At 46.6% G+C, this 72,089-nt stretch overlaps 2 protein-coding genes across 2 annotated transcripts; one reads left to right on the top strand and one right to left on the bottom strand.

The window, feature by feature from the left end:
• Nucleotides 1-33,826: 33,826 nt before the first annotated feature.
• On the top strand, nucleotides 33,827-35,440 carry LOC310860830 (T-complex protein 1 subunit gamma-like; the record flags this gene model as incomplete). Its single annotated transcript, XM_083768020.1, has 1 exon — nucleotides 33,827-35,440. The coding sequence occupies one exon, from the start codon at nucleotides 33,827-33,829 to the stop codon at nucleotides 35,438-35,440; it is 1,614 nt and encodes a 537-aa protein (XP_083624146.1).
• A 4,141-nt stretch (nucleotides 35,441-39,581) lies between these two features.
• LOC310860829 (elastase-1-like) lies at nucleotides 39,582-52,971 on the bottom strand (the record flags this gene model as incomplete). Its single annotated transcript, XM_083768019.1, has 7 exons — nucleotides 39,582-39,761; nucleotides 43,286-43,428; nucleotides 44,713-44,849; nucleotides 45,907-46,032; nucleotides 51,346-51,443; nucleotides 51,845-51,933; nucleotides 52,941-52,971. 7 exons carry the CDS (start codon nucleotides 52,969-52,971, stop codon nucleotides 39,582-39,584), a joined length of 804 nt encoding a protein of 267 aa, XP_083624145.1.
• Nucleotides 52,972-72,089: the final 19,118 nt, after the last annotated feature.

Here is a 72,089-nt window from a genome sequence, read left to right as displayed (position 1 = left end):
CCCCCGCCCCCTATAGTCCCCAAACAACCTGCCAACAGCCTCATCTCCCCCACCACAGCCACAGACAAGCAAGGTAGGCCCATTTATTACCAATCCGGCAGGATGATCTGCAACAACTTTAACCACCTTGGCTGCTCTCAATCTTCCTGTAGGATGCTGCATGCCTGCTCCTTCTGCGGAGGAGCTCACGGCCGTGCAGCATGCCTTCACAACCCCACGTGACTAGCACACCGCCACCTCAGCACCCCCGTCAAAGTCCCAGCCCTCTCCCACTCCCTCCGCAACCACCCCGACCGTCAGTTCGTACACTTCCTCATCAACGGCTTCACCAACGGATTCCACCCTGGCTTGCTAGCCATCCCCACCACTTCCCACACCTCCCACAACCTCCTGTCAGCCACCCAAGATCCAACCACGGTCGACACCCTGCTCGCCAAAGAGGTCAAGGAGGGCTTCATGATGGGGCCCTTCCACGAGCCTCCCTTCCCCCTGTACCGTATTAGTCCGATCGGCATCGCCACCCGAAAGTACTCGGGGAAGAAGCGCCTGGTCGTAGACCTTTCCTCCCCCCACAATTCACACATCCCCAGCATCAACAGTCTCATCCCCAGTCACGACTTCTCCATGCAGTACCACACCGTCAACCACGCCATCAACCTCATCCACCTCACAGGCCGCGGATCCCTCCTCTCCAAAGCCGACATCACTAACGCATTCAAGGTCCTCCCCATCCACCCCGACTACTGGCACCTCTTCGGAGTCCAGTGGAAGGACTCCTACTACTTTGCCGTTCGCCTCACCTTTGGATGCAAAAGCAGCCCAAAAATTTTCAACGCCCTTTCAGACGCCCTGTGCTGGATTCTGATCAATAACCACCCCATAGCCCACCTAGTACACCTCCTGGACGACTTCCTCATTGTCGAGCCCCCTCCCCCCCACCCCACACCCGGCCTCTCCATCCTCAGGACCGTCTTTGCAGACGTCGGAGTCCCCCTCTCGGAGGAAAAGACCCTCGGCCCCGCTACCAGCCTGGAATTCCTCGGCATCACACTGGACACCGTGGCGTTCAAAGCCTCCCTCCCCCAGGAGAAACTAGACCGCATCACCCTCCTCCTACAGAACTACCTGGTCACGCCCCGCTGCACCAAACGCCAACTCCTGTCCCTCCTCGGTCACCTCAACTTTGCCCTCCGCATCATCCCCCAAGGCCGCCCCTTCCTATCCCACCTCCTCACCACAGCATCCTCCGTACGCTCCCTCCACGACCTCATCACCATCACCGAGCCATGCCGCACCGACCTCCGCCTCTGGTACCACCTCCTCTCCAAGTGGAACGGCATCACGTTGTTTTACGACACCCTCACCACCCACCCAGAAGACATCCAGCTCTACACAGATGCAGCCCCCTCCATCGGTTTCGGCGGCTATTATCAAGGCCGCTGGTTCGCCTCAGCATGGCCACCAGAGTTCACCACCCTGTCTCACTCCGCCACCCACCCCTCCTCTGCCCTTCACGAACTCTACCCAGTCGTCATAGCCACGCTTCTTTGGGGCCACGAATGGTCCCGAAGGAGCATCCTCATCCACTCCGACAACACCGCCACCGTCGCAATAATAAACAAAGGCCGGTCTAGCTCCCCTGACATCTCACCACTCCTCCGCCGCCTCACCTGGACCTCCGTCACTCACCAATTCATCCTCCGTGCGGCACATGTCCCAGGTCACCACAACCAGATAGCTGACTCCCTCTCCCGTTTCTCTTTTCAGAGATTTCGGCAGCTCGCCCCCGAGGCGGACCCCCAACCGACGCCAGTTCCTCCCTTTTCGGCGACAACCTTCATCTAAACCCCCTCATCCGTCAGCTCACCATACAAGCTCAACACCACATCCTCAACGGATTCTCGCCGGCTACCCTTACAACCTACCTCTCCGCCTGGAACGCTTTCAAGCGCTTCCACTCCATCTCTAGCATCACCTTCCCTTCCACTCACCTCCCGGTCATCGCAGCCTTCGTCACCTACGCCCACTCCCACCTCCGCCTTCGCACCTCCACCACACAAGTATACCTGAGCGGCATCAACTTCTTCCATAAACTTCTCCACGGGTCCCCATGCCCGTCCGTCACTCATCCCCACATCATCATGTTACTCCGAGGCCTTCGCCGCACCGAAGCCCCGGCACCCTCCGGCCGCCAGCCCCTCGCCTCCGACTCACTCCTCAAATGCCTGGCCACGCTCCGCTCAGGTTACCTGTCCCCCCTGGTCGACCTAACCCTGGAATGCATGTTCCTCCTTGCCTTCTTCGGGTTCCTGCGGTGCGCAGAATTCACTTCCTCCTCCGCCCGTTACGACCCTTCCCGTCATCCTAGCCTCTCCGACATCACCTTCCACTCCTCCGACTCCCTCACTTTCACCCTCAAACACAGCAAGACAGACCAGCTCGGGCGTACCTCAGCAATCCACCTCTTCCGCACAGATCCCCCTCTCAGCCCCTACGAACCCATTCTCCGCTACGTCTCCACAAGACGCTCCCTTAACGCCTCACCACACGACCCCCTGTTCACCACAGAGACGGGCTCCATCGCCACCCGCTCCTGGTTCCACAAGCACCTCCGCCGAATCCTCACTCTGTCTGGCCTCCCCTCCCAGCTCTACTCCGGCCATTCATTCCGCATCGGCGCAGCCACCACCGCGTCCAGACGAGGCCTCTCGGACCACCTCATCCGAATCCTCGGCCGCTGGTCCTCCCAGGCCTACCAGTCCTACATCAGGACCAACATCACGGATGTCCAAAACGCCCATCTCCACCTAGGCCGCCTTTAAACCCTTTCCCCATTCTCGAGATCCTCACTCGCTCCCTTCCTCCAGTCCCGCACTCGTCTCCCAGCAAGCTCTTTTTGGGGCAGTTCCGGAGCAGAGACGCCCGCTCTCCGAGCGCGCTTACACGGCGTCCTCTCCCGAGACTACACCCCCATCCTGAGTCTCACCCATCCCGGGTTCCCCCCCCTCCCCCCTTTCATCATTCAATTTACCAATAAATGGTTAAACTTGAGCGAAGGTGTGGTCTCTTACTAAGTGAAGGGAAGTTGTATTTATACAACGTAGTTTCGGGAGAAGAGGCCTCCTTCCGCTCGACCTTAACCACTCCCCCCTCCTTATCAATCACTCCCCTCCTTATCAAACTCACCTGCCTGTCATTATCACCTGGCCAATCCTGCCACAATCACCACAGTATAAATACACCTGTGCGCCAACATCTACCTGTTCTCACTACGTGATCCAGAACAAACCCTCCATCCACCCCTTCTACCTCCACCTCAATAATCACACTTGTCTCCTTCTCTTTCAGGAACCCGGGCAGTTCCGGAGCAGAGACGCCCGCTCTCCGAGCGCGCTTACACGGCGTCCTCTCCCGAGACTACACCCCCATCCTGAGTCTCACCCATCCCGGGTTCCCCCCCCTCCCCCCTTTCATCATTCAATTTACCAATAAATGGTTAAACTTGAGCGAAGGTGTGGTCTCTTACTAAGTGAAGTAAATAATAACCCAAGCGGCACACTTTACTATTTATTTCGATGGAAATAAGCAAATTAGCACAACACCCCATACATCCCATTCAATTCAATGCAATTCATTTAGGGCTTATGGTAGGGGAAATAGCCAATAAGGAGCTTTTGCACAAAATAACACCTGGACCTCTTTGATGGGGATGTAACAACTACAAAGAAAGGTAAGAAAGCCTTTTAGTATGGAATTCTCCTTTAAGTACCAGGTCTTATTCCCTAACTTGAGTAAACTAAAGACCTGGAGGCGTGATCAATGCCATTTGGCTATTCTGAGTGTCCAAAGAGCATTGATCACGCCTCCAGGACCCCACTTTGGGAACCACTGGCCTACAGTACATCGGCTATTTAAAGAATGGTGTACAGACAGACAGACAGACAGACAGACAGACAGACAGACAGACAGACAGACAGACACATACCTCAGCTTTTGTCATGCTCACGTAGAGGGAAAATGGGAAATTGACACGACATCTATCTTCAGTCATCTCTCCTCCCTGTAGAGACACAGTAAATGGTATCATTAATGTTACTATTGTACACGCTACAACAACACTAATAATAATGATTATAGTACTGTAGTATTAGGCCTGATGTCGAAAAATACAAAAAGTCTTCTGAAAGAATATATTCAAAGATTTGTGCCGCATTTTCACGATTTTTCAATAATAGCAGACCTACAAGTATGTAGCGCGTTACTCGGTGGCGTGCTATGAGCTTGTAGATCTGCTATTTTTCAATAGCTAAAGTATAACATAATGCTTAGTTAAATTAAAACACCAAAAAGGGTTCCCGTCCAGAATGGGTTAATGGGTTAATTAGTACATGTAATATAACACATTCTGTGAATTCCATATCTAAAGTATAGTGGTTTAACCCATTCTGAACGGGCACCCATTTTGGTGTCAGCATCATGTTATGCTTTAGCTATTGAAAAATAGCAGATCTACAAGATCATATTCGCGCCACCGAGTGGCGCGATACGAGCTTGTAGGTCTGCTATTTTTTGAAAAATCAAAGAACGACTGACATTTTTAGAATCTGATCTCAGGTCAGAATGGGTTCATCAGACCAGTGTGTGTCCAGTGGAAAACCTCGTATGAATCTGATCTCAGGTCAGAATGGGTTGAAAAAAAAACAATGATCCGGGCACTCGAGAGTAAAACAAAAGAGGAATGGCCTTTATTTAATTAAAAAAGGCAACATGTTTGGACCATGAGAGGTCAGGGCGAAATGCCCCGATGAAGTTCAAATTAAATAAAGGCTATTCTTCTTTTTACTCATGAGTGCACAGATCGTCTGTTGTGTTTTTCCTGTGTCTTGAACCTGTCTTGATCTTGACTACCCCTGTATATACATTTCGGCCATTTGAAAATAGGCCGAAATGTTGTCATTATTTGATTAGCTTTTGCAGACTATAAAAAAGCTTGTATAGATCTGCTCTTTTCAAGAGATGTTTTAGACATTTTGAAAACTTGAGAAACGAGACCTTCTGCATAATGAATACTTTCTTACTTTTGGTACTTTAACTACATTTTGATACCAATATACCTTTAGTACATTTAAAGGAAATTTAGAATTCTGTATACTTTGGAGGTTTTCATGTGGGGTCCCGGGCCTCACGTCCAGAAATGTTTGAGAACTTTAGCTGCATTCGTAAACATCTTATCACTACTAACTTCTATAACAACAAACAAACTTCCACCAACTCACCATCTGATCCAGCAGCACCATAGACACGTTGCTCAGGTGGTCGTAGTGCCTCAGCCAATGGCAGGGGCCCGTGGCCGCCGCCGGCCGGGCGCCCAGGGCGCCGCCGCTGCTAAAACAACAGAGGGCAAACAGGAGGGCAAACATGGCCGTGATTGGTCGATGGTCGATTAGTCCGCTCGCTCGGTGCATCATGGTCGCGATTGGTTGATTGGTTTGTCGGTATAGTATAGTGGTGTATATAGCTCTTGCATGTATATACGTGTGTGTGTGTCTTGTGAGTGTTTGAGATAATTTGAGCTTATACTAACCTGGTCCCGTGCTCTTATACTGTACTACATGCTGGAGATTTGGAAACGGAAAACACACAGAGGTAAAACACAGACAGGTTGGAGGGAGAGACAGAAAGGAGAGACAGACAGGCAGACAGGAGAAAGGGAAAGGAGAGGCGTGGGGGAGAGAAGGAGGGAGAGGAGGGAGGGGGAGGAGGGACAGAGTGAAAGTGAGAAATTCCCACTTTCCATCTCCGCTTCACGGGGAGGAAGGGAAGGACGTCACCTGTCAACTGTTCAAAACTTTAACCCATTCTGACCTGAGATCAGATTCATACCGAGGTTTCCACTGGACACACACACTGGTCTGATGAACCCATTCTGACCTGAGATCAGATTCTAAAAAATGTCAGTCGTTCTTGGATTTTTCCAAAAATAGCAGACCTACAAGCTCGTAGCGCGCCGCTCGGTGGCGCGCTATGAGCTTGTAGATCTGCTATTTTTCAATAGCTAAAGCATAACGTAATGCTAACACCAAAATGGGTTCCCGCACGCAGAATGGGTTAATCATGCCTGCTCTTTTATATACCACAACAATAAATAAAACAGTTAAGTTATGAAATATAACTATGCAGTATATGTTAATTTAACTACATGGGTGACAATTGTAAAAGCAGCCTTGATGAATTGAACAAGGTGGACCCTCTTGTAAACAAGTGTAGTGCTTTATTGGGTCGTCAAACTCACTGTTTTTGTATTGGAGTTGTGCTTTAAATGTACTGTACTGCAAACTGTAAATAAATACTTCAATCAATCAATCAATCAATCAATCAAAGTTAATATAATATGCTTAAATGTAGCATGCATTGGGTCTAATTAGAGTTTTATACATTAATTTTTAGGGACACATCTCGACGTTGGGAAAAAACATTTCCATTAGTTTAGAAAAGGATGCAAATAGGATATATCAATACAAATATATTGTGTTAATTGAAAATTAATCTACAGAATTAAGGAAACACGTGGAAACTCAAATGCATGTTGCAAATAGTCAACTCTACCGCTCACATCTGTGAGGTAAAAACAGTTCTTATTTATTTTCATCCTTTTAAAATGAATTTGAGATCACTGTCAAGTTATCACAATAACTATTGTATTAGGCTACTATAACTATAGTTCCACAAAGCCATGATGATGAAATCACACGGCAACCATTTCAATACAGTCATGACATCATAGAACTACAGTATTTGAATAAAGTTTATATGAATGAAATTCTGTTTCTGTTTGAGAAGGAAACTGAAAACACCATGACGTCACCCACTGGAGTCTCCCTCGCTCTCTCTCTCTCTCTCTCTCTCTCTCTCTCTCTCTCTCTCTCTCTCTCTCTCTCTCTCTCTCTCTCTCTCTCTCTCTCTCTCTCTCTCTCTCTCCCCCCGACGTAACGTCACGTGACCCAGGCATCTGGCTTCATGCGGAAGTGAAAAGGAATACCAACATGGATTCAAACCATTATGTAAAACAAGCAGCGCGACACAGTATTAAAGCAACCTTTCAACTACTTTGACATGGATTCAGAGCAGGTGAGACGTATTAACCGCGACAGTAGATCTTTCAGTGTGGGAATCATAGAGTTATATACGGTAATATTATACTAATATATATATATATATGGAATCACTTTGGGACAGTATTTAGTTTGCACACTGTGACGCTGTCATATTCCAGCAGGTGGCGGTAATGTCCCTATTATGGATTGATTGGGCTGAACATTGTATTCTTCAGTTTGTAGAATGAGTAGACAGACAGTTCAAAGGAAAGTTCAGGTCAATGCAAAAACTGCTACGAGGATGAAACCAGAACAAAAAAAAATGACTTGTTTACATCAGGGTCCTCCATCTTCAATTCATCAGATTTTTCAAAAATAGCAGACCTACAAGTAGGGTTGCCACCTTTGAGATCTTGAAATAAGGGACACTCTTTACGCCTGCCGTGGCCTTGCGGTGCAGGCGTGTGCGGCAAGGCCGGCAATAAGTTGAAGCAATAAGTTGAAGCAATAAGTTGAAGCAATAAGTTGAAGCAATAAGTTGAAGCAATAAGTTGAAGCAATAAGTTGAAGCAATAAGTTGAAGCAATACGTTGAAGCAATAAGTTGAAGCAATACGTTGAAGCAATAAATTGAAGCAATACGTTGAAGCAATACGTTGAAGCAATACGTTGAAGCAATAAGTTGAAGCAATACGTTGAAGCAATAAGTTGAAGCAATACGTTGAAGCAATACGTTGAAGCAATACGTTGAAGCAATACGTTGAACATCAGCAGCCCATTATAAAATATATGCCAGCGACCCCCATAAGAGAAGATTTTTACACAGTGATTCTCAACCCATTTAATTTCAAGTACCAGTTTGACATGCATTAGTATACAGACCCCCATTTAATGGCATTTCTATCTCTGGAACCCCCAATTCATATTGTAAAATCAATGTTAATTTAACTCTGATGGTCCATTTGGTTCCATTTGTACACTCTCAGAGTTACAGACCCATAAGGGTCCATTTGGTTCCAAACAATAATTTAGCTGGGGACCCCCTGGAACTCCCTCAAGGACCCCTGGGGGACCTCACTTTGGGAACCACTGGTTTAGGCTACTTTAGGTAGTGTGTGCCTCCCGCTAGAACAATTGTGCTGACTTTAATATTTCCTGTGTTTTGTTTTGTTCATTATTGTTAAATTCAGTGTTGACGTGTAGGGTCTATTTAGGAAAATAAGGAACAAACTGCGTTCCTTATTGGTTCAATAAGGGACGCATCATTTAATTCTCAAATAAGGGACGATTCTGTATTTTAAGGGACGGGTGGCAACCCTACCTACAAGCGAGCTTGTAGATCTGCTATTTTTCAATAGCTAAAGCATAACATGATGCTAACACCAAAATCGGCCAGAATGGGTTAATGTAACAGTATTATATAATTACACAAAATATGATACAAATAAGTGCTTCTACCTGACTTAATTCTCCATGGTTCATGTGTATAGGATTAGAAATACATAGTGCATTAGAGGTCACAGCTCCTTTAAGTCTCCCCCTTTTGCCCCCTGTATAAATGTCCTGCCACACCTCCACCTCTTCCTTCTGTACTTCCGTCTTGGAACGAGGTGGGTGTCTTTGTTGACTTCTCTGTATAACATAATAAGAATTGTACTTTGCAAATTGATGTTTGTTTCACTCTGTTTAGAGAGGAGTCTTTGCACTACTACTGTGAACTAACGTGGAGACGTGTCTGTTGTTAATCTTATGTCAGAATAAAGCGTGGTTTCCAAAGAGAGTTCTGAGACAGATTACACCGGTTACACTTATACATACTTAAATATACACTTACATTGAAAAAAAAGGGAAAATTACATAGTTTGAGAACGACTGACATAGAAACATTGGGTTTTCTTTTCTTTCTTTTTTTTAAAATATCTTTTATCCCACAATTTTGTAACCCATTTGTCACCCGTGTCAATTACAGTTTCCGTGCCGGGAATGGATTACTCCAGGTTACTGTCGCTGCCAACCTCGCTAATCGCGACTTTTGTTTTATGTGTTTAATCCGCTGTATTGTTATAAATAAAAAGAAAATCCGTCTTCGTCGCGGAGAAAGATACTAGATGCATTCGCTTTGATGACGAAACCGGAAATCGTCACATGCTGTGGGCTGCTAGGGTTTCTGGGAAATTGAGGCCAATGGAAATGCATTGGGTGCAACGCCTCATTGAGACGAGTCTTGTGTGCGTCTTCCGGGTGCACCAAGATGGTGGATGATGCGCTCGGATCATAACAAACCACGGGAGCTTTTTTTGCTGGATTTTCGCGGATTAAAAGCCCAAATAATTCAGCGTATGCTCTAAAGGTAATACAACAATCTCGGCAGTGAAGGGGGGTTGATTAAAATGCGGGTTAAGCGTGAAAAACAGTCAAACTGTTAATGTGATGCTGGGCTCTACACACCCCGGGGAGAGCAACGGACTTTAACTCATGCTTCCTTCATGCATGAGTGTCGCTCCTTTACACCTGACAGGGGGGAGTTTCCCTGGTTGGACGTAGCCGCAATTTGCAACTCTAGATTTTTTTACAATGGGATGAATCTAGAGTTGCAACAAGCTCCATCCTCTTCCTATTCATCATTTTTGGTTTGCGATCTGCTTGTCTTAAACGACGTTAAATTCACCAACATTGCAGCTGTAATCCAAGCTTGAATTATCCTGTTTCAATCTGCCGAGCTTGTTTTTCATAAAAATCCACCGTAGAGACTTTCTGTCAAGACATCCTCTGCATGTGATTATTTTTCTAAGTGCTGGAGTTTGGAAGCACTCGTCGTACGTCACTGAGCGGCCCTGCGTTCAACCTGTTTCGAAATTGCACATAATGCAGGAGGCAGCAGCGCGACCCGTTAACAGAAACGAGTGCTTCCAAACTGCAACACTTAAAAAAATAATCACATGCAGAGGATGTCTTGACAGAAAGTAGCTCATAACATCTCTACGCTGGATTTTTATGAAAAACAAGCTCGGCAGATTGAAAGAGGATAATTCAAGCTTGGACTGCAGCTGCAATGTTGGTGAGTTTAACGTCGTTTAAGACAAGCAAAAACAAACCATCAATGATGAATAGGAAGTGGATGGAGCTTGTTGCAACTCTAGATTCATCCCATTATAAAAAAATCTAGAGTTGCAAATTGCGGCTAGGTTGGACGTAGCGCGTGGAGGGAACACGTTCTTCCAACCAGTTCCTTTCCCCTCCATCAGGAGCCCCGGCTGGCCAGGGGGAGGCAGTTTAGTGACCAGGATTACTGCATGTTTTTTTGTGAGGGTACCTACCCTAGGGGACACGGGAGAACATGCAAACTCCAACATTGGGTTTTTCAGAAAACTTAAAAAAAAAAAATTAGAAGACAACGTACACCCTAAGTCTTATGTATGAATAACATTTGTAGCGTTGTGTACACTGTACAGCTGTGTGATCGAGGCGCCTACTGTCCATTCCAGATGTCCGACTGGAGTACGTGGCTGTGGGCCTGGGAGGTGCAAAGCCGGCTTCTCATCATCAGTAACAGTGAGTACCAACCGCTACTCTCAGGCCTGACTTCGATTCTACGAAATAATGCCTTCTAAATCCTGACGGTTTTCTGAAAAACCTCATGTTTCTATATCAGTGGTTCTCAAACATTTTCATGTCAAGGACCCCCAAAACTATATGTAAAAAGAAGCAAAGATTTGAGTTAAAAACGTTCGCTCTGAAATAATATATATTCAAAGATTTGTGCCACCTTTTCTACAAGATCTACAAGCTTGTAGATCTGCTATTTTTCAATAGCGAAAGCATAACATAATGCTTAAAACACCAAAAAGGGTTCCTGCCCAAGATGGATTAAGTTAAAACCTATTTTGTTTTTGTTTTTTTTAAGATATCTTTGGGGGCTTCTTTTGCCTTTATTTGACAGATGATAGTAGGTAGACAGGAAGGGGGGGGGGAGAGATGGGGGGGGGGGGGGGGGGGAGACACACAGCAAAGTTTTTCGGGATTGGGACTCGAACCCGCGACACGCTGTAAGGCTGGCTTTGGAAGTGGAATTGTAAGTGATGAGACAAAGACATAAGCAGACGAAATTGAAACTGGAACACTATAAGTATTTTAGTCTGACGTCATTTTGTAGTGCTACGTTACGTCCGGGTCCAAGTGGCACCAGCTCCCGTCCGCATCCCATTGTAAATAGAATATCTAAATGCGTGAATCTTTTTACAATGACGTTATTTTTCAGAAAGGAAGCCATTGAGGGTTAAAATGGGTCTTAATGCTTCCAACTCGAGTAGAATTATTAATGTTTCGTACAAGTGTCCATGACAACAAAAATATATGATGTGGAGACAATAAAGACTATTACAATCATTAATATTGAAGGTGGTAACAGTCCATTTGCTCAGTGAAATATTTCGGGGGAATATTTAGAATGTGTGCAGGCTTGAGTATGTTGAATCTAGTTTGCATTAATGAGGATTTAGTTGAGACAATGAAAAAAAAAATGGCGATAGTATTCAGTGTGGGGCAGACGGCCTGTCACAGCCAGATTTGGGAGAGCAGCGCAGCTTTGTTGTTGCGAGGAAAGCCGTAAAATTAGACTTTCGTGGTTGTTTTCGTCTCAGATTTAGTCCGACGGAGCGACACAGTATAACTCTATGGGGACACAAAAGCGACACAAAAGTAGGACCCGGAAGTATCTCAGGAGGGGGCGCTCACGTCACAGCTAAAATACTGAATAAAATTGAGCTCATAACTACCTACCTGAAAACATATGTTATGTTTATTAAAGAGCCGGAGAGACAGGGAGACCTCTGTTACTGAACAAACACTATAGCAATGATTACTATCAGAATATAGTGATTTAACCTTTGGACAAAAAAAAACCGTTTGGTTTTAACCACAGTATCACTTACTCTACCTTTAACCCATTCTGAACGGGAACCCATTTTGGTGTTAGCATCATGTCGTGCTTTAGCTATTGAAAAATAGCAGATCTACAAGCTCATAGCGCGCCACCGAGTGGCGCGATACGAGCTTGTTGGTCTGCTATTTTTGAAAAATCGAAGAACGACTGACATTTTTTTAATCTGATCTCAGGTCAGAACGGGTCAATCAGACCAGTGTGTGTCCAGTGGAAACCTCGTATGAATCTGATCTCAGGTCAGAATGACCTGAGGCAGATGCCTTCTAAATCCCAACAGTTTTCTGAAAAACCAGTGATGCAAATAGCCTGCACCCTTAGCCTCACTAAATGGAGAAAGCACGCAGTCATGTCACCCTCCGGGGGTCCAAGATGAAATACTGTACTCAGTACTGTACTCTAATGTCGTTGAAGTAGGACTCATAAAATGACCTCCTCCAGAATATCTCTCTCTCTCGCTCGCTCTCTCTCTCTCTCTCTCTCTCTCTCTCTATATGTGACCAGGGACAGTAGTTTGATATACAAGGGGGACATGGTCATTTTTCAGTTCTTTACATATTATGAAACTGCACACTGTAACCTTTCATATGATGTATTGCTCATTGTAATTGGGGGGGAAATGAAGAAGATATGACCATTTGAAACTTGTTGAACCAGAAATGTCAAATTGGAGAATTCCCCCTTCAAAGATATCAACAGTGATCTGTGACTTTAGGGGGCGCTGTTTTCCCTTCATTCCTCCCTTTAGTCAACAAGCAGTGTTGCCATGTCTGCTTATTATAATTAGTTGGCCTTGTTTCTAAAGAAAAAGAATGCATAGGCCTACTGTACCAATAAGTCTTCACAATTAGAGAATGTTGTTATAATTGATAGTTTGCCTGTTATTTCTCCTTTTTTAAATAGGCTACTGCATTTATTTGGCATCTTGTAGTATGAAAAAAGGGCAAAAAACAGTGGCAGATAATTTAGGCTTATGTAAATGGTCCAGATGAGTACAAATAAGATAGCTATATTAGCCTGTTATTATTATTATTATTTGTCTGCAGAACCCCCATCTGAAAATAATGTATGCCAGGGACAAGATTGGTTTTTTTAAATGCTTGTAGATCGGCTATTTTCGCTTATTTTGGGCTTGTTTTCATATACCGGGTTGCTTATTTCTCAGAACCTGGCAACCCCCGCGATATATATATATATATATATATATATATATATATATATATATATATATATATATATATATATACACTCATTGCACGATGTTCACGATTACAAAAAAATAATAAATAGCCAGCCAAAGTGTATCACTTCTATCCCAATGTTGTCAAGTTCGTCATTCATTTCTTGTCCAGGTTGGCTGATGTCTCGTCTCAGACCATTATTAAACCCTAGGAGTTCAGTTTTTTCCATGTGCTTCAAATGCACCTGGACTCCATTTGCTACCACCTCTACTAGCGAATGGTGACTTGTGTCGTCATGTCTTGTTGTTCAGGTTCAAGTAGTTTAACCCATTCTGACCGGGCACCCATTTTGGTGTCAGCATCATGTTGTGCTTTAGCTATTGAAAAATAGCAGATCTACAAGCTCATATCGCGCCACCGAGTGGCGCGATACGAGCTTGTAGGTCTGCTATTTTTGAAAAAAATCGAAGAACGACTGACATTTTTAGAATCTGATCTCAGGTCAGAATGGGTTCATCAGACCAGTGTGTGTCCGGCGGAAACCTCGTATGAATCTGATCTCAGGTCAGAATGGGTTAAGGAGAGAGATGTTAGAGAGCGGTTCCATGGCGCGTCTGACTACTCCATTATGCCAAACTGGAGGCCACATTTCTAGTTATTTTACTGTAATTTAATAGCAGAATAATTTACACACACACACACACACACACATATATATTTTCTTTTCTTTTTATTATTATTATTTTTTTAATCTTTCTAATCTACGCCGATAGACATAGATTTATGTATTTATTTATTTATATGGGTGTGTGAGTCGTGTAACTTTCCAGACGTTATACATGTGTATGTGTTCAACAACACAGCCATGAAAAATAGCATTGACAGCCAAGAGGTGACGGAAGCTTGCCAGAGCATAATATACGGCAAATTGTTTAGCAACTAGTTGATAAACAATTTGGATTGGCATTGGACAATCGCTTCGCTTCTGGGGCGGGGTTTAGGGTCCATTAAAGAGTCCTGGGTCAAGTGTTTCAAATCTTCTGATCTCCCTCAAGTAGGTGTCACTGTTTCCTTCATTTCATTCATTCCGGGAGGACTAACTGGGGGGGGGGGGGGGGGATTAAGATGGCTTGGTCTGCAGTGTCTTAGGCCCTGTACTGGATCTAGCTTAAAGCCCAAACCACACCAAACGGTCGGGTTGGGACAAAACTGTTTTTAAGGCAGACCACACCAATGCAACTCATTGCAACTCAATGAGTTGCATTGGCGTGGTTTACCTTAAAAAAACGTTTTGTCCCAAACCCGACCCTTTTGGTGTGCTTTGGGCTTAAGGCCTGTATTGCTTCTCATCACCAGACAAGTCACCGAGTAGCAGTGTGCTGGTTCCTGTTGGTGTTACTGTTAACTGTACCTAGATGACAAGGTCAACCCTGGATCTGTCTTTGATGCCATGCTGGCTCAGAGTATCCCCGTCTTCTGGGACTGGTAGTACCCTTCCATCAAATATCAACAGTATCTCGTCCCGTTTGACCTGGAACCTTTTGGCTATCTCTGCTTTGAACTGTGCGACGGAGGCGCCCTCCGAGGTCACCATCAGTTCCGTATTTCTCAGGGTTCCGACGGTGACCACGATCTGCTTGGCTTGCGCGACATCTTCATCGCCTTTAGCGTTCATGGCACGCTATACCTTCGCCTGCGCTCTGCCACACTGTACAGTAGGATTGATCACAGTAAACCAAACGGATCGTATTTCCAAGCCACTACCAACTGTCTTTTATACTTTTACAGTTCTACCAATCTGACGCACCGTGTCGTCATGAACATCAGTGATGACATCATCCAGCTCAAATCCCTGTGATTGGCTGTGGTCAACCAGAGTTTTATTCGGCTTTCAGCCAATGACATCACCAGAGTTTGCAACATGCCTATATTTGGTGAACGTTAGTAGAGATTGCCGCTACTCATCAATAATGACAGTCTTTAGATATTTTTATAAATTTTTTGTTAGTATTAATGCCATCGGTACTGTTTACACAAGTGTAGAACTGTGTTGTGAGGCGGAGCAGGACGCAAACGAGGTCCTGGAAAAAAGCTAGAGAGGAGATGCGACGGGCCAAAGACCGAGCTACCACCGGGCCGTACACGGCCCACGGGGAGGACCGGCTCCTGGATGACATGGTGCAGGATCTGGAGGCCAAGGCTCCAGTCTTTAGAGAGCGGAGAGACGAAGAGAAGAAGTCGCTGGAGCGGGCCGTGAAGGAGGCGCACCGTCTGCAGAGGGAGACGGACGAGGCCAACAAGTGCTCCTCCGTGCTGGAGCGGGACGTCCGGAGGTGCGAGGTGCTGCTGGCGGACATGGCTCGGCAGGTGCGCGTGCTCCTGCTGGAGCTGGAGGAGGCCCGCGGGAACCACGTGGCGGCGGTGGTGGAGGAGGAGCCGAGCCGCCGCCGGGGCGACGGCACGTCGTCATCGGAGGTGATCACCCAGCACCTGGTGACCTTCCGCAGCGTGGCGGAGCTGCAGCAGCAGAACCAGCGCCTCCTGGTGGCCATCAGGGATCTCAGCGAGGCCCAGGAGCAAGAGGAGCTGGAGGCCGCGGCGGACACCAGGTTCGGTGAGCTGGAGCGCCGGCTGGAGAAATCCCAGTCCGAGCTGGAGGCTCGCAAGGAGCAGTGTGACCGGCATATGCAGCTGGTCGAGTCCATTGGCAGGCAGAGGGACATGTGCCACCGGATACTCGTACAGGCAACCGGAGTGGGCTTCCCACAGCAAGGGACAGGACAACTGGAGCTGTCCCTGACCTTCCCCACTGGCCACTCGCCGGCTAACGCGCCAACCGCAGCCATGCTCACCGCACCGGTCTCCATGGCCACAGAGTCAGCTGTGGAGGCCAAGGCCGCCCTGCTGAAGTTACAGAAGGAGTTGTCCACCTACAAGAAGGAGTGCGCGGAGAGCGACAAGGCTCTGTCAGAGCAGAATGAGAAACTTAAGGCCTTCAGGGAGAAGGGACAGAAGACCGAGGAGACAATTCACACCTTGACGCAAGACCTGAGGGCTGCACAGGACAAACTGACCATGGCTGAGGGTCGCGTTGAGAGCCTGCGTGAGGAGAATGACCTAATGAAGAAGGTGGAGTCCAGACTGATGCAGGAGGAGAACATCCTCAGCCAGCAGAGGGACCAGAATGTACTGCTCAACCTCCAGACCATCCAGGCCACTCTGGAACGTTCCGAGACGGACACCCGACGGCGTCTCGACAGCCAGGTGGAAAAGCAGGAGAGGGAGATCTCCCAGCTGCAGGAGAGGCTGGAGCATGAGTTGGAGCAGCACCGTGCGCTCGGCGGGAACCACGATATCCAGTTGAAGGATGCCGAGAAGCAGCTGGAGAGCGAACTGGCTCTTCACCAGGGGACCAGGGAGCTTCTCAACGCCACCCAGCTGGAGATCAACACCCTCAGGGAACACCAAGGAGGTGGAGACGCACGGCAGGCGTCGGACCAGGACAGCGAGGAGCTGCGCCGCCTCCTGCGGCAGGCCGAGACCCGGGCAGAGGAGCTGGCAGAGAGTCTGAAGGAGTCCAGCTCCAGCATGGAGCAGTACAGAGCCATGGCCCAGGACATAGAGGAGTCACTGAACAAGGAGAAGCAGCTGACAGAGCAGGTGCGTTCGTCTACGGAGGCCCGTGTGAAGGAGGGCGAGGAGCAGCGCATGCAACTGGAAAGAAAGCTTCTGGAGGTGGCAAACGAGAAGCAGGAGGCGGCGGAGGAGAAGAGAAGCGCCCTGGCCGCTGGGGAGAAGCAGATGAGCGAGCTGAGGAGGAGTCTGAGCCGTGTCGAGGCAGACCACCAGGAGGCGTTGCAGAGAGCCGCCGTGGCCGAGGCCCGGCAGGCTGATCTGGCATCCGAGGCCCAGGATAAATACGAGCGGGAGATGGAGGCCCTACAAGAAGCCAAGGCCCAGGCGCTGCATGCGGCCGAGCTCAAGCAACAGCAGTCAGAAGGGAACGCCCAGAGAGCCATTGCACAGCTACAGGCGGCCAGCGTGTCCCGGCAGGAGCAAGAGGGGAGCTTCACGGAAGAGATGTCGAAGCTGGAGGGCCGCTCTGAGGAGCTGCGGAGACGGAACACACTCCAACACGAGCAGATCCAGCAGCTCGCAGAGGAGAACAGCCGGCTGGAAGCGGAGGTGTCCAGCAGCAGTGGTTCAGTGACCTCCTCCCTGCAGAGCCAGGTGCAGAACCTGCATGAGAACATGGGCAAGGTGACCGGGGAGACCAACGACCTGAGGAAGAAGCTGGAGGCCAAGGATCAGGAGCTGCAGGAGAGGGACAGTGCCTTGACCCAGATCAAGACCCATTATGACGAGCTCAAGATGGAACATGACAAGATGGTGGCCGAGGCGTCCCAGGACGGGGAAGCCCATCAGCGCTCGGTCCAACAGGAGCTTCAGGGCCTGAGAGATTCCCTGGCCCAGGCTGAAACCAGAACCAGCGAGCTACAGACACTGCTGGAGAACCTCAACATGGCACTGCGCGAACGTGACGCGGAGGTGCTTGCGTCCCAGGAGCAGTCGACCCGGCTGCTGGCGGAGATGGGCGCGGTGAGGCAAGAGTTGCACGAGAAGGCCACCGATGACGACGCGCTGAGGCAGCAGATGGCCGACGAGGAGGAAAAGACCAGGGAAGCTTTTGTGGGCGCCAAGCAGCAGATCAATCGGCTCACGGCCACCAAGGGCCTGCTACAGAAGGAAAATGAGGAGCTTAAGCAGCAGCGAGAGGAGCTGGAGGTGCAGATGAGCACGCTCAGATCCCAGTACGAGGACCGTCTGGGCCGACAGGAGAGAGAGGTCCCAGAGCTCCCGGGCCAGCATGAGAGACAGGAACAGAAGGATGTGCCCCCTGAGGCGGGCCCCAGCCAGACGCAGGAACAGCAGCAGAAGGGTACGGAGCAGAGACGGATCGGTTTGAACACCACGCCAGCTGCTGACGAGGCCGGTGCCAGTAGCCCAGAGCCCCCGACCGCCCCCGACCACCTCATGCCGACGGTGCAGCAGAGCCTGGAGGAGCACATGACCACAGCGGTTGTGCAACCAACGGAGCCGGCCGCCCCGGAACCACCGCCCGTTGTGACGGAGGCAGCACCCAGCTGCAGCACCCAGGAACCACCGCCCGTTGTGACGGAGGCAGCACCCAGCTGCAGCACCCCGGAACCACCGCCCGCTGTGACGGAGGCAGCACCCAGCTGCAGCACCCCGGAACCACCGTCCGTTGTGACGGAGGTAGCACCCAGCTGCAGCACCCCGGAACCACCGTCCGTTGTGACGGAGGCAGCACCCAGCTGCAGCACCCCGGAACCACCGCCCGTTGTGACGGAGGCAGCACCCAGCGGCTCACCGCGGGTGGAGAAGCCTTCGACGTCCTCTGCCCTCGTGTTCGGCGCCATTTCGGCAACGCCGGGCCCCTCCTCCTCCTCCTCCGTGTCCAAGAGGCCTCACGAGGAGGAGAAGGACCAGGCTGGTTCCTCGTTGGTCACCGACACGGAGCGGGAGGACCTCTCCGGACGCCCCGTTCCCAAGAAGTCACGCGTCACCGCTGCGGCCCGCAAACAGCCTGTCAACCCAGGCGACAGGCCCGCCGCCACAAGGGCCCGCGCCAGAGCCATGAACGCTCTCGCCGCCCGGGAGGGTCCTCCAGTGGAGCATGTCGTGGACGGCAGCGGCTCGGCGAGTTCCACCAGCCCCCCAAACATCCGGAGCTCTCCGGCCGGCCCCGTCCTGACGGCGCGGCAGAGCCCGGAGGAACCACTGCCTGTTGTGATGGAGGCTGGACCCAGCACCACCCAGGAACCACTGCCTGTTGTGATGGAGGCTGGACCCAGCAGCACCACCCAGGAACCACTGCCTGTTGTGATGGAGGCTGGACCCAGCAGCACCACCCAGGAACCACTGCCTGTTGTGATGGAGGCTGGACCCAGCACCACCACCCAGGAACCACTGCCTGTTGTGATGGAGGCTGAACCCAGCAGCACCACCCAGGAACCACTGCCTGTTGTGATGGAGGCTGGACCCAGCACCACCACCCAGGAACCACTGCCTGTTGTGATGGAGGCTGAACCCAGCAGCACCACCCAGGAACCACTGCCTGTTGTGATGGAGGCTGGACCCAGCACCACCCAAGAACCACTGTCTGTTGTGATGGAGGCTGAACCCAGCAGCACTGAGGAACCACTGCCTGTTGTGATGGAGGCTGGACCCAGCACCACCCAGGAACCACTGCCTGTTGTGATGGAGGCTGGACCCAGCACCACCCAGGAACCACAGCCTGTTGTGATGGAGGCTGAACCCAGCAGCACCACCCAGGAACCACAGCCTGTTGTGATGGAGGCTGAACCCAGCAGCACTGAGGAACCACTGCCTGTTGTGATGGAGGCTGGACCCAGCAGCACCACCCAGGAACCACTGCCTGTTGTGATGGAGGCTGAACCCAGCAGCACTGAGGAACCACTGCCTGTTGTGATGGAGGCTGGACCCAGCAGCACCACCCAGGAACCACTGCCTGTTGTGATGGAGGCTGAACCCAGCACCACCCAAGAACCACTGCCTGTTGTGACGGAGGCTGATCCCAGCACCACCCAAGAACCACTGCCTGTTGTGATGGAGGCTGATCCCAGCACCACCCAAGAACCACTGCCTGTTGTGATGGAGGTTGAACCCAGCAGCACCACCCAGGAACCACCGCCCGTTGTGATGGAGGCTGGACCCAGCAGCACCACCCAGGAACCACCGCCCGTTGAGATGGAGGCAGCACCCAGAGGCTCACCGCGGGTGGAGAAGTCTTCGACGTTCTCTGCCCTCGTGGTTCTCTGGTCCTCCTCCTTAGTGTCCAAGAGGCCTCACGAGGAGGAGAAGGACCCGGCTGGTTCCTCGTTGGTCACTGACACGGAGCAGGAGGACCTCTCTAGACTCCCCGTTCCCAAGAAGTCACGCGTCACCCCTCCGGCCGCTGCGGCCCGCAAGCAGCCTGTCAACCCAGGCGACAGGCCCGCCGCCACAAGGGCCCGCGCCAGAGCCATGAACGCTCTCGCCGCCCGGGCGTCCAGCGAGGGTCCTCCAGTGGAGCATATTGTGGACGGCAGCGGCTTGGCGAGTTCCACCAGCCTCCCAAACATCCGGAGCTCTCCGGCCGGCCCCGTCCTGACGGCGCGGCAGAGCCCGGAGCACGTCATCACAGCGCGCGTTCAACCCACGGAACAGCAGAGGGAGCCTGCCGCCCAGGAACAACCACCGCCCACTGTGACGGAGGCTGGACCCAGCAGCAGCACCCAGGAACCACAGCCTGTTGTGATGGAGGTTGAACCCAGCAGCACCACCCAGGAACCACTGCCTGTTGTGATGGAGGCTGAACCCAGCAGCACCCAGGAACCACTGCCTGTTGTGATGGAGGCTGAACCCAGCACCACCCAAGAACCACTGCCTGTTGTGACGGAGGCTGATCCCAGCACCACCCAAGAACCACTGCCTGTTGTGATGGAGGCTGGACCCAGCAGCACCACCCAGGAACCTCTGCCTGTTGTGATGGAGGCTGGACCCAGCACCACCCAAGAACCACTGCCTGTTGTGATGGAGGCTGAACCCAGCACCACCCAGGAACCACTGCCTGTTGTGATGGAGGCTGAACCCAGCACCACCCAAGAACCACTGTCTGTTGTGATGGAGGCTGGACCCAGCAGCACCACCCAGGAACCACTGTCTGTTGTGATGGAGGCTGAACCCAGCACCACCCAGGAACCACTGCCTGTTGTGATGGAGGCTGAACCCAGCAGCAGCACCCAGGAACCACTGCCTGTTGTGATGGAGGCTGAACCCAGCAGCACCACCCAGGAACCACTGCCTGTTGTGATGGAGGCTGAACCCAGCAGCAGCACCCAGGAACCACTGCCTGTTGTGATGGAGGCTGAACCCAGCAGCACCACCCAGGAACCACTGCCTGTTGTGATGGAGGCTGAACCCAGCAGCACCACCCAGGAACCACAGCCTGTTGTGATGGAGGCTGAACCCAGCAGCACCACCCAGGAACCACTGCCTGTTGTGATGGAGGCTGAACCCAGCAGCACCACCCAGGAACCACAGCTCGCTGTGATGGAGGCAGCACCCAGCGGTTCACCGCAGGTGGAGAAGCCTTCGACGTCCTCTGCTGCCGCGTTCGACACCGTTTCGGCTACGCCGGGCCCCTCCTCCTCCGTGTCCAAGAGGCCCCACGAGGAGGAGGAGGAGGACCCGGCTGGTTCCTCGCTGGTCACCGACACGGAGCTGGAAGACCTCTCCGGACGCCCCGTTCCCAAGAAGTTACGGGTCGTTCAGAGGGCGGGGCCTAAGGAGGAGAAGAAGGTGCTGGATGAGGACGGTACCGAGGCCAGAGGGCGTGGCGCCAAAGGAGGCCGTGGCGCCAAAGGAGGCCGTGGCACCAAAGGAGGCCGTGGCGCCAAAAGAGGGCCAGGAAGACCCGCCAAAAGACAGCCAGCCGCCAAAAGACAGCCAGCAAGACCCAGGAAGACTGGGCGAAGGCGATAAGGAGGGGGGGGGCTTCTCGAGGGGCTATAAAATGCTACCGACATCCCACGTCTGAAGACACTTCTCATGGCCCTGCACAAGAAATAAGTCCTTATTGACAGTCAGTCTCGAGCCGCTGGAGAAAGTTTGTGTACATCTAGCGTGGTTTTTAGAGGTTATAAACGGCTCTTGTCCCCACATGTCTCAATATCTGCCATTAACAATGAAAGGGGAATTCAGGTCAAATGAACGCTAAATCTTGTCCCCACACGTCTCAATATTTGCCATTAACAATGAAAGGGGAATTCAGGTCAAATGAACGCTAAATCTTGTCCCCACACGTCTCAATATTTGCCATTGACAATGAAAGGAGATTATTAGGTAAAATCTCCGCCAAATTAAAGTTAAACATGTAAATTAAACATCAAAACATTAAACGCCGCCGACGATGAAGGGAAAATTGTACGTCGTATGTAGACGAGCAAATGGGCTAACCAATCACATGGTCGGTGGGAGAACGCTTGGCCAATAAGGGACCACCATTCTTGATGATGATGTACGATGATGATGATGATGAGCGCCCCTCACTTCACACAGGTGTGATTTTTGTTTTGCTATATTCCTCACGACAGTTTGTGTGCCCAAAATATAGTCTTATTGACGACGTCACTCCGCAGCAGTTGGAACCTAATTGAACTATAGCCGCATGTCAGTCTGTCCACATATCAACAACCGACACAGAGACAGGAGAAGAAATGCCACTTGAAAAATTAAACTCAGCCTCATGGTGGCGCTATAACAGGCCAATGTATAACTCAGCGGTGGGCAACTGGCGGCCCGGGGGCCACATGCGGCCCCCCCACCTTCACTTAATGTGGCCCGCATGTTATTATCAGAATACTGATTATAGTATTGATTTCAGCTGTTTACAATTCCAAACCTGCTTTAATTACTTCATGACTAGTATTAAATGACTAGTACTTAATTAAAATGATATTGTCTTTTTGTGTACAATGTAGTTATGTTAACAGTTCAGAAAGTTAACGTAACTATAATTAAATGCATTTGAAATGCAATAAAAAGGTTACTTTTCAGGATTATAATTCATAGCAAATAGCAAAAAAATATTCAGGTTTTCAATTCAAATATTGCGACGCGTTTTGAGCTTGTAGATCGGCTATTTTTGCTACGACAGTAACATGCACTGTGGCCCCTCTGGAGTGAGTGTGGAAATATATTGGCCCTCGCCATCGTAAAAGTTGCCCACCCCTGGCATAACTGCACCGATCTGTGTACAACTTTGTATGCGCATTACTAAACATTATGAATACACTCTTACGTGTTATATCTTTATTTTTATCGCCCTGTTACACAACCACCAGATGACAGATTATTGCAAAAATATTACTTCAAACATCACAAACGCTATCATCCTCATGGTGGAGTCTGACCGGTTTTATATTCCTCCTTCAGCTTTTATCCAAATGTCACGCAAATCAGTACGCACGATCTCTATAGTCATATGATCACAATTTACAATTTACAATTTAGGCATTTAGCAGACGCTCTTAATCCAGAGCGACTTACATTAAGCAAGAACAAAAAGCATGGGAATACATCACAAAAAAGCATTTATCATGAAACATGCGTAAGCTAAGAAAGTAACAGTGGAATATCTATATTATGAGACTATACATATAAACTATATATATATATATATATATATATATATACTATGTTATACATATGTACTATGGCGTGCTATGACTACAGTATATACAATGCAATTATAGTGCTATCTACATAACATGCTATAAGTCTGTATCAAATGCTATCTAAGTCTACAGAAATGCTATCTAAGGGGTTAGGGTAAGTGCTATGGGCCATGATGGAGTCTGAAAAGGTGGGTTTTCAGACTACGGCGGAAGATTGGGAGTGATGCTGCAGTTCTGACTGCAATGATCAAGACGGGTTTGTTTGATTTCTCATAATATTCCATCCTGATTGGCTAAGATTGGCCTCCAAGGTTTTCAGGAGTCGCCCGTTTTGTACAAAATGCCAGCCAATCGTCAACGCTGCGTCCGATTGCGGTGAAACTGTGCACGCATATTCCCACTATAGGCTCGAGGCACAAATGCCACTTGACATTTTTCAAATCAGCCTGATGGTGGCACTATTACAGGCCGAGTCACGTCTTCACATAAAACCATCCTGCCTTTTCAAGCGCCACCAGGAGCTGCATTTATGTGCAACACTTTTTTATATTTTTGTTTTGTTTTGTGTAGCTTTTTCCAAAAATGTAATTAATTGTCTGGCATGTATTCTTAACCCCCTCCTCATGAGACTGTAATCCCAAAAAGATCAAAGTCATTCCGTTCTGAATAATGACTATTATATTATACGCTAGGCCTGTCACAATTATGACATAATCACATAATCGCAATTAGTTGAGATATAATCGCCGCAATTATCTTTTGCATAGTCGTTTCCATGTTGATATAAATGTCCATACATTTTGAAAAATAGCAGAAATGGCAGTCTAACTCATGTTGATTAGGTGATGTAATGGTGATGTAAAACAAAACATTAAACGTCATTAACCCATTCTGACCTGAGATCAGATTCATACGAGGTTTCCAACTGGACACACACTGGTCTGATTAACCCATTTTGACCTGAGATCAGATTCTAAAAAATGTCAGTCGTTCTTCGATTTTTCCAAAAATAGCAGACCTACAAGCTCGTAGCGCGCTATGAGCTTGTAGATCTGCTGTTTTTCAATAGCTAAAGCATGACATGATGCTAACACCAAAATAGGTTCCTGTTCAGAATGGGTTAACAATAAAGAGACAATAATTATGACGTAATGAGGCACATTATGACGTAAATGTTCCCTTCATTGTCAATGCGTTTACAAAACAAACATTGAACTAAAGAGTCAAGACAAATATTAAACCTGTGTAGGAGGGGCTAGCGCACCCCTCAAAAACTGGTCAAACATTCGCCAAATTTCCAAATAACAGAAGAGGAAAGAAACGCGAGGCATTGTGATCTTGTAGATCGGCTGTTTTCACAATATTTATGTGTTCAGCCGAGTCAAACCAAACGGAATGGCTCAACTTCTAACTTCCATGCTTTTCGGGGTGGGGGGGTCCCCAGTTCAAATATGGTTATTTTGGGGGGGGTCCTCAGTTCAAATATGATTATTTTGGGGGGGGTCCCCAGTTCAAATATGGTTATTTTGGGGGGGGTCCCCAGTTCAAATATGATTATTTTGGGGGGGGTCCTCAGTTCAAATATGATTATTTTGGGGGGTCCCCAGTTCAAATATGATTATTTTGGGTGGTCCCCAGTTCAAATATGATTATTTTGGGGGGGGTCCTCAGTTCAAATATGGTTATTTTGGGGGGGGTCCCCAGTTCAAATATGGTTATTTTGGGGGGGGTCCTCAGTTCAAATATGATTATTTTGGGGGGTCCCCAGTTCAAATATGATTATTTTGGGTGGTCCCCAGTTCAAATATGATTATTTTGGGGGGTCCCCAGTTCAAATATGATTATTTTGGGGGGTCCCCAGTTCAAATATGGTTATTTTGGGGGGTCCCCAGTTCAAATATGATTATTTTTGGGCGGTCCCCAGTTCAAATATGATTATTTTGGGGGGTCCCCAGTTCAAATATGATTATTTTGGGGGGGGTCCTCAGTTCAAATATGATTATTTTTGGGCGGTCCCCAGCTCAAATATGATTATTTTGGGGGGTCCCCAGTTCAAATATGATTATTTTGGGCAGTCCCCAGTTCAAATATGATTATTTTGGCCGGTCCCCAGTTCAAATATGATTGTTTTGGGCGGTCCCCAGTTCAAATATGATTATTTTGGGCGGTCCCCAGTTCAAATATGATTATTTTGGGGGGGTCCCTAGTTTAAATATGATTATTTTGGGGGGTCCCCAGTTCAAATATGATTATTGTGGGGGGGTCCTCAGTTCAAATATGATTATTTTGGGGGGGTCCTCAGTTCAAATATGATTATTTTGGACGGTCCCCAGTTCAAATATGATTATTTTGGACGGTCCTCAGTTCAAATATGATTATTTTTGGGCGGTCCCCAGCTCAAATATGATTATTTTGGGGGGTCCCCAGTTCAAATATGATTATTTTGGCCGGTCCCCAGTTCAAATATGATTGTTTTGGGGGGTCCCCAGTTCAAATATGATTATTTTGGCCGGTCCCCAATTCAAATATGATTATTGTGGGCGGTCCCCAGTTCAAATATGATTATTTTGGGGGGGTCCCCAGTTCAAATATGATTATTTTGGGGGGTCCCCAGTTCAAATATGATTATTGTGGGGGGGTCCTCAGTTCAAATATGATTATTTTGGGGGGGGCTCCTCAGTTAAAATATGATTATTTTGGGGGGTCCTCAGTTCAAATATGATTATTTTGGGGTCCTCAGTTAAAATATTATTATTTTGGGGGGTCCTCAGTTCAAATATGATTATTTTGGGGGTCCTCAGTTAAAATATGATTATTTGGGGGTCCTCAGTTCAAATATGATTATTTTGGGAGGTGCGGTAGGTCACATTAATGTTGATCAAAACCAGCGTGAGTACAAGTTCTATCAATATAACAAATTGATGACAATGCTGGAACGTTTGAGGCATCTGTATACGCACAAAATGCCCAAATACGGAGATGACAATTTACAATTTACAATTTAGGCATTTAGCAGACGCTCTTTTTTTTTTTTTAAGATTTCTTTTTTGCGGCTTACGCCTTTTTATTGATTTTTGAAGGGACAGACAGTAGGCTGACAGGAAACGGGAGAGAGATGGGGGGATGACATGCAGTAAAGGCCGTGTCGGGTCCGGGAGTCGAACCCGCGGCACACCGCGACTGGATCACCAGTCAGGTGCCCAGACCGTTACGCTACGGCCTGGGCCAGCAGACACTCTTAATCCAGAGCCACTTACATTAAGCAAGAACAAAAAGCATGGGAATACATCACATAAAAGCATTCATCATGAAACATGCGTAAGCTAAGAAAGTAACAGTGGAATATCTATATAATGAAACTATACATATAAACTATACATACTACTATGCTATACATATGTACTATGGCGTGCTATGACTATACATACAATGCAATTATAGTGCTGTCTACATAACATGCTATAAGTCTGTATCAAATGCTACTGTATCTAAGTCTACAGACATGCTATCTAAGGGGGTAGGGTAAGTGCTATGGGCCATGATGGAGTCTGAAAAGATGGGTTTTCAGACTACGGCGGAAGATTGGGAGTGATGCTGCAGTTCTGACTGCATTCCACAGTGCATTCCACAGTTTTGGAGCCAGAAGGGAGAAGAGTCTGGGACGTGTGGAGCGTTGTTGTCCCGGCGTTTTTAGTGAGGGTACTTCTTGACACATCATATTGATGAGGTCAGCCACCCCAAATATGGAGCATCATGCTGATGACGTCACAGTGATGCAGAAACATCCATCCGCTACTGTTGCAACATCAAATATGATGTCAGTCTTGCTCAAATAAGGAGTTCCACACGGTCCCAGACTGGCCACCAAATGGACATGTTGGATGATGTCATCATGACGTGTCAGAGGCACCCAATCACGGGGGGGGGGGGGGGGGGGTTCGAGGCAGATGATGTCATCATGACGCGTCAGAGTGGCTGAAGCGTAAGGCATAAAAGGCGTGGCGTTGGTAAGCAGCTGATAACAGTAACACCATGGATAGCACGCAGCAGGGCAGCAAGGACAACCAGGAGAGCCAGGACGGACGCCGTGCACAGATCACGGTCACGGTCCGGACGCAGAAGGAGAGGCAGCAGATCCCCGTCCAGGAGGACTCCTCCGTGGCCCAGTTCAAGGACGAGATCGCCAAGAGGTTCCAGGTCCAGCAGGAGCAGGTCACGCTGATCTTCGCCGGGAAGATCCTGAAAGACGGCGACACTCTGAGCCAGCACGGCATCAAGGACGGATTCAGCGTTCATCTCGTCTTGAGGAAGCCGCCCTCCTCCTCCCCGCCCTCCTCCTCCTCATCGTCTCAGGCCAGCAGCACCGCAGACACGACCACAGGACCCGCGCCGTTCACAGCGCAGCCCGGCGCCGCCGCCGCCGCCAACATGCTGGGCGCGTTCGGCGGCCTCGGCGGCCTCAACCCCGTGGCCAGCATCTCCATCGCGGTCGGCGGCGGCGCCGACGTGCTCGGCAGCCCCGCCATGCAGGGCGTGATGCAGCAGCTCACGCAGCAGCTCACGCAGAACATGCAGCAGCTCACGCAGAACATGAACATGCAGCAGCTGACGCAGAACATGCAGCACATGGCGCAGAGCCCCTCCATGATGCAGAATCCCAACAACATGATGCAGAACCCCGTGGCCAGCATCTCCATCGGAGAGGGAGACGCGGCCGGGGCGTTGAACCAACAGCAGCCCCTGTTTGTGGGCAGCCCGCAGCAGCTCCAGGACGTCCTTCAGGCGCTTCTGCCCCAGGTCCTCGCCCCCGCCGCCGCCATGGCTACGGATAATAACTCCTCCGCCGCAGCTCCGGGATCCAATCCGGCTTCAGCCGCCGGTTCCCCCCAACAACAACAACAACAACAACAACAACTACACCCACAGCAGCTCATGCAGCAGATGCTCCAGATGTTTGCCGGAGGGATCCCGTCGCCGGCCCAGCAGAGCCCCGGGGCGGCCCACCATGGCCTGCAGAGCCCAGACGTGCGCTTCCAGCAGCAGCTGGAGCAGCTCCACACCATGGGCTTTGTCAACCGCGAGGCCAACCTACAGGCGCTCGTCTCCGCGGGAGGCGACATCAACGCCGCCATCGAGAGGCTGCTGGGCTCCCATTAATTAGGCCCTCCTCCTCTTCTTCTTCTTGGCCATCCCCGAGCGTCTCCCATTTTTACGTCGTGACACATTTTGTGAGCTCATAGACGGGTTATTTATTTTTCTAAAACGGGTAGTCCCAATACTTGATTCTGATTGGCTGGTTACCGTCACGTGACCGGTGTAAAATCCACCGATAACCCACGCCTTCAATCACTTTATATCATTCGCAGCTGATTCCACATCTCTGTAGCTGTACTGGGGAAGGGGAGCGCTTGATTGCTTTACAAACGCATGCCGTGCGGTGCCGTCTAAGCACCGCCCGGCTCATACGACTGTGAATGTGTGGCTCCAGGCAGCGCCGTAAAGACATCAAGCGCTATTCTCCCGTCACATAGGCTACTTGCGGAGCAAAACAAGGAAGTGATGTGGCTCGCTCTAGTGGAGCAAAGCGTAGCTACTTTTGTGAGTTTTAGAAAAGCAACATTTTAGAAAAGCAATAAGCCACTCGTGGCCCCAGCTTACCGGGTATTTTACAATGGCTGGGGGGTAGAAGACCCTCCGCTCCGCACCGGGTCTGCCTACGCCCCCAGCCATTGTAAAATACCCGGTAACCTGAGACCTCTCGTGGCTTATTGCTTAATCGACTAGAGGTTTTCGGTGTGGACGGGGAAAGAGAGAGGAAGAACATCCCTGAATATCTTTCCCGTAATCCACTGACATCCATATGCACTCCACAGTAATTAGATTGACTTTACTTTTTTCCCCCGTTTCCCTCCCTCAGAGAGGGGACATTGTGTTTTTGTTTGTCTTTTTGTAATTTGTATTTGTAATTTAGTGCAAAAAATAAAACAGTTGGCGACTCCATATGAAATATGATTATGCCAGCCACCTATAGCTCTGGTCCATAGCTCTAATGCGTTGCATTTAGAGCTATGTTGCTCTCAACTTCCGCCGCTCGCATGAATGCAGACCAGCCTCTCGTCTTAAGCGTAAATAAAAAGAAAGTTTTTGCTACTCACCAAAACAAAGGCGAGTTGTGTCATTAGAAAGCCTACTTTCCTTAGTGGACGCACTCTGAGCCCCCCACCACACGTATAAACTGTACTTTTTGGCCAAAAGGGGATTTCGTTTCCACTGGGAAAAGAAATACTTTTAGTCACTCCGCTGCGCCCTCTACTGATATTGCCCAGAGAATTGCCTCATAGAGAATATCTTTACTCCGGTGAAAAACAAAATCCCTTTCTGGCCAAAAAGTACAGTTTATACGTGTGGTGGGGGGGCTCAGATTGCGTCCACTAAGGAAACGTTCTTTTTATTTACGCTAAAGAGTAGAGGCTGGTCTGCATTCATGCGAGCGGCGGAAGTTGAGAGTAATATAGCTCTAAATGCAAAATGGACCAGAGCTACCAGCCACCCAACCAATTAGCCAGCTTTCTGTCATTTTCTTTGAAAAACTTAAAAAAACTAAAGCAAAAATATATAAGTGAAAAACATACAAACAAACAAAAATAATTATCAGGGAGAATATACCCCACAGGTGTATATAGAGCGTCGCAGTCCCGCCCCCTTTCATGACGACGCCAGGCCCAGGAAATAGTTCCCAATCCTTTATTCACAAGGGGCCAGCTATGCACTCCAATGTTGAAGCGCTGGGCCCTAGTGGTAAGAGGAAGGACTGCAGGCGGACCCGTGGATTCTTGACGAGGAAACCCCGTGCAACCGAGCGCCCAATGTTAAAGCCCAGCTGCACTTCCGCATTTGGACACCAAAATTTGGTGTCCAAATGCGGAATCAGCGAAAAAATGCGGAAATAGACGGTCCTTCCGGCAGCCTTCCGGGTGCTTCAAAACGCCACTGAGCAACTTCCACTGACATGAATAGCGGAGGGGGCGGAGCTTCGCGCCAGTTCAGTCTCTATCCTTTTAATACTCTATGATTTTTCCCATAGACATTTCAAGAAGTATTTATTTAAAGAATAAACAATATTTTGGACCAAACAAATAATTACAAAGAAGAAAAATAACCAAAAGTGTTTAACCTGCCGTTTTTGTTCTACTTTCTAATTCTTTGTTTGGCCCAAAACATTGTGTTTATTGTCATGATTTGAAAAGAGTTGAAAAGGAAAATGAACAGGGATTTATTTTCCGGGTCTCTCGAGGGGGCGGGACTGCGACACTCTATATTACATGGCATGGTTGAATGCTTGATTCTGGTTCGAGGTCTGTTATTTCTTGATAACAGACCACTCCGCTCTATCTATTGTAGAATCGGCCTCATGTCTAAATGGGTTAAGTAGCCATGTAATAAGTGGGATAATATCTGCCTATAGGTGGTCATTGTTGGGATATAATTCACCTTCAGGGTGATTAACCACCGATGCAAAAACCTCTCTCCCGACAATGACCACCTCCTAGGCAGACATCATCCTTACATATTCGGTCATCGCCAAACATGTTGCTTAGTAATGATGACTCAAAAACATTATAAAAGTAGGTTTTTTTGGGGGGTCTAATACTCGGGGCTTGTTCCTACTCTCAGCCTGTACCTTGTCGTGGTGAGTGGGCTTTAAACCAAAACAGGCTGTAACTTTAGTTTTCTGCTGAGAGGCTGTATTTTTTTGAGGGGCGCTATAGAGTGTCGCAAAGAAGAAAAACAACAAAAAAATTGTTGTAACCTGCCATTTTTTTCTATTTTCTAATTCTTTGTTTGGCCCAAAACATAGTGTTTATTGTCATGATTTGTCATGACAAAAGTTGGCTTGGTCCGCGGCGTAAACGTCTTTAAATAAATACATAAGTCTATGAGAAAAATGAACGGGGATTTATTTTCCGGGTCTCTCGAGGGGGCGGGACTGCGACGCTCTATAGCCCCTCCTTTATGCAGCTTTTGTCCCCACAACGTCTCAATATTTTCCATTGACAATGAAAGGAGAAATGAGGTCAAATGTCTGACAAATATAACGTAAATTTAACCAACCAATCACAGAAATTCTGTTCACGAGATTATGTATAATGAAAGAGCGCCCCTCACTTCACACAGGTGTGATTTTTGTTTTACGCTCAGGCATTGCAGCTAGGAACCAAAAAAACTAGCCTGGCAGCTTCGGCAAGGCACTTCCACCGGTTGGTTCCCAATGAGAACTGGTTCAGTTCTTAATTTTTTTTGTAATACAATAAATCATTGTCTTCGTGTAAGTAATCAACTGGGGATTTCATGGTGATAACAATGTAATATAGGTATGGTTTTGCACACTCAATTCATAATTAACGTTCCAATTTTGGAGCTCTGGCTCATGGACTAAGAACCACAAATAACTGAACCGGTTCCCACTGGGAACCAACCGGTGGAAAAGGGGCCACAGTGAGTTGGAGTACCTCACCTGGCCTCAGTCAAACTATAACTGGACTCAGAGCTGGGTTGCTCTTGGTAAATAGATAGGTCAACAATACAAATGAGGCTAGTTTTGTGGATTAATGTATTTTTAATGAGTGCCTCACCAAAACCAGACCATTAACTCCCACCACAGGACTCAGGCAATCAATTAATACCTTTACAACCACTATATTGATTGAGTATTTCATACAGCTTTAAGTCCAAACATCTGAACTAACCCTTAAAATCACACTTGTGTGAAATGAGGGGCACTCTTATCATACATCACATTCCATGCTCAGCCAATTAGCTGAGCACATTCCGTGCTCAAACGGATACACACATACACACAAAGCTGTGCATGGGAGGGGCTAGCGCCTCCTTTTTGTCCAGCTTTTAGTGTGTGTGTAAACTAGCACAAACATTAAATTCCATTGACAATGAATGGGCAATTTTGAGTGAATTGTGAGTGAATGAGATGACGTATGACTATATGATGATGTACAAATGCACTGTATACTGTAAGTACTCTAATATAGACTCACACGTGTGGTTATAATATTCAAATACGTCTGTGTTTTTTTATTACTTCTTGAAAGCTGAAAGCCATTGAGTCAAAAGGCCCAATCGAAATACACCACTTTAGTGTCACACTCAAATCATACCCTCCCCTAACCCCCTATTATCATACAACAACAGCTGTGGGCGTGGCTTCAGAAGATGAATGGAGGAATGGACAATTTTAGTGAATTTTTAGTGAATGCGATGACGTATGAGGATGTACATATATACTGTGTATATGTAAGAGCGCCCCTCACTTCACACGGGTGTGATTTTTATTTAATATATTGTGTTTTGCAACGATGAGATTGGTCCTGACTTGCAGTCTTAAACGTCGACATTAAGCACAGGCTAAAATGTGCATTACTTTAGTACATACATGTACTTAGTTAGCCTACTATTTGTTTATTAATTACTTTATAATATTAATGGTATTTATTTAATTCACATGCACACATTTGAACTATATACGTGTCTGTCTGACTGACAGCAGCAGAGTAAAGACAGATTACATGTGTAGGAAACGCGTAACTCCCTACTTGATGACGACGTATTGACCCACGTAACGGCACAGCCAAGTAGCCAATGAAAACGGAGTGGGGACACTCTAGCCCACAACAATTACAAAGACGAAACTTTAAGCTGCTATAAGCAATAATATGTCACAATTTTAATGACCTTTTTATTTGAAAATGTTTGGGGTATTCAGACGCACAGCAATGGGTAGAACGCTCCCAAAAAGAATTACACATCTAGGGGCCGCAATCTGCATTCAGAGGTGTTCCGACCTAGAAGCTTTGTCATTGGTCGAAAAGAAACCTGTTCGCAATGACTAACCAATCAGGAAGCAGACAGGCAAATCGACCAATGACAAAGTTTCTAGGAAAATCTTTGAATGCAGACTGCGGCCCCTAGATGTGTCACAGATATAAAAAAGGTCATTAAAATGTTGACATATTATTTACCCTTACTCACACATACACCGTATTATATCCACGCTACAGGCTCATTCATTGGCTGATAAAAGGCTGAATCAACTCAGCCAATCACAGGGATCTGGCGTGGGTGACGTCATCAGAGTTCTCCATGATGCGTCAGAGTGCCAGAAACGAGGACTATGAAAAGACGAGGCTGGGCCCGTACACGGTCACTATCTTATCAGCTATACCGTATCCTAACGTAGAGTACACGGTCACTATCTTATCAGCTATACCGTATTCTAACATAGATATCTCGTGTATAGTTCTGCCAAAAAAACCGTAAGATATCTCAGCTTGTCAAAATGATGGGACGACCGGTCGTGGTGATGAACCAGAACATGAAACGCGAGCCCGTCAGGAAGGTCCAGGCCGGGAACATCGCGGCCGCCAAGAACATCGCCGACGTCATCCGCACGTGCCTGGGGCCCCGCGCCATGCTGAAGATGCTGCTGGACCCCATGGGGGGCATCGTCATGACCAACGACGGCAACGCCATCCTCCGGGAGATCGAGGTGCAGCACCCGGCCGCCAAGTGCCTGATCGAGATCAGCCGCACGCAGGACGAGGAGGTGGGCGACGGCACCACGTCGGTCATCATCCTGGCCGGCGAGATGATGTCCGCGGCGGAGCAGTTCCTGCAGCAGCGGATGCACCCGCGCGTCGTCATCACCGCCTACCGCCAGGCGCTGGACGACATCCTGGTCGTGCTCAAGGAGCTCGCCGTGCCCGTGGACCCCAACGACCGCGCCGTGATGCTGAAGATCGTCAACTCGGCCGTCAACACCAAGGCCCTGAACCGCTGGTCCGAGCTGGCCTGCAACATCGCCCTGGAGGCCGTGAGGACGGTGGAGATGGAGGAGAACGGACACAAGGAGATCGACATCAAGAACTACGCCAAGGTGGAGAAGGTGCCCGGCGGCATCATGGAGGAGTCCTGCGTCCTGCGGGGCGTCATGGTCAACAAGGACGTGACGCACGCCGGCATGCGACGCACCATCCGGAACCCCCGCATCCTGCTGCTCGACTGCTCCCTGGAGTACAAGAAGGGCGAGAGCCAGACGGACATCGAGATCACCCGAGAGGAGGACTTCGAACGGATCCTGCAGATCGAGGAGGAGTACGTCCAGCAGATGTGCAAGGACATCGTCCGCCTCAAGCCCGACCTGGTCTTCACGGAGAAGGGCATCTCGGACCTGGCGCTGCACTACCTGGTGAAGGCCAACGTCACGGCCATCCGCCGCGTCCGCAAGACGGACAACAACCGCATCGCGCGGGCGTGCGGCGCCCGCATCGCCAACCGCACCGACGAGCTGCGCGAGGACGACGTGGGCACCGGCGCGGGCCTCTTCGAGGTGAAGAAGTTCGGCGACGAGTACTTCGCCTTCGTCACCGAGTGCCGCGAGCCCAAGGCCTGCACCATCCTGCTGCGCGGCGCCAGCAAGGACGTGCTGGCCGAGGTGGAGCGCAACCTGCACGACGCCATGCTGGTGTGCCGCAACGTCCTGCTGGAGCCCTACCTGCTGCCGGGCGGCGGCGCCGTGGAGATGGCCGTGTCGCGGCGGCTGATGGAGCGCTCGCGCACCATGGAGGGCCTGGAGCAGTGGCCGTACCGCGCCGTGGCCCAGGCGCTGGAGGTCATCCCCCGGACGCTCATCCAGAACTGCGGCGCCTCCGTCATCCGCGTTCTCACGGCGCTCCGGGCCAAGCACGCCGAGGAGGGCTCCTCCTCCTGGGGCGTCAACGGAGACACGGGAGCGCTGACCGACATGAGCGAGCTGGGCATCCTGGAGCCGCTGACGGTCAAGGCCCAGACCTACAAGACCGCCCTGGACACGGCCATCCTGCTGCTGCGCATCGACGACATCCTGAAGAAGAAGAAGGAGGAGCCGAGTGGAGGACAGGGAGCAGCGGAGTAGAGAGACACGTAAGTCACACACGTTACCGCAGTGACATTTGTTCTCCGCATTTGACCCATCTCTCTTGGAGCGCTCGGGAATCATTAGTTGATTTGACCCCCAACCCAACCAGTGCCAAGCGGGGACGCATTGGGTCCCATTTTGACAGTCTTTGGTATGACTTGGCCGGGGATCGAACCCCCGACCTCCCAGTTTCAGGGCGGACACTCTAACCCATATATGTCAAACTCTCAAGGCCCGGGGGCCAAATGCATTTGAATGAATTATCTTTGGCCCGCGGGGTGATATTTAATTAGTATTAGAACTGGCCCTCTGGTATATTGCACGGACCACCCTAATACTACAAGTCCCACAATCCTGCGAGTGCATTGTCACATATCGAGGGCCCGCAAGTGCAAGCATGCATCTTCTCTTCACTATTGATCAGTATATCAACTTGTGGTCAACATTTAGCTAACCCTCTCCCCAAAAATGGCCCCGTGTGTTGAAACACAGTCCGGCCCTCGACTTGTACCAATTTCTTTATTTTGGCCCACTGTGTATTTGAGTTTGACATCCCTGCTCTAACCACAAGGCCACTGTCTGGTGGGTAGAGACGTTGAAACAAACTGCAGCAGACTAATATGATGATGGGGTGTTGAACTCTGTCAGCACACAACGTAGAGGTGAATGAACGCTGAATTGAAGCATGCTTTAGAAATGGAGTGCCATGGTTTTTGTATGCGTGTATGGAGTTAACAGTACTAGTCTAATAGACCCCCCACGTGTGGTTATAATATTCAAATATATATTGTATTAAATTACTTCCTGAAAGCTGAAAGCCTTTGAGTCAAAAGGCCCAATCGAAATACACCAAAATCATCCCCTCCCCTAACCCCTCCCTCATTTTCATATAAAAACAGCTGTGGGCGTGGCTTAAGGTGAAAACCAGGTATACTTAATGAACTGTGGCCACATACAAATATAATTCTAACACTACGTACACTTTTTTTGAAAAAAAGAAAAGAAAAAAAATAGCAGATCTACAAGCTCATAGCGCGCCACCGAGTGGCGCGCTACGAGCTTGTAGGTTTGCTATTTTTGAAAAATCGAAGAACGACTGAATTTTTTTTAGAATCTGATCTCAGGTCAGAATGGGTTAATCAGACCAGTGTGTGTCCAGTGGAAACCTCGTATGAATCTGACCTCAGGTCAGAATGGGCTAATGAGTGGACCTAGACGACTGAGTCACTCAATCTTTAATGAGTGGACCTAGACAACCTTTTTTTATTTCTTCCATTGGTATTTCCTTTAAATTCTGTAGCTTTTATGTTATCACAAGTATAAAAAAAAGTGTCCACACCACAGTGTTTTATTTCAAGGACCCTCTTATTGTACACTCTTATATACACACCTGAAGGGGACCCCCACCTGAAGGGGACCCCCACCTGAAGGGGACCCCCCCACCTGAAGGGGACCCCCACCTGGAGGGGACCCCCACATGACCATGACAGAGACCACAGCGCACAGGGGGGAATTCACTTCACACAAGTGTGATTTTTTTTGTTTGTCAAAATGAGAGGACCTATGGGGTACTGTACTGTACTGTACTGTACTGTACTGTACCTGGCTGTGGTGAGTGTGTTTTGAACCAAAGTTAAGCAGTAAAACTGTAGTATGAATAGGCCTTAAATGGACATTATGGTGGACATCTTTGAGGTGCACTGTCCAGCTCTCAAAGCTGGACCGCGTGACACAAACATTGAATGCCTTTGACAATGAATGGCCAGTTTTAAGGGTTTGTGTAAATGTAAACATTGAAGACGAAGGTGCACAGGGATGCAAATTCTCATTGGCCGGAATGAGATGATACATGTATGATGATAAGGGCGCCCGCCTCCTCACTTCACACAGGTGTGATTTTTTGTTGTTGGCACAATTCCATTTTTGAGTGGCGCCAGCCCCTTCTATACACAGGTTGAATGTTTTGTCTTTAGTTCAATGTTTGTTTTGTAAACGCATTGACAATGAAGGGAAAGTTTACGTCATAATGTGCCTCATTACGTCATATTGTCTCTTTATTGTTAACGGCGTTTAATGTTTGTGTTGTTGGCACCGTTTGTTTTACATCACCATTACATAATATATTAGTGAAAATGTATTAAATCCGCACTTCCAGTCGAGTAAGAGTCTTTATTAATAACCCATTCTGACCTGAGATTAGATTCTAAAAATGTCTTCTACACGCTGACAGTTTTCTGAAAAAGCTACGTTTCTGACCTGAGATCAGATTCTAAAAATCCCTTTCTGTGTCAGTGGTTCTTCGATTTTTCAAAAATAGCAGACCTACAAGCTCGTAGCGCGCCACTCGGTGGCGCGCTATGAGCTTGTAGATCTGCTATTTTTAAATATAGCTAAAGCATGACGTGATGCTAATACCAAAAGGGGTTCCCGTACAGAATGGAATTAATAAAGACGCGTTTCTGCGCGCAGGCCTTCGTCAGTGTCAGAATTGGCAGTAGCAACGGAAATTACATGTATAGTTATATGGAATTTTTTTGTTCAATTAAAAGGGACTATACAGCCGTGTCACATTATTAACCCATTCTGACCTGAGATCAGATTCATACGAGGTTTCCACTGGACACACACTGGTCTGATTAACCCATTCTGACCTGAGATCAGATTCTAAAAATGTCAGTCGTTCTTTGATTTTTCAAAAATAGCAGACCTACAAGCTCGTAGCGCGCTACGAGCTTGTAGGTCTGCTATTTTTGAAAAATCGAGCTTGTAGATCTGCTATCTGCTAAAGCATAACATGATGCTAACACCAAAATGAGTTCCCGTTCAGAATGGATTAAAGACATACATAGTAGTGAACATATATATTATTATAACAAATCATTGTCTTATTTCAGAATCCACATTACAAAAAAAGTTATTCATATAGAAAACAGTTTTAACACCAATTCTTCAATTAGACCTTCAGGAAATACAGCGTTTAAGAAATAAATCCAAAATTTACATGCTTTGCGTTGTAATAATGTCCCCATCTCTTTATTAATAAAGACTCTTACTCGACTAGAAGTGTGGATTTAATTCATTTCATCATTCATCACCGAGTGGCGCTACGAGCTTGTAGGTCTGCTATTTTTGAAAAATCGAAGAACGACTGACATTTTTTTTAATCTGATCTCAGGTCAGAATGGGTTAATCAGACCAGTGTGTGTCCAGTGGAAACCTGAATCTGATCTCAGGGCCTGATATAATCGATAACATTCACTTACAGTGCGACAGTGACACTCAGTGGCCGAACTAAGAAGTGTAATAATTGCCCAAGCAGTATATGATAGCCATTTAGAATTTATGTTTACAAACATATCATCAGCGAATGCTTTCTCTGAGACCAGATATGGTTAATAAATGGTGTTTATTATGACATACAGTACACTGTAGTACAGTAATAAACCATCTGCAGACATCCTGTAGATCCTTAGTAACGGAGCATGATCTGAGGAGATGAAATGACAAGAATGTTTTTAGTACGTAAATTACAGTATTCACTCATTAACCCATTTTCGGGGCGGATGCTTTAGCTATTTAAAAATAGCAGATCTACAAGCTCGTAGCGCGCCACCGAGTGGCGCGCTACGAGCTTGTAGGTCTGCTATTTTTTAAATAAATCGAAGAACGACTGACATAGAAACATAGCTTTTTAGAATCTGATCTCAGGTCAGAAACATAGCTTTTTCAGAAATCTGTCAGCGTGTAGAAGACATTTTTTGAATGAATGAATGAATGAATAGTTTATTTCGATCTTTCAGAGGGAGACATTACACAAAAACAGTTTACTTTTTCTTTTGTGATCGAAAAGGCATAGGCAGAAGCTTAAAGCTTATAAGTGCCTATCCTTATCTCAACGTATTCCAATATACTGTTGAAGACATGCATAACAATCAACATAAAAAAAACAAAAAACAAATGGCATTTATAGAAGAATAGAAAAATTTAACAAACCAAAAGCAGAAACAGAAAAAAACAGACAACGAGAAAGACAAAAAAAAAAAAAAAACAAGGAGGAAAAAAAAATGACAAAAAAAGAATCTGATCTCAGGTCAGAATGGGTTAATCAGTCACGTCTGTCTGTCTGTCTGTCCGTCCTTCACATGAACAGGTCAGGCGGCCTTACGTCGCTGAGCCAGGCGCTGAAGGCAGAGACGCGAGTGAAGACGGTCGGCCTCTTGTCCTTGTTGCAGTCCTCTTTGGACACGAAGCTGGTCACCCCGTGGACGTACCAGCGGCCATCCCGTCCCTTACGGTTCAGAGGACCCCCCGAGTCCCCCTGAGGACAGAGGACAGAGGGACAGACACACAGACATGGACACACAACACACAGACAGACAGGTCAGGCGTTATAGACGTTGACATGAAACCCTTTTGAGAGCATTTTGAGTTACAATTTACAATTTAGGCATTTAGCAGACGCTCTTAATCCAGAGCGACTTACATTAAGCAAGAACAAAAAAGCATCATACATCACATAAAAACACATAAAAAGCATTTATCATGAAACATGCGTAAGCTAAGAACGTAACAGTGGAATATCTATATAATGAAACTATAGAGCACCGAAGTCTGACGTCACTTTCAGTAGAGGGCGTCAGTCCCCAGGTTCATGTATTTTTTTAGTTGCATTGAAATCGCCATAGGAGGATTTTTAGATTGCTTCATATAAGAACTGTGTTTGAAAAATGAACATGTCATCCTGGCCGCTTCACTCATATGGATATGAAGAATCAACTGACCGAGAGAAAACGCTAATGTTACTGCTACTGAATTAGTTACATTTCCGCTAGAAGCAGACTGTATCATATATGACTGACTGACTGTTGCAAACGATACAGAGACACCTCCCTGACAATATAACGATACAGAGACACCTCCCTGACAATATAACGATACAGAGACACCTCCCTGACAATAACGCAGAGACAGCTTGTTTATTTTTGGACCACAACGCTTATAGTAGACGATATTAAGATCACCCCATGTTATTCTCCATAGAGAAATTACTTCCGCGAACCAGGGGAATCGTCGGGATGAGCGAGTTACGTCAGGACTTCGGTGCTCTATACATATAAACTATACATATATACTATACTATGCTATACATACTATGACGTGCTATGACTACATACAATGCAATTATAGTGCGGTCTACATAACATGCTATAAGTCTGTATCAAATGCTATCTAAGTCTACAGAAATGCTATCTAAGGGGGTGGGGTAAGTGCTATGGGCCATGATGGAGTCTGAAAAGGTGGGTTTTCAGACTACGGCGGAAGATTGGGAGTGATGCTGCAGTTCTGACTGCACTGGGAAGTGCATTCCACAGTTTTGGAGCCAGAAGGAAGAAGGGAGTTGAGCCCTTCTGGCTCCAAAACTATGGATTTTGATTGATTGATTCTTTATTTAAGTGTCATGCTTCCCGAAGAAGCCCAGCCCATATGGACTTACAGGACACTTTTTACACTTTACATAAACAATTACAATAAACCCACATGACGGTTTGCAAACAATGATCAGGTGAATACCAAACTGACACTCCAGATCCTTACGAGGCAGATTACATAACATACAACACAAAAATAAAATACCATAAAATAAAATACACCATTCGGCCTGTGACAGGAGACACATGTACCTACTTGAAGAGCTGGGATTGTCTTCTAACTCCAGAGGCTCTAGAAACAAACTGGGCTGTCCTAAATACTTCATAATTAAATAACCAGTCTAACTTCTGTCCATCATCTATCTTCCCATTATGGAATGCACTTCCCATCACGATCAGATACTGCAGCCTCACTCCCAATCTTCCGCCGTATAGTCTGAAAACCCACCTCTTCAGACTCAGCACATTTCAGACAACAAGTGCAGTTCAAAGTGCTTTACAGTAAGAGCAAAAAATATACTTTAACAAGAGAGAGCAAAACACAACAAGAGAGCATCAACTACATAGTGATAACAAAAACAAAAGGAGCGATTAAAACAGGAAAAGGACATGTAATGATCTAGGGAGGTAAAAGCAATGCTAAAAAGGTGTGTTTTAAAGGGATTGTGACATTAAAAAAAAGGTTTTGGAATTGTTCTTGTTTTTTTTAGGTTTTCTAATCTCAATTGCACCCAAAAAACATGAACTTTTAACATTCAGTAGATTTTCTGTGATCTGGGGTTTTCTGGCTCAAACAGGTGCTCTGATTTGCCGGCAGTAAGTGACATCACTTACTGCAAATCCCATATATGTCAATGGGATTTGCCAGCAGATGTCACTGTTTCACTGTGTTCCTGTTTTCATTGTAGCTCAAAAGGCCCAAAAAGCCCCAAAGAAAACTTCAGACCACAGAAAATCCACTGAATGTTCAAAGTTCAGGCTTTTTGGGTGTAATTGAGGTCATAAAACCTAAAAGAAAAAAGAAAAAGAAAAATAAATGAAAATGAATGTAATAAAACCTTTAAGATTTCGTTAAAAAAAAGTCCACAGATTCAGAGAACCGTAGATTCCTTGGCAGGCTTACCTATAGCCCTGATGACCTTACAGGCGTATGCAAAGGCTCAACTTTATGTAACTTTGATAGCATTTTTATGTAGACTTATAGCATTTTATTTAGACAATAGACATAGCACTATATATATGTATATCATATATATCTTATAGCTTACGTATGATTCATGATAACAACTTTTTTATGTATATGATGTATTGCCATGCTTTTTGTTCTTGCTTAAAGGTATATTCTTCAGTGATTTCACTTATTTCAAATATCACTTTTTTTTGTTTTGTTGTGATAATCCTCCCTACTATAGAGTGTGCTGACCATATAAGGAGTTCCTCTAGTCCTCAGTTAACCCCTTGGGGTTAAATCTTTTTTTTAGGTTTCGTTCTTGGCTAGGTGGCCCAACATTCATCCAATCAGGATAGAGAGGGGCCTTCTGCCAATCATGATCGAGCGGGGGCGGGCCTTGGTGTGCGTTGGCTGTAGTGCGTACACATGTGCACATCTTGTTACCGCGGCAGATCGGGGGGTTTTCCAAATCACCCAAATCACCGAATGCTCCTTTAAAACCCATTTTGGGGGCGGGAACCCCCTTTTGGTGTTAGCATCATGTTAGGCTTTAGCTAATGAAAAATAGCAGATCTACAAGCTCATAGCGCGCCACTCGGTGGCGCGCTATGAGCTTGTAGGTCTGCTATTTTTTTTTAATTGACCTATACGCTTTTTCAGAAAACTGTCAGGATGTAGAAGACATTTTTTGAATCTGATCTCAGGTCAGAATGGAAAACTGTCAGGATGTAGAAGAACATTTATAGAATCTGATCTCAGGTCAGAATGGAAAACTGTCAGGATGTAGAAGACATTCATAGAATCTGATCTCAGGTCAGAATGGAAAACTGTCAGGATGTAGAAGAACATTTTTAGAATCTGATCTCAGGTCAGAATGGAAAACTGTCAGGATGTAGAAGAACATTTATAGAATCTGATCTCAGGTCAGAATGGAAAACTGTCAGGATGTGGAAGAACATTTATAGAATCTGATCTCAGGTCAGAATGGAAAACTGTCAGGATGTAGAAGACATTTTTATAGAATCTGATCTCAGGTCAGAATGGAAAACTGTCAGGATGTAGAAGAACATTTATAGAATCTGATCTCAGGTCAGAATGGAAAACTGTCAGGATGTAGAAGAACATTTATAGAATCTGATCTCAGGTCAGAAGAATGGGTTAAATGTAAAGTCGCTCTGGATTCAGAGCGTCTGCTGCTAAAATGCCTAAATTGTAAATATTGTAGAAGCGCCGCATACGTACTTGGCAGCCTGCCAGGGCACCTCCCCCAGCGCAGGTCATGGAGGTCTTGACGGCGCCCCCCCACCACGCTGCGCTGCTGCACACCCCGTGCTCCACCAGGGGGAGCAGCGCCTGCTGCAGGACGTCTGGGAGCGGACCGTTGGCTGCATGGGGGGGGGGGGGGGGGGACACACACGCAGGCATTAGTCATGCTAATCTGGGGTGAAAAATACGATGATAATTTGACCCTGCACCCCGTCAAAAAAGTCAGAAGAAAGAACTGTAACCCCGCGGGTTACAGTTCAATTTGTGTATACTTCTTTTAAAAAAATTATCCCACGATTTTGTAACCCATTTTTCACCCCTGTGTCAATCATCTAATGTGATCCTGGGCTCTACACACCCTCCACCAACCTAGTCCCCATATATGGGGGACAAGGGGAGAGCAACGGACTTGAACTCATGCTTCCTTCATGCCTGAGTGTCCAAGTTGCTCCTTTACACCTGACAGGGGGGAGTTTCCCTGGTTGGACGTCGTAGCGCGTGGAAGGAACACGTTATTCCAACCAGTTCCTTTCCCCTCCATCAGGCGGGAGGGGGGCAGTTTAGTGACCAGGATTACTGCATGTTTTTTGTGAGGGTATACCTACCCTAGGGGACACGGGGAGAACATGTGAGGGTATCTACCCTAGGGGACACGGGGAGAACATGTGAGGGTATCTACCCTAGGGGACACGGGGAGAACATGTGAGGGTACCTACCCTAGGGGACACGGGGAGAACATGTGAGGGTACCTACCCTAGGGGACACGGGGAGAACATGTGAGGGTACCTACCCTAGGGGACACGGGGAGAACATGTGAGGGTACCTACCCTAGGGGACACGGGGAGAACATGTGAGGGTACCTACCCTAGGGGACACGGGGAGAACATGTGAGGGTACCTACCCTAGGGGACACGGGGAGAACATGCAAACTCCACACAGAAACGCAGGCATTAGTGATGCTAATCTGGGGGAAAGATACGACCCGCGGGTGGCCGTGGTCGCATTCATGACTCGTCAAAAAAGTCAGCATTTCTCTACTCAACCCGCGGGTCGACCCGCGGGGTTACAGTTCAGTTGGTGCATACTATTTGAGCCGCGCATCACTAGCAGACATCACATCACCTTGTGAGTGGCGCGCTACGAGCTTGTAGGTCTGCTATTTTTTGAAAAAACGATCTCATTTTTAGAATCTGATCTCAGGTCAGAATGGGTTCATCAGACCAGTGTGTGTCCAGTGGAAACCTCGTATGAATCTGATCTCAGGTCAGAATGGGATAATGGCTCTGTCACAGAAGAAGGACACATTACTGTAAAACCGGCCCCACCCAGAGATGTACAGTAGCAGGCTGCCCCGTGGGGCCAGCATCTCCCCCACCATGGGAACATACACATACTGTACATACTGTAAAGCCGCCCCCAGCCAGAGATGTAGCAGTCCGTCCCGTGGTCCAGCATCTCGTCGGCCTCCGGTAGACAGGCCACTCCCACGCTGTCCGTCATGACGGGAGCCTTGTCCAGTTTCAGCAGGGCCAGGTCGTTGCTGCGCGGAGATGATTGATCACATTCACAACGATATCACCTGATTATCAGCTTCAGTCTCACGTACATTATACATCATCATCAGAGTGATGATGATCAGAGATCTGCCATTGTACTGATATATACAGATATATATATATCTTATACTTTGATTGATTGAAAACTTTATTTGAATTCAAAAGGATACAGACACAAGAAAGCTGTTTTAACAGTTTAAGTGCCAGGGACGTAATCCCGTAACCCCGACGTCTTTGCATTTTTTTTTTTTTTTTTTTTTTTTTACATTTTTTTTTTTTACATTTTTTTTTAAACGCCCTCTCTTTTTTCATAATGGGAGAATTGGCACTCAGAGCCTAAACTGGTGACCACCAGGTGGCGCTGAAGGAGTAGGCTTTTTCCCCCGTTGTGGTCCTTTTGGGGAAAGGGGACATGGGGAGTAACAATATATTCTATTCTATTCTAGTATAGAGCGTCGCAGTCCCGCCCCCTACCAGGGCCCAGGAAATGATTCTCCGTTCATTTCCCTCATAGACATTTCTTAAAGTATTTATTTAAAGACGTTTACGCCGCGGACAAAGACAACTCTTGTCGTGACAAATCATGACAAACAATTTTTCTCGGGCCGAACAAAGAATTAGAAAGTAGAAAATAACGGCAGGTTTACAACACTTTTTTTGTTGTTTTTCTTCTTTGTAATTATTTGTTTGGTCCAAAATAGTGTGTGTGTGCTGTCGTGATTTGTCACGACAAGAGTTGGCTTCGTACGACGCTTAAATCTATTCTATTCTAGTATTGCATGTGGAGATATAACCCATTCTGAACGGGAACCCGTTTTGGTGTTGGCATCATGTTATGCTTTAGCTATTGAAAAATAGCAGATCTACAAGCTCATAGCGCGCCACCGAGTGGCGCGCTACGAGCTTGTAGGTCTGCTATTTTTAGAAAAATCGAAGAATCTGATCTCAGGTCAGAATGGGTTCATCAGACCAGTGTGTGTCCAGTGGGAAACCTCGTATGAATCTGATCTCAGGTCAGAATGGGATAAAGATAGCACCCACCCGTTGGAGACGCGTTCGTCCCAGTCGGGGTGGACGATGGTACGCAGGACGTCCCTGTTCTGTTCCGTTCCCTCTCGCCGGCTCAGGTCGTGCTCTCCCAAAACCACACGTTTGACCTCTCCGTCCCTGCCAAAACAAAACCACACGTTTGACCTCTCCGTCCCTGTAAAAACAAAACCACACGTTTGACCTCTCCGTCCCTGTAAAAACAAAACCACACGTTTGACCTCTCCGTCCCTGCCAAAACAAAACCACACGTTTGACCTCTCCGTCCCTGTAAAAACAAAACCACACGTTTGACCTCTCCGTCCCTGCCAAAACAAAACCACACGTTTGACCTCTCCGTCCCTGTAAAAACAAAACCACACGTTTGACCTCTCCGTCCCTGTAAAACAAAACCACACGTTTGACCTCTCCGTCCCTGCTAAAACAAAACCACACGTTTGACCTCTCCGTCCCTGTAAAAACAAAACCACACGTTTGACCTCTCCGTCCCTGTAAAAACAAAACCACACGTTTGACCTCTCCGTCCCTGTAAAAACAAAACCACACGTTTGACCTCTCCGTCCCTATAAAAACAAAACCACACGTTTGACCTCTCCGTCCCTATAAAAACAAAACCACACGTTTGACCTCTCCGTCCCTGTAAAAACAAAACCACACGTTTGACCTCTCCGTCCCTGTAAAAACAAAACCACACGTTTGACCTCTCCGTCCCTGTAAAACAAAACCACACGTTTGACCTCTCCGTCCCTGCCAAAACAAAACCACACGTTTGACCTCTCCGTCCCTGCCAAAACAAAACCACACGTTTGACCTCTCCGTCCCTGCCAAAACAAAACCACACGTTTGACCTCTCCGTCCCTGCAAAAACAAAACCACACGTTTGACCTCTCCGTCCCTGCAAAAACAAAACCACACGTTTGACCTCTCCGTCCCTGCAAAACAAAACCACACGTTTGACCTCTCCGTCCCTCTGCAAAACAAAACCACACGTTTGACCTCTCCGTCCCTGTAAAAACAAAACCACACGTTTGACCTCTCCGTCCCTGTAAAAAACAAAACCACACGTTTGACCTCTCCGTCCCTGCAAAACAAAACCACACGTTTGACCTCTCCGTCCCTGCAAAACAAAACCACACGTTTGACCTCTCCGTCCCTCTGCAAAACAAAACCACACGTTTGACCTCTCCGTCCCTGCAAAACAAAACCACACGTTTGACCTCTCCGTCCCTGCAAAACAAAACCACACGTTTGACCTCTCCGTCCCTGCAAAACAAAACCACACGTTTGACCTCTCCGTCCCTGCCAAAACAAAACCACACGTTTGACCTCTCCGTCCCTATGCAAAACAAAACCACACGTTTGACCTCTCCGTCCCTGCCAAAACAAAACCACACGTTTGACCTCTCCGTCCCCCTGTAAAACAAAACCACATGTTTGACCTCTCCGTCCCTATGCAAAACAAAACCACATGTTTGACCTCTCCGTCCCCCTGTAAAACAAAACCACACGTTTGACCTCTCCGTCCCCCTGTAAAACAAAACCACATGTTTGACCTCTCCGTCCCTATGCAAAACAAAACCACACGTTTGACCTCTCCGTCCCTGTAAAACAAAACCACACGTTTGACCTCTCCGTCCCTGCCAAAACAAAACCACACGTTTGACCTACGTAGGGCTGCGAATCTTTAGGTGTCCCACGATTCGATTCGATTTCCGATTCTTGGTGATTCCGATTCTTGGGGTGACGATTCGATTCAAAAACGATCTTTTCGATTTTTCCGATTCTCGATTCAAAAAAGATTTTTTTTTCAATTCTAAAGCAGTTTTTTTATTTTTATTAAAAACAATTAAATAGAATTTTAGCATGATCTACTCCAGTCTTCTGGCCTGAAAGCAGAGTACATTTAGTAAAAAGCTTGTATAATTGTAAAGGTTTTATCAACTGAATGATTTAAACACACAAAGGTTAAATCCAAGAGTAAGAACATGTCTCATTTATTTAGCTTGCACAAATTTGAACCAGTACAAAAGTTACAAAATCTCTTCTCACTTAATACCAGAACAATACATTAGTATTAAAACAGGTGTAAAATAAATACAATTGGCATGCTTAGCTTAGCTGGTAGTAAATGCACTATGCAGAAACCCAGGCCATAATGCATTGCATGCACAGGTACATTAAATGTACCTGTGCATGCAATGCATTATGGCCTTTTTTTTCTTTTTTCTTGCACAAAGTTTGTGCAAAACATTTTGTGCAAAAACAAAGCAAGACGTTTCATATAGTCCTCATATCTTTGTTTCCCCGCGGTGCTAGAGAGAGCCAGACATTAGACTGCACTTACTATATTGAAGTGTCTATTTGTACGTCTCTAAATGTTTTGATGAATTGAACATGGTGGACCCTCTTGTAAACAAGTGTAATGCTTAATTGGGTCGTCGTCCACTCACAGTTAACAGTCTTTTGTATTGAGTTTGTGCTTGAAATGTACGGTAATTCTGCAAACTGTTAATAAATATTTCAATCAATGGATCAAAAAACTCCCTTTTCACCACTGGTTGAAATGGTACACAATATAAGCTTAAATATAATTGGGGTGAAACCTTGGGCTGATTCCAGGCTCAGAACTCCAGTTGGGTTTGAACCTAGCACCTTAAAGGACCACTTCACCACTTTTCAACCTATCTTCATATAATTGGTCCTCACTAATAATCATGAAAAAATGGCGCAATTTCTTTCTACTCGGTCTGCGTCTCATAGGAGGGCTGTGGGGGCAGTTCAGAAACCGTCTTCCAGTGACATCATCGATGGGGAATACAAGCTAATAGAAACTGCAGGCTTTCTAGTCCTGAAAAGTTGCAATGCGAAAATGGAAGCCATCGTTCTCACGATAAAGATAATCTAAACATTTTTGTAAAAAAAAAATCTTGTTTAAAAAATAATCTGCCTAATGATGATGTCACTGGAAGACGGTTTCTGAACTGCCCACAGCCCTCCTATGAGACACAGACTGAGTAGAAAGAAATTGTGCCATTTTATCATGATTATTAGTGGGGACCTATTATATGAAGATAGGTTGAAAAGTGGTGAAGTGGTCCTTTAATTCTTTGCTGTGAGGCTTTAATCAGACCAGTGTGTGTCCAGTGGAAACCTCGTATGAATCTGATCTCAGGTCAGAATGGGTTAATGCTATTATAGATGTGAACTCTTGGGGAGTACAGTCAGTGCTACAGTAGCATCTGCCATTGCTGTATATTAATTAGCCAATGTAATGGCCAGCATGACTTTAATTGGAACTGGAATTTACATTAACATTATCTACTGGTTTTGTCACGTCATTATAGGTGAAAAAAAGAAGAAGAAAAGTATTAACTTGGATGCAATGGAATAGTTTTTTGTTTGTTTGTTATTTCCAGTTTCCTTGAAAGGTATACAGTATTAGAAGGTCCTAGGTTTGGTTTGATTCCCGCTGTGGGCGCTGGGGACGTGTTCTCTTACTATTTACAATTTAGGCATTTAGCAGACGCTCTTCATCCAGAGCGACTTACATTAAGCAAGAACAAAAGCATGGCATACATCACATATATAAAAAGTAGTTATCATGAATCATGTATAAACTAAGAACGTAACAGTGGAGTATCTATGTCAACTATACATACTATACTATATTATATATTATACAATATACATGTGTACTATAATATAAAGTGCTATGACTACATAAAATGCAATTCTAGTGCTGTCTACGTAACGAGCTATAAGTCTGTCTAAAATAACAACGCTAACCTAAGTCTACTATCTGAGTCTACATAAAGTGCTATCTATAAAGGGGCTAGGCTAGGGCAAGTGCTACGGGCCATGGTGGAGTCTGAAGAGGTGCAGGGTTTTTGTTTGAGGCTGCAGTTCTGACTGTGATGGGAAGTGCATTCCATAGTCATCAGAGCCCAACTGCCCGGTGGTGTTGGCAAAAGCGCCTTTCTGTGTGGAGTTTGTATGTTCTCCCCGTGTCCCCTAGGGTAGGGTAGGGTAGGGTAGGTACCCTCACCAAAAACGCAGTAGCATAGTTTTTGTGGTTTTTATTTCGGCCTTTTTGTGCTAGCAGGGAAACGAATACATCTTCAACATATCAACATGGCCAGCGCAAAATGTATGCTTATCGACAACAGATAATTATTGGCTACATTGGTTAATGTCAGTTTAATTAGCAGATACCGATATTGACCGATGACGGCAAATCCCTAATTTAAACTGTGCTCTCATCTGTTCTCTTCTCTTATACAGCTTGTGGGTGTGGTTAATGGGTTGTGTAATCCTGGTCTCTATACTGCCTCCCCCTGGCCAGCCGGGGCGCCTGATGGAGGGGAAAGGAACTGGTCTCTATACTGCCTCCCCCTGGCCAGCCGGGGCGCCTGATGGAGGGGAAAGGAACTGGTCTCTATACTGCCTCCCCCTGGCCAGCCGGGGCGCCTGATGGAGGGGAAAGGAACTGGTCTCTATACTGCCTCCCCCTGGCCAGCCGGGGCGCCTGATGGAGGGGAAAGGAACTGGTCTCTATACTGCCTCCCCCTGGCCAGCCGGGGCACCTGATGGAGGGGAAAGGAACAGGTTGGAATCACGTGTTTCTTCCCAGCACTACGTCCAACCGGTGAGAAGCCTGGACTCCTCATGCATAGAAGGAAGCATGAGGTCAGTCTGTCGATCTCTCCCCGGGTTGGCAGGTTGGAGTGCAGCGCCCAGGATTACATTACATAATTGACACTGGGTGAAAGAATGATAGACCGCTGCTCTGTGAGCATTAATGTTTTTAACTTTTAACCCATTTAGACCTGAGGATGCATCTGTGTCACCTGTCAGCTTTGAACCATTATTTTCAACTTTATCTGTTTAAACTTTAGTGCTCATCTAGCACGGCACCGAGTGCCACGCTATGAGCTTTCACAAAAAATGTGAAAATGTGGTGCAAATCTTTGAACATATATTCGCTGGGAAATGAATGAATGAATGTAAAACTGTATTCCGAACATATAAAAGTTAAAAAAAAAAGAAAAAAAAGGTATACTTACGGCTAGTGAGGCTTGTTTTTGTTGTTGTTTATGCTTTGGGAATATAATTTTATTTGTTTCTATATTGCACTTATTTTAATTCTTTGACTTGTTTGTCTAATTTTATCATTCGTTCGGAATAAAGTTATTCATTCATTCATTTCCCAGTGAACGTTTTTTAACTCAAATCTTTGCTTCTGGAGGTCCCTGGAACAACATATTTTGAGATTGAAACATAGCTTTTTCAGAAAACTGTCAGGATTTAGAAGACAATAGAATCTGATCTCAGGTCAGAATGGTCTTAATGTTCTGTAACGTGTGACTCACAGAATGCAGTGTGAATCTGATCTCAGGTCAGAATGGTCCTAATGTTCTGTAACGTGTGACTCACAGGATGCAGTGTGCCGCCGTCAGGACCCAGCGAGGACCAATCAGAGTGCCTCCACAGATGTGATTGAAGCGGCTTCCACGTTTCACCTGCAGGGAGATCTGAGAGGAGAGAAAACAAGCGCACCCCGTTACCGCGGTAAGTAAATAACCGAAACCAGGTGTCAAACAAACATGAGATGAGAACATGGATGGTGAGAGTGCGTCTACAGCAAGCAGTGGTTCTCAGAAGGGATGGCAACAATAAATCGATTAATCGCTGTTAAGGAAATTCTTCAATTAAACTTAACAGCTAATTAATTGAAAATGCTGCTGAAAAATAGCAGATCTACAAGCTCATAGCGCGCCACCGAGTGGCGCGCTATGAGCTTGTAGGTCTGCTATTTTTTGAAAAATCGAAGAACGACTGACATAGAAACATAGCTTTTTCAGAAAACTGTCATTTTCAAACAGTACATTTTACTGTAATCTGAGGACCATCCCCCCCCCCCCCTCTACGGTACCTGCCAAGGCCAGCTGTGAGGTCGGGCATCCTGTCCGTTCACCACCCTGCTGGCATCGGGCTCAAACGTGGGGCTGCCACACCCACACGCTGCAGGAGAGAAAAGTTATATATAGTTATATATATAGTTTTAGGAGGACAGCCCCGCCCCCACTATTCATTCTAATCAAACAGCCACTGAGCAATTTGCTCAGTGGCTGTTTGAAGGACCCGGAAGAACGCTTTAATTATTTTTTTTCTTCGATTTAGACACACACATTTGGGGCTGTATTTTCCATGTCTTAAAGGTTTTATGACATTCATTTTCATTTATTTTTCTTTTTCTTTTTTCTTTTAGGTTTTATGACCTCAATTACACCCCAAAAACCTGAACTTTGAACATTCAGTGGATTTTCTGTCGTCTGGAGTTTTCTTTGGGGTTTTTTGGGCCTTTTGAGCTACAATGAAAACAGGCAACACAGTGAAACAGTGACATCTGCTCGCAAATCCCATTGACATATATGGGATTTGCAGTAAGTGATGTCACTTACTGCCGGAAAATCAGAGCACCCGTTTGAGCCAGAAAACCCCAGATCACAGACAATCTACTGAATGTTAAAAGTTCATGTTTTTTGGGTGCAATTGAGATTAGAAAACCAAAAAAAAACAAGAACAATTCCAAAACCTTTTTTTTAATGTCACATTCCCTTTAAGTTAAGTAATAAGACCTGGTACTTAAGACACGCAAAATACAGCCCTCGGTGTTAAATGTGCGTTAATTGTTTGCCACCCAGTAGGCGTTCCCACAAAACCTCCGGCTATGATGATCTCACACGCATACCTTCTATACTAACTCGGAAATGTTGAAACAAGGGCCTTTCTGTGTGGAGTTTGCATGTTCTCTCCCCGTGTCCTCTAGGGTAGAGTTGTAAAAACAAGAACAAAAATCTTTTGCCACAATACAATGGTCTTAAACTTGAGCACTGTAGTACAAAGAAAATCGTAAAAAATAATTGATAAAATGAAAAGTAAATATGTTTGACAAGTTCTGTCTCAGTGTGAACCTTGAGCTTGTCTGCGGACAGAAAGCACTTTAATTCCTCCCTCAGTTCATATACACGCGACAAAACCTTTCCTCTGGAAAGCCATCGATACTCGGTGTGCAAAAGCAGAGTTTGATGTTCCGCCTCCATTTCCTCGCACAGTGTGGCGAACAGCCTGCTTTTCAGTGGTCTTGGCGTCTTGCTTTAATAAAGTTAACGACGCTTACTGCATTTTCCAACACAACTAACAGGTCTTTTGGTAAAGTCTTTGCAACCAGCGCCTCGCGGTGTAAAAAACAGTGTGTAGCCATGACGTCAGGATTAATCTCTTTCACTCGGCTAACAAATCCCTTGTATCGCCCGGTCATAGCTGCTTGTTGTTGTTGCTTGCTGTTTGCAAGCTTGAATCCACAAACTATACACAGCGGAATCGGGTACGTTTTATCCCCAGTAAACGTGAAGCCAAACTTCATGTAATCATCACGGTACAGTCTGGCAGGGGCTTTCTTTGTAGGCGTTGCGTTGGTAGTAGTCGCCGTTCCCCCCGGCGGCGAGGGAGCGCTTGCTGTGCCGTCATCAGATGCAGGTGACACAGCGGCGCTGTCTGTGCTTGTCGGGTTCTGGTGGTGTCTTTCTGGAGGGAACGAAATGTAGCGTCTTCTGGATGCATCTCTTTTTTGCTGGTGGTTCCATCTTGTAGTAGCTGTACAATGTGAATGCCATGTCTGTGCCCCATTTATACAGTAAAGTTGCCAGGCGATTAACATTTCTATGGCCGATGGTCGTTAAGAGTCTATTGTTCCGTCGTCATGTTTTCGCACGTCTATTTAGACGTGTGACAACAACAACGACGCAACAATAGGACGCCTAGCTATCGCTTTCGGGGGAGGGCTAGTGTTACTTTTGGTAAAAATCTCGAGGCACACTTGGACAGATCAAAGGCACAGTAAAGTGCCGCGGTACATAGGTTGAGAAACACTGCTCTAGGGTAGGTACCCTCACATGTTCTCCCCGTGTCCCCTAGGGTAGGTAGTAGGTACCCTCACATGTTCTCTCCCCGTGTCCTCTAGGGTAGGTACCCTCACATGTTCTCTCCCCGTGTCCTCTAGGGTAGGTATACCCTCACAAAAAACATACAGTAGGCTAATCCTGGTCTCTATACTACCTCCCCCTGGCCTGATGGAGGGGAAAGGAACTGGTCGGAATAACATGTTCCTTCCACTCGCTATACGTCCGGCCGGGGAAATTCTCCCCCGTCAGGTGAAAAGAAGCAGCTGGGACTCCTCATGCATAGAAGGAAGCATGAGGTCAGTCCACTGCCCCCTCAGTTTGGCAGAGGAAGTGTAGCGCCCAGTATTACATAGATAATTGACACTGGGTGAAAACTCGGTTGCAGAATCGTGCGATAAAAAAAAAAAAATATATATATTATAATAATCTTGAAACAATGCTTTATGTACATGCAAGTACACAACAATAACTGTCTTTGGTTTCAGTTCCTTGACATTGCTTCAGCAATCATAACAACATAATACATAAATAAGAATTACAACTAGTATGTAGGCTGCAGGCTCATTAAAGGTAGAGTAAGTGATTTTCTTTGGTTAAAATTAGTTGGTTAAATAGCTTAAATTAGTTGTTAAATAGATTTATATTCTGATAGTACTCCGGCTCTTTTTAACCCATTCTGACCTGAGATCAGATTCATACGAGGTTTCCACTGGACACACACTGGTCTGATTATTAACCCATTCTGACCTGAGATCAGATTCTAAAAATGTCAGTCGTTCTTCGATTTTATCAAAAATAGCAGACCTACAAGCTCGTATGAGCTTGTAGATCTGCTATTTTTCAATAGCTAAAGCACGACATGGTGCTAACACCAAAATGCGTTCCCGTTCAGAATGGGTTAAAACTAATGCTGGGCCGTTATCGGCGTTAACGTGCTGCGTTAACGCGAGAATATTATCGCGCGTCAAATAAATTATCGCCATTAATCTATTCTCAAAGTTGGGTCTAAGAGCTGGGTCTGCATTGACTGCATAAAGCAAGCAAACTAGGAATTTCACTTTGATAGTTTTATCTGGCGGACGCCGGAATTACTCTGTGGGAGGGAGAAGTCCTAACCTAACAGGGACAAGGTGAAATAAATTACTCTGAGAGCGGGGCGGTAACAAATCCTAACCTAACCGGACACGGGTGAAATTAATGAACAGTGCGGCGTGCCACATCAAACGTCAGCATGCAGGACTCTGTGAACCCAGGTTTGCTTCAGGGGAAATTTCTTTACAAGAAGCTTCCCAATGGAAACCTCGACAAGAACAAGGTGGTTTGCACCCTGTGCAAAGCAGAAATGGCTTACTGTAGGAGTTCTTCAAGTCTGAAGTATCACCTAACGCACAAGCATCCCTTTGCGTTGGTTGATGATAGCGAAGCTGCCGGCGGGCCAAGCACTAATATGGCTCCGGGGAAAAGTGTTCGTCAAACTACAATGTTTGAGTGCAACCGTGGCAAGCCCGTCAGCCCAACTCTATCAGCCAAGCTAACTAACCTCCTAGCTCAATGGATTGCCATCAACTGCCGGCCTATCAGTGTGGTTGAAGATGATGGGCTCGAGCTTCTTCTCCAGGCGGCCACAGGCGACCCATCTTACAAACTACCTGCGAGACGAACTATCACAAGGAGAATCCATGACCAGTACGCCGCAGAGAAAGCTGCGAAAGATGAAAAGTTGGCCGGGGCGGCGTGTGTAGCACTGACTGGGGACCATTGGACATCTGTCAAAAACGACAACTACCTTGGCGTTACTGTACACCTCATCGATGTCAGCTGGGAACTTCACTCGTTCGCCTTAGGTACGTTATGTAATTTAAATTAATTTACCACGGTGAAGTTGGTCTCGGGCTGGATACCCAGCCATCCTGGCTGAATATCCAACCTGAAACCAACCCCACCGCGGCATGTAATATTGCTAATTCAGCCTAACATTTACACAGCTTTAGCTAACGTTATCAGGGATCGATTGATTTATTTTACCACCAGCCAACATTATACGTTTGCTAGCTAGCCCCAACAACGCCAGCCTGCTAATTGTAAGTCTCCTATTAATAGCAAACTTATTCTGATCTACTTTGTCTCTCCTATAACGTCAGGTGTGATTAAAACGGAGGAGCGCCACTTTGCAGAAGCTTGTGCCAGACAGTTTCTCGACGTCGCTAATCAGTGGGGCATAGCTGAAAAAATCACCACCATTGGAACCGACAGCGCTCCCAACATGATAGCAGCAGGGAGAATATTACCATTTGAGCACTTGCCCTGCGTTGCTCATCTTGTACAGAGGGCCGTTGTAATGTCACTTCGGGATGGTGGTTTTGATGGTGTACTGGCCAAGTGTCGAAAAGTGGTCGGACATTTCAAACACAGTCCGGCTAACTCAGACGAGCTGAATGCCCAGCAAGCATCCCTTGAACAAGACCAGGAGTCACTCGTGCAAGACGTTCCAACACGCTGGAATTCAACCCTAGCGATGATCACACGTTTGAGGCGCAACAGAGACGCAGTGCACGCAACGCTGGCTCAGCAGACCCACAAGCTGGCCCTCCCAACACATGCTGAATATGAGAAGTTGGCAAAGCTGGAGAAACTGCTGGAGCCATGCAAGTAAGTGTGTGTTGTGCTGTGCTCTATGTGTGTGTGTGTGTGTGTGTGTGTACACTGCTGTGTGTGTGTGTGTGCACACTGCTCTGTGTGTGGCTGTGTGTGTGCACAGTGCACACTGCTCTGTGTGTGTGTGGCTGTGTGTGTGTGCACAGTGCACACTGCTCTGTGTGTGTGTGGCTGTGTGTGTGTGTGTGTGTGTGTGTGTGTGTGTGTGTGTGTGTGTGTGTGTGTGTGTGTGTGTGTGTGTGTGTGTGTGTGTGTGTGTGTGTGTGTGTGTGTGTGTGTGTGTGTGTGTGTGTGTGTGTGTGTGTGTGTGTGTGTGTGTGTGTGTGTGTGTGTGTGTGTGTGTGTGTGTGTGTTTGGGGCTGTGCTGTCTGTGTATGGCTGTGCTGTTTGTTTGGGGCTGTGCTGTCTGTGTGTGGCCGTGCTGTGTTTGGGGCTGTGATGTCTGTGTGTGTGTGTACTGTCTGTGTGCTATGCTCTGTGTGTGTGTGTGCGCGTGTGTCCTGCTGTGACATTGTGGCGTCGTTTTTGGTGTCAATTCACCCCTCTTAATGTGTGTGTGTGTGTGTGTGTGTGTGTAGGTACGTCACTGAGCTCCTTGGTGGGGAAAAGTATGTCTCCTGCTCTGTCGTTTTACCTGCCCTGTGTCATCTCCTGCGAGCAATGAAGATCTCTGATGATGATCCTGCCTACATTGTGCGCTTCAAGACTGCCTTCATCAAAGACCTCAACCAGCGGAGGGAGAAAACAAACCTGGAATGGCTGAAGGTATGTGACACGTACTGACCAGAAGATAACTGTATTGGCTGACCATTATAGACCGTTAAGCCAGAAGATTGATAAATGGATAGATGAATGAGTCATGAAGAAATATGGAGGATTTTGAAAGTTACATTTTCTTCCATCAATCTTTATTTTATTTTTCATCAAAAGGTGGCCACTGCTCTGGACCCACGCTTCAAAGATCTCAAATGCCTGCCCAGAGCAGAGAGGGAGCCAGTGTGGGGAAAGCTGAGTGACTTGGTGAGGGCAGAAGAACCTGCTCTGCAGCCGCCCAGGGAGGAGAACCCTGAGCCACCTCAAAAGAAGACAGCCCTACTACTGATGGGATCAGAGTCAGAGTCAGAAGACGAGATACCAGTAGTAGACAATGTTGTAGAGAGGTACAAGGTAGAGCCCAGTGCCAGTTTAGATCAGTGTCCACTGAAGTGGTGGTCAGAGCACACTGCTGTTTATGGTAAGATGGCCCACATTGCCCAGAAGTACTTGGGGACTCCTGCCACAACTGTCCCATGCGAGAGACTGTTCTCTTTAGCAGGCCACATTGTACAGAAAAAAAGATCTAGTTTGTCACCAGACAATGTGAACAAGCTGGTGTGTCTGAGTGACTGGTGGAAGAAGGAGAGGTAGAGGTTGGACTCAAATCATGTACAGTAGGAGAGGGAATAGGAAACCCCAGTACCGATGGAGGTACAGTAGGAGAGGGAATAGGAAACCCCAGTACTGATGAGGTACAGTAGGAGAGGGAATAGGAAGCCCCAGGGTTGGGATTGGGACGCCCCACACTGGAGGTGAGTGACTGGTGGAAGAGGTAGAGGTTGGACTCAAGTCATGTCACAAAGCTACTGACTGTAAACAGTTCTTCATCACCTCTAGGTTTACAGTTTAATTAATGTCATATCCCAGAAAAGGGGGTACTTTGTTCTTGCACCCACTGTTCCAAATTGCCTGTATGGTAACGTGTTTATGGTTATTCGTGTTTAACTGAATAAACAATGTATAACACACGTACATCGTATTGAACATTATTATATTTTCATTACCAATTATGATAGGGCTCCTGGTCTAATGGGCCACGTGGCCCGTTCAAGGATTTACTTCTGGTCATTATTTAGGTAGCGCACACATATTTTCAATGCCTTCGGCAGAGTTCAAATGAGCCATTTTAATCTAGATTAATCTAGATTAACTCCAGAATTGCAGTGAGATTAATCTAGATTAAAAAAATTAATCTATGCCCACCACTAGTTAAAACATAAAATGCATTTTCAACTCAGGATACCAATTTGATCCAGTTCAGAGAGAACTCAAGACAGGATGCAGATTAAACAATTACAATTACAGAAAGTGAAATTGTAATTCAAGTGATGACACAAATACCGGTATGAGCAGACACAATTAGAGCTGCACACTATAGAAATGAAGCTGATGAATACTTATCAGCCAATCAGGGGGAGAGCAGCTATTTATTAAATAGCTATACTCTCCCCCTGATTGGCTGATAATTTGTCACCCACCTGAAAATGCATTTCAGAGCTCGAGAGACAGACTCCTGTTATCTGTTGCTGAATCAAACACTATACACCGGTAGCAATGATTTAGCAGAATATAGTGATTTTTACCTTTTTAGCAAAAAAAAGTTTTGCTTTAACCCTCTAAGACCCAGCGTTGCTTTTTAGCAACAATTTTATTTCATTTAATTACTATATATTCTTTTTTTTTTCTGTTCTTTTTTCACCTAAACGTCATCAGTGATGTTCATTGCAATGCCATTTCAATGCCATTGGTCATGATATTTGCATATAAATACCCCCCACAGAGGCTGAAATTCACACAAATAAAAAATGTCTGGACTCTTTTTGAACAGACTTTTGACCTTTACCCTAATAAAAGTAGGTAAAATAATTGTAATATATGTTTTTTTGTAATCATTAGAATGTCTAGAACATGTTTTATTCATTATTGTGAAAGATATCCCCAAAATGTAAATTAACATTAACATTTAACATATCTTTTAGTCTTACTCCTAGTAGTACAAAGTAGTTGTAAAGTTGAAATCTATTTTTTGCAAGTAGAAATTAATGCGGGTGTTAGAGGGTTAACCAAAAAAGATCACTTACCCTATACCTTTAATTAATCAATTAACCACTACTTTCTCAGTACCATGTCAGTGGTGAAACGGAGGCCTGCTTACCCACCAGTGTTGTTTTTGGCAGCAAATTTAGCTTTTAGTTTTAGTCATAGTCTTTTGAATAGTTTTAATTTAATTTTAGTCACATTTTAGTCACCTGGAATGTCTTAGTGTTAAGGTCATTACACACTGGCGAATTAGCGACGCGATGCGAATAAGCGATCTGAAAATGCGAAATATTGCATGTTGCAGTTCGCCTGCGAATCTCTGCAAAATACGACACCAGAGCGAACAAATAAAAGCGGTCGCATTTTCGCACATTCGCACATTCGCCACTGATGTGGAAGCTTGCATGGACTTCAATTGTTTTTTTTTAAATGCGAATTATTCGCACGAATATATCGCGTCGCCAATTCGCCAGTGTGTAATGACCTTAAGTCTACTAGTTTTAGTCGACTAAACATCATAAGATTTTAGTCGACTAAATCTACGGTTGATTTAGTCGACTAAAATGTATTTCGGCGGGGCTTGATGCTGTCGTAATGACATATTTCACACTTGCTGAAAATAGCTGATCTACAAGCTCACGCGACACGTTGTGAGCTTGTAGATCGGCTATTTTCAGCATGAAACCAAGTGTAAAATGTGTCATTTTACACTTGGTTTCATGCTGAAAATAGTCCACTAGTCCCTTCCTAACATTTTAGTCTAGTTTTTTATGTGTTGACGAAATTGTCAATATATTTAGTCTTAGTTTTAGTCATCGTAGCTTAGTTTTCATTTAGTTACCATTTAGTTTTCGCCAGTGAAAAAAGGTAGTCGACGAACATCTTTCGCTTAGTTTTAGTCGACGAAAACAACACAGTTACCCACCGTATGCCACCAGAAGCAGCACTGAAGCCAGTCCCTGTAGCAGCACCATGGTCGATCAGTCAGTCCAGTCTAGTCTGTCACACAGTTCAAACTCTCTAGTTATAGCCCCAGACCCAGACCCTCGTTCACCCTCAGAGCACAGACCGAAGGTTATCTATAACTGACAACATTAGCTGGGAAGAACTCCCTGTGCCACAGATGTGTGTTTCTCTGTGCCATGAGGACTCTAGTACACGCAGCGCTGAGAGCCATGCGTTAAATGCACGCCATGTGACACTGTGTGGAGTAAAGTGTAACTTAGTACATTTACTCAAGTAGGCTACTGTGCTTAAGTATTAGCAATTTTCAATACCCTTTACTTCTATCTACACCAGTCTCCACTACGTCTCGGAGGCAAATATTGTACTTTTACTCCACTACAATTATGTGAAAACTTTTAGTTACTATAGTTACTTTTTAGATTCAGATTATAAAACATATAGCCTGCATTACGGGTGCGTAGGCAGGGCTCAATGTATTCACACCTATATGCTCTGACTGAGACGGCTCAATGTACTCAGAAAAATAACGCACACAACGTGCACAAAGACCCGCACACCGTCTGCACTAACTTTATTTAGGCAACGTTTGGGTCAAAGACCTTCTTCAGGCATTGGGATGTCCTTTCTCACTGAGGCCTTACTCTGGTGTGTTTGATCAAGGGAGTCTGTGCTACTGTCATATAGTTGTTGTCGTTGAATCTGTCCTACCTTTTGTGTAGTAAGTAAGTAAGTAAGTAATAATAATAATAATAATAAAACTTTATTTGTATAGCACCTTTCATGACATGAAATGCAGCTCAAAGTGCTTTACAGAGCAATGGAGAATAAAAGAAAAGCAAGGCAACGACATTAAAAAACAAGCAGTAATGCAATACAGTGAGGACATGAATAACAAAAAATAAAAAATAAAAGATCAATTAAAAGCAATGTTGTAGAAGTGGGTCTTGAGCTGAGCTTTAAAAATGTCTACAGAGGCTGCCTGTCGAAGGTACAGTGGGAGTTTGTTCCATGCCGTCGGCCCGTAGAAGCAAAAAGCTGCTTCCCCGTATTTTTTAGTTGCCATTTTTTTAGGCAAAGCGAGCAGGCCAGCAGTGGAAGACCTTAGGGGGGCGGTTTGGGACATATTTAGGCAGGCAGTCATGTAGGTAGGAAGGTGCGAGACCATTGAGAGCTGTACACAACAAGGTAAAACAATCACGTTAAAACAAGGGCATGAAACAAACAATAGAAGGTAAAACATACTAGGGCTGTCAAAGTTAACGCACTATTAACTAGTTAACTTACAATCCTTTTAACGGCACTATTTTTTTTAACACGCGATTAACGCACTGTGAAGTTTGACAGAATGGTTGAGAGACGCATGGCAATTTTACACTGAAGAGTTGAATAATTGTTAAACAGCTGCATTACTTAAGTTAATTTAAGCCTACACAATTAGAAAACTTAGAAAACATGTTATTTTGATCAACATGGCCTGTTATCTCTCGTAATGGTACCATTGGCCAACATCAATACAGTTCTTTAGTTTGGGTCTGGAAGGCTAAATGTCATCAAATGGTGGTCCGTGGCTCAAATCTTGAAAACCACTGATTTAAGGTATATTTAGAACGGATAAAGATTATGCGATTAATTTGCGATTAATCACAGTTAACTATGGACAATCATGCGATTAATCAGATTAAATATTTGAATCGATTGACAGCCCTAAAAATACATCATAATACGAAATAAATACGTTTTTAACAAGCTCTTAAAACCGTCGACAGACTCTGCTTTCTTTAGCTCAAGGGGGTAGGGCATTCCACAAAGTGGGGGCGACCACTGCAAATGCTACGGTCGCCCTTTGTTTTGAGTCTAGTTGTTGGAATAGACAGAAGGCCTTTATTCAGAGGACCTGAGAGAACGTGTGCTTGGCTTTGCATGCAGTAGTTTATTCAGAGATCTAAAGTGGAGCCAGTCCGTGTAATGCCTTATATGTTATTAACCCATTTTGGTGTTAGCATTATGCTATGCTTTAGCTATTGAAAAATAGCAGATCTACAAGCTCGTAGCGCGCCACTCGGTGGCGCGCTACGAGCTTGTAGGTCTGCTATTTTTTTGAAAAATCGAAGAACGGCTGACATAGAAGCATGGCTTTTTCAGAAAACTGTCAGGATGTAGAAGAACATTTTTTAGAACCTGATCTCAGGTCAGAATGGGTTAAGAGAATTTTGAAATTGATCCTGGATTTGACGGGCAATCAATTGGAGTGTAGGTCGGACAATGTTTGTGGACATGCACCAAAAGCTGGATATAGGAGGGGCTATGAGCGCCCCTCAAGCATAAATAACGGAACCAGTTCTATAGCACCAAAGTTCTGTTGGTGGAAAGGCGTTAGGTGTGTATTGTGTTGTGGGACATGTGTGGTTGTCTACAAAGGGGTTAGGTGTGTATTGTGTTATAGGACATGTGTGGTTGTCTACAAAGAAATCAAGGAAGGAATTTGATATCCATACTGGAAAAGAAAGGCTTGCAGTGAGCCAGTCTGTCCAGCAGAGAGCAGTGTCTTCCAAGTGTTACACTCACTGTAGTATTTCCCCAGTCAACTATACTAACTAGCTGAACACCAGGCAGCTTCCATCTGTGTCCAGTACTGAGTACTGTACTGGTTGGTTACCATACTGTACAGTATATGGAGTTCAATGATGTCAGACTGGGTTACAGTTACTCTGACTGGTTAATGGTTAATGGTGCATTTATATAGCGCCTTTCTCCAAGGCGCTTTACAGGGATTGTGCATTACATTCACCCATTCACACACACACACACACACACACACACACACACACACACACACACACACACACACACACACACACACACACACACACACACACACACACACACACACACACACACACACACACACACATGCATACACCGATGGCGGCGGAAACCATGCAAGGCACCAACCTGCACATCAGGAGCAATCAGGGGTTCAGTGTCTTGCTCAAGGACACTTCGACACTTGACTCTGCAATTAGGTTGCTATGGTAACCAAAGCAAACAAATAAAACAATGGACACTCTAGTGACTATAATGGGCCCATAATATGGAGATGTCCAGCCCATGTCACTGTCATGCCCATATATGGGGATCTGATATTGGCATGCCCATATTTGGTCATATGGAGCGCTTGGGTCACTCCGTTATATTTGCATGAGCATATATGCCTATATATGGGCATATCAGTTTTCTATAGTTACAGTATGTCTCAGTCACAGTGACATGCCTATATATGGGCATATTGGGGGACAGTACTGTGGACAGTACCGACTCCACAGTACTGTTGAAAGTACTGACTCCACAGTACTGACTCCACAGTACTGTTGACAGTACTGACTCCACAGTACTGACTCCACAGTACTGACGCCACAGTACTGACTCCACAGTACTGACTCCACAGTACTGTTGACAGTACTGACTCCACAGTACTGACTCCACAGTACTGACTCCACAGTACTGTTGACAGTACTGACTCCACAGTACTTACTCCACAGTACTGTTGACAGTACTGACTCCACAGTACTGACTCCACAGTACTGTGGACAGTACTGACTCCACAGTACTGTTGACAGTACTGACTCCACAGTACTGTTGACAGTACTGACTCCACAGTACTGACTCCACAGTACTGTGGACAGTACTGTGGACAGTACTGACTCCACAGTACTGACTCCACAGTACTGACTCCACAGTACTGACTCCACAGTACTGACTCCACAGTACTGTGGACAGTACTGACTCCACAGTACTGACTACACAGTACTGTTGACAGTACTGACTCCACAGTACTGACTCCACAGTACTGACTCCACAGTACTGTAGGCAGTACTGACTCCACAGTACTGTTGACAGTACTGACTCCACAGTACTGACTCCACAGTACTGTGGACAGTACTGACTCCACAGTACTGTTGACAGTACTGACTCCACAGTACTGACTCCACAGTACTGTTGACAGTACTGACTCCACAGTACTGACTCCACAGTACTGTTGACAGTACTGACTCCACAGTACTGTTGACAGTACTGACTACACAGTACTGTTGACAGTACTGACTCCACAGTACTGTTGACAGTACTGACTACACAGTACTGTTGACAGTACTGACTACACAGTACTGACTCCACAGTACTGACTCCACAGTACTGTTGACAGTACTGACTCCACAGTACTGTTGACAGTACTGACTCCACAGTACTGTTGACAGTACTGACTACACAGTACTGACTCCACAGTACTGACTCCACAGTACTGTTGACAGTACTGACTCCACAGTACTGTTGACAGTACTCCACAGTGATATACGTAGGCTATATATATATATATATATATATGTACAATATATACAGTATATCGCTAGCCCCTCCTATACAGGTTTAATGTTTGTTTTTCCTTAAACAAACGCCATTTAAATGGACAGTTTAATGTTTGTTTTGTTGGAAGACGAGAACAGCACCCCTCACTTCACACAGGTGTGATGTTATATAAACCTGATATGCCCATATATAGGCATGTCACTGTGACTCAGACATAAAAAACTATAAATGTGGTTGCACAATGGACGCATTTTTCGGAAAACCGATGGAGGAACATAGCTAAAAAAAATAGGAAAAACGCGCTGTGTTAACTATATAAACCCAATATGTCCATATATAGGCATGTCACTGTGACTCAGACTTACTGTAATTATACAAACCTGATATGATAGATAGATAGAATACTTTATTGGCATTTTAAGAAAATTACAGAAAATGACATCATTTTAAAAAACGCCAAATGGACTTAGACACAAAAAAGCCTTTGCTTGTTTCCATTGTGGTCCACTTTGTGACATGAAACTATACACATACATACTGTACAGACAAAACAACCATGGAACAAATAATAAATAATCCTTATATATAAGGCTGGGAGCTATATACATAGGACAAGAGGTACCCTGAGGGAATAGTCCTGAGCATGGGAGATGGGCTATCCAGGGTCGGAAGCTAACTATGACCAGTGAGTGTGTAGATGGAGCCATGATTTCAGGTCTTTCCTAAATATTGCAATAGAATTTAGGGATTTCACATATATAGGCATATGGTTATGCAAATATATGGGAGCGACACAAGGGCAGTCACATGTTTGTTGAATTTACTTTGGTTACCTTAGCAACCTAAATGCAGTCACATGTTTGTTGAATTTACTTTGGTTACCATAGCAACCTAATTGCAGTCAGAGTAACTGTAACCCAGTCTGACATCATAGACTCCATATTTGGGCATGGCTGACATCAGGACTCCATATATGGTTATGAGTGAGTGACTCATCGTGACATCACCGTGATGACATCAGCCGACAGAATAAAAGGAGCCGAGATCTCATACATCATCATTCAATGCAAACCAACAGCTCTCGGATTCTCTCCCAAACGACAAAGACTCGAAGGATGAATCTGTCCACCGCTCTCCTCCTGTTCGTCGCCCTGCTCGTCGGCCCCGGGACGCTCCTCTCTCCGGCGCGGGGCGCGGAGACGCTCATCGGCATGTACGGAGAGACCACCGTGGTGCCCTGCGACGACAACACCCCCGCCTGGGACAAGCTGATTCTCACCACGTGGAGACACGTGCAGGGCGACGGCACCGCGCTCGTGCTGACCAAACACTTCGACAGGACCACCCACCATGCTGAGCTGGCCCCGACGGACAGCCCCGACTTCCACAAGACCACCCATCACGCTGAGCTGGCCCCGACATACTTCCACAAGACCACCCATCACGCTGAGCTGACCCCGACCGACAGCCACGACTTCCACAAGTCCACCCACCACGCTGAGCTGGCCCCGAACGACAGCCACGACGCCACACAACGGGTCAGCATCGACCACAGATCCGGCCTGGTCATCGAGCGGAGCGCGCTGGCGGACCGCGGGGTCTACACCTGCGTGGTGGTCTCCCAGTACGACGTGCGGGTGCGCAGCGTCAACGTGGAGGTCTACACCACGGTCCAGCCCCAGATCGTGGACAAGGCGGAGCGCCTGGAGAAGGACAGAGCCGTGCCGCTGGGAACGTGCGTGGTGCGCGGCGCCCACCCCGCCGCCCGGATCACGTGGCAGAGGAACGGCCGGCCGCTGACGGCCGACGGGACGCGCGTCGCCGTGGTCTCCACCGTGACCACGGACCCCCGGACGGGCCTGTCCACCACCTCCTCCTCTCTGCGCTACGCCGCCACACGGGAGGACGTGGGCGCGCGCTTCAACTGCCGCTCGGACCACCGGCTGGGCCCGGTGGAGTCCGACGAGACGCTGACCTTCCCCCTCCTCTACCCGACGGAGAGGCTGAGTCTGACGGCGACGCCCGAGGGGCCCGTCGTGGCGGAGGGCGACGCCGTGACGCTGACGTGCCACGCGGACGGAAACCCCGCTCCCACCGCCGGCTACAGCTTCCACCTCCCGGGCGGCCGGACGGTTTCCGCCGCGGAGAACACCTACACCCTGCCGGCCGTCACGCGAGACGCCGCCGGCGAATACAAGTGTTCGCTGGTCGTCGACGACGGGACGCGGATGGAGGCCTCGCGACACGTCGCCGTCAGCTATTTGGACCTGAGCCCCGCGGGGAGAGTTCTGAAGACGGTAGGGGACGCCCTGCTGGTGGAGATGGAGATGGACGACGCCGCCTCTGACCACGCCAAAGTGTCGTGGAGCAAGGACGGCGAGACGACGACGGCGCCCCAGTTCAAGAGGCTGACGTACGCACACGCAGGCCTGTACGCGGTCGAGGTCTCCGTGGCCGGCCTGGTGACGCGGCGCCGCTCCTTTGAGCTGGCCGTGGAAGGCCCAGCGGTGATCACCGGTCTTCACAGCCAGAACTATGGCCCTGACTTGGTTCTGGTCTGCACGGCCCAGGGAGTACCAGAACCCCGGTTCACCTGGAACGTCAACGGCACGGACGTGCCTACGACGAGAGGACCAGAAGACGAGAAGACCGGCACGGCCACCAGCCGGATCCGCGTGGCGCGGACCGTCGACACAGAAGACCTGACCTCCGTCACGTGCAGCGTGAGCAACGGGCTGGGAGACGACGCCAGGACTGTCCCCGTGAGCTGGACAACGACCGGGGAGGTCCTACTCTCACTTCTAGTCTCCGTGCCAGTTATAGCCTTCATGGTGATCCTGCTGGCATGGATCTGCCCCGTGATCTTCAGGAAAATAAAACGCTGCCGCTGCTGCACGACTGATGAGAACGACCTCCCCACGGTAGCCTCGGTCCCAGGCTTACTTATCTGCGAAAAGAAAAGCCTGGTCACAATCTAAGGCAGAGAAGCTATCGGCGGTTGTATCCTCCGGAACAGCCGTCAAATGTATTTCCCCCGGATAGGATATTTTCCCGACCAATCACAACACTTGTTTCATTCGCGGAGAATGTAAACTGATTTGTAAAGCATCAACGATTTCACTTCCGCTAAAATCCCGCAACTTCCGCTGATAGTCTTTTCAGCTTAGGTCTTGCCCAGGGTGCCCCACGGCGTGAAAATAACTCTCAATTCAATTCAATTCTGACCTGAGATCAGATTAATACGAGGTTTCCACTGGACACACACTAAAGCATAACATGATGCTAACACCAAAATGGGTTCCCGTTCAGAATGGGTTAACGTGTCAAATCACTACAAGTTGTCTCGTAAGACACTTTACACGCAGGGCAAAGAACCGACAGGGATCCCACCCCAGAGCAAGCAATGTTGTGGTAACGGAAAAAAACTCCCCCTTAGGAAGAAACGTCAGGCAGAACCCGACTCTAGGCGTCGGCGCCTCGACCGTCTCGGCCGGGGGAGAGAGAAGAATTGAGAGAGAAGGAGAGACAGTTCTAGCAATATAGCAATAAGTATGTTATGTTATGTTATGTTGAAGAAAGATTTATACAAATAAATATTTAAAAAAATATAATACAATGACGTCAGTATCGTGGTATAAGAATCTTAAGATAAAAGTACAGTGTAGTGGTGTAATATAATTATAATCTCGGCGCGTTTTGAAGAACTGCCGACAACTTCCAACCAATATGCCTGTATACGCCCACATTGATGACATCAGGGATCTCCATATATATATATATATATATATATATATATATATATATATATATATATATTGAGACATATATGGGCATAAAAAAGGTTCACGGCATAGACTGTAAAAAATATGGACAAAGCGTTCCCCGGGTCTAACATGAACGTAAAATGAAGCCTGAAATCCCTTGCATTCTAATGCACTGTAAGTCGCCATCTTTCAAGATCCGTTTTGGCCCAGCTGGCCATTGGCTGGCCCAGACAACGAGGCGGGACTTCCCCCCTTCTTCTCCGTTGGTTTTTATTTTGACTCGAGTGGGAGGGGAATCCCGATCATAGACTGTAACGGTAGCCACGCGCCTCAGAACATACGCGACTTTATGGTCATTTCTTTTATAAATGGGACCATAATTTTCCAAAAAGAATATTATGACATTAGAAATGAGACTTTAAACTAGTGACTGGAAGCAGAAAGTATTCATGACCATGTTTATTAAGGTAATACAGTCTAGGTGAAGTTGGGCCAAAATACATGGGCCTCTATGGAGCTATGGGGCTTTTTGGGTCCAGTCCAGCGCCACAACAGGCCATTATATGAACTACCGATTTCAAATGAGGCTTCACGAAATATCTGGCTGACTGCCCCCCCTGGTTCACGGTCAGAGAGACCGATAGATCTCCATATATGGGCATACAAGGTTCCCAGGCGTACTACTGACAGGTACAGAGATCTCCATCCTTTTCCAAATCATGACAATTTTCGGAAAAGATTTGAGGCACATTTTAACGATTTTTTCAAAAATAGCAGACCTACAAGCTCATAGCGCGCCACTCGGTGGCGCGCTATGAGCTTGTAGGTCTGCTATTTTTCAATAGCTAATTTATAACGTAATGTTTAAAACGCCAAAAGGGGTTCCCGCCCCCAAAATGTGTATAGATAAAAACGAATGCATTTCCTATATTTTTAAGGATTCCAATTCCAAATATTATTAATATTGTGTGAAGTGGAGGGACAGAAATCGCCGATTTGCTCGCCCACATAATATGACGTCATTCTCCATTCATTGTCAATGGGAATTTAATGTTTGAGGGGCGCTAGTTAGTTAGTTCAATGTTTGTTTTAAAAGCGCCATTGACAATGAAGGGAAAATGTAGGTCATCTTGTCCCCTAAACACACAAACATTAAATGCCATTAAACAATAAATAGAATGTATTGTTTGTTTTGTCACCGTTTGTTTCACAATCACCATTACATCACCTAATCAACTCAATGAGTGAGACTTTAATATATTAGCGCCCCTCACTTCACACGGGTGTGATTTATCCTCTATACTATGCGTAGCTGATTGCTGAATATAGGAGGGGCTAGCACCCCTAAAAAAACATTTATTTTTTAAAGATTAGTTAAAATAGTAGATCTACAATTTTGCAGACACTGCAGATGATCGTCCAGGGTGAAAACATCATCTCTGCATGCCTCTCATTCCAGCATGGCTGAGATGAAAACAAAAATAATAATAATAATGAAATAAACATGAAAGGCACTGCCCAGCCCAGCAGTGGTGGAAAGTAGCTGAGTACATTTACTTAATTACTGTACTTAATTAGCCACTGTGGAGAATGAAATATTTATATTACTACTACAGGTATCGTTCTTCTGACCAAAGCAATTGGTCGAAATATATAGGCTCTCCAGCCGTGCTGAAATGAGCATGACGGCACACCTAGCCGTTAACCCATTTTGTTGTTATAGCATCATGTTACGCTTTAGCTATTGAAAAATAGCAGATCTACAAGCTCATAGCGCGCCACCGAGTGGCGCGCTACGAGCTTGTAGGTCTGCTATTTTTGAAAAATCGAAGAACCACTGACACAGAGCTTTTTCAGAAAACTGTCAGGATTTAGAAGACATTTTGTAGAATCGTTTCCCCGGTCAAAAATGGGTTTTAATAGAAGATTTGAGAACGGATAATTCACATTAGAAATATCATCAGTTGTGCTGGTCAGTGATTAGACAGAGTTGTGTCAGAGCAGCAGCATTATTGGCTTATAGGAATGGAACAAAAAGGACACAAGGGCTCCTTATGACCAAATATGGGCATGCCGATATCAGAGATCTCCATATATGGGCATGACATTGACATGGGCTGGAAGATACAGACATCTCCATATATAGAGTGTCCATGTTTGTTGAATTTGCTTTGGTTACCATAGCAACCTAAATGCAGTCACATGTTTGTTGAATTTACTTTCTTTACCACAGCAACCTAAATGCATTTTTTTTTTCTTTTTTTCTTTTTTTTTTTTGTTGTACCGGCCGGCCGGCGCGATAGGTCGGCCGTGGATCCACGGACCGGCCGACCTATCAAACGACCGGCCGACCGACCGGCCGACTTATCGCGCCTTAAAGCGACCGGCCGACGGTGTTTACCGGCCGGTACAAATGGATTCTGCCCTCCCTCCCTGGCACTGTGCAGTGCAGAAACATCATTGCCTTGATGTATATAACGAGCATCACAGCTGAATACAGACTCTCTGAGAGTCTGCAGTCATTTCTCTCCAAAAGGCCTCGAATATGATGGAATCAGATTATTGTGATTATGGTATCACATGCTCAAGTCATTTCCCCTAATCTTTGATTTGCGGGACGCGGGACAGTAGTGCTGTTTGGGGACAGTACCGCGAGATGCGGGACGGGTGGTAGGCCCCACCCGACACAATAGTGGTGGTCCCCAGGTTGCTCTTAGTCACAGTGGTGGTCCCCAGGTTGCTCTTAGTCACAGTGGTGGTCCCCAGGTTGCTCTTAGTCACAGTGGTGGTCCCCAGGTTGCTCTTAGTCACAGTGGTGGTCCCCAGGTTGCTCTTAGTCACAGTGGTGGTCCCCAGGTTGCTCTTAGTCACAGTGGTGGTCCCCAGGTTGCTCTTAGTCACAGTGGTGGTCCCCAGGTTGCTCTTAGTCACAGTGGTGGTCCCCAGGTTGCTCTTAGTCACAGTGGTGGTCCCCAGGTTGCTCTTAGTCACAGTGGTGGTCCCCAGGTTGCTCTTAGTCACAGTGGTGGTCCCTGGGTCAAAATCAGTTGAAAACCCCTGGTTTACTGGAAGATCATGAAATGTATCCCTGAAGTGACATAGTCAAAAAAAGAAAAGGGAAAACCTACACTGTAATCAGGCACCCTGTCTTTGTACTGCTTGCTGTTTTAAGAATACATTTTTGAATTCCCAAGGTAGAGACGTCTTAACGCCCGTGGCACCTAAAGAGTTCCTTCTTTTATTGGCTCCACGTGTCGCTGTTATTTATACTTTTTATTCTTCATTTTATAGTATTATTTGTTTGCTTGTTCAATCAGCATTTGTTGCTATTGTCATGGCTGCCAGTTCCCACCTGATGTTGTGTGGGAGTCCAGACTGCTCCAGACCGTACTGAATAACCTCTAGCTTACATAATGTCTTGAGGCTAGGACTGAAGTCTAAGACATACAGGTCACCAGGTGTGTCTCCTCCAAAGAGGATGACACGATCTCCCATCATGCAACAGCACATCCTATTCAACCTATGTGGACGTTTCCCCTTGGGCTCAAACTTCTTCCAGGAGAAGGTCTCTGGACTGAATTTCCACACATCATTGAAGTACTTGTTACCG

This window comes from Protomyctophum parallelum (genome assembly GCF_964188405.1).
Source record: "Protomyctophum parallelum genome assembly, chromosome: 6".
NCBI lineage: Eukaryota > Metazoa > Chordata > Actinopteri > Myctophiformes > Myctophidae > Protomyctophum > Protomyctophum parallelum.
The sequence above is the reverse complement of the archived record's forward strand: the minus strand, read 5'-3'. Positions and strand labels throughout refer to the sequence as shown.